The sequence below is a fragment of the Macrotis lagotis genome, chromosome X (genome assembly GCF_037893015.1).
Source record: "Macrotis lagotis isolate mMagLag1 chromosome X, bilby.v1.9.chrom.fasta, whole genome shotgun sequence".
Lineage (NCBI taxonomy): Eukaryota > Metazoa > Chordata > Mammalia > Peramelemorphia > Peramelidae > Macrotis > Macrotis lagotis.
In genome coordinates, this window is record NC_133666.1 from 528,211,129 (window position 1) to 528,283,217 (window position 72,089).

General features: G+C 38.9%; 1 long non-coding RNA gene across 3 annotated transcripts; it reads left to right on the forward strand.

The window, feature by feature from the left end:
• The first annotated feature begins 7,263 nt into the window (after positions 1–7,263).
• LOC141500915 (uncharacterized) lies at positions 7,264–43,793 on the forward strand. 3 transcript variants are annotated; one of them, XR_012472073.1, is made up of 6 exons: positions 7,264–7,386; positions 19,272–19,414; positions 37,344–37,395; positions 39,573–39,908; positions 41,642–41,820; positions 41,952–43,793. It is a non-coding gene; the product is annotated as an uncharacterized LOC141500915 (long non-coding RNA). The 3 variants fall into 3 exon arrangements; XR_012472072.1 differs by having other exon boundaries at positions 41,642–43,793; XR_012472074.1 differs by lacking the exon at positions 37,344–37,395 and having other exon boundaries at positions 41,642–43,793.
• The last annotated feature ends 28,296 nt before the right edge of the window (positions 43,794–72,089 follow it).

Here is a 72,089-nt window from a genome sequence, read left to right on the forward strand (position 1 = left end):
TAGACTCTTTGGACCTATTTCCTCAAAGGGTTAGGTGAAATGGCCTTTGAGTCCTTTCCTGCTTTAAGTCTGTGTTGTTCTGGCAATATGATTTGATTTGTCCTTCTTGTCCCCAAGGGGTAAAATTGGAACAATAAGTGGAAGTTGCAGAGGTGCAGATTTTAACTTAAGGTAAGGGAAAATGTGGCATCACTTAGAGCTAAGTGGACTGGAAAATCCAAAAAGGTCTCAGGACTTAGAACTAGATGGGAACCTAGACACCCTCAGTCCAAACTCTTCATTTTCTTCATATTTGCAGATGAAGTAACTGAGAGCAGATTGATTAATTGATTTGTCCAACAAGGTCAAAAAGGTGGTAAGTAACAGAACTAGGATTTTCAGAACTAGCCCTCTCATCCTAAATCTAGGACTATTTAAATCAAAGTATGCCAACTACTTCAAAGATTGTGAACCTTGTTACTGAAAGATCATCAAGTAAACTTGTCAGAAATAATACTGACGGAACTCTTACTTGGTATGGTTTGGATTAATTGTCTGTTTCAAGAGTGGTTCCGACTATAAGTTTCTATATTTAAATTATCTTTCCATCTTCATAGTTCTATGAATGGATGAAGAATGGATAGTGCCCAGATTGTGACATACATATGGATAGGCAGCTTCTTGACTCAGTCCACAAGGACATTTGTTTTTGGACAGGTGCCACAGATGCAGAACATACTGGGCCCAGAAGGGACCAGGAGGAGGGCAGACTGGATTGCATCATTTGAGAAATTTTGCAATGTTTTTACTTGCTCAGACTGGGTTTGGGCACAGAGACTGACTTCTTAATACAAATATTTTCCTGAAAAAAGATGTATAGCTCTGACTCATGGAGCAACAAAATCTCCAAAGACTAAAATTTCAGGTAACCCAATGGTCAATAGAAAAATCAAAGTATGGTAAGAAAAGCAGGAAAGTCCGCAACATCTTATTCTGCCCAACAATGTCTAATCATAAAATAAGTAGGGTAAAAGACATCATTACAGACACATATTATTAAGAAAGGACATGGACTGATCATTTTGCAAGAATGAGAGATAACATTAGAATGCTGCAATGGGGGGAAAAGTGTTACAATGGTATGCATTCATTTATTCATTCAACAAACAGTTATAAGTGCCTACTGTGTGCAAGGCAGTGCTAGGAAATATTAAAAGATGCAGAGGGAGGTCTCCAGTATCTTAAATAATTCCCTATGGAAGATTTAATGAAGGACATGAATGACAATTGTACAAGATGAAAAGGCATGGTTTGCAATCTATTTTGGAGAATGAAGAGGACCACAATTCTATCAAGCGGGCATTAATTGAGTACCTACTATGTGTCAAGGTAGTTAGGTGGATGAAGTGTTGGGTCTGGAGTGAGATTCATTTTTGTGAGTTCAAATTTAGCCTCAATCACTTACTAGCTGAATGATCCTGGGCAAATGATTTAAGTCTCTTTGCCTCAGTTTCCTCATCTGTAGAATAAGTTGGAAAAGGAAATGGCAAATTATTCCAGTATCTTTTGCCATAAAAACCCCAAATGGGATCATGAAGAGTCACACATGACTGAAAAACAACCAAATTCTACCAGATGCTGAAGATACAACGAGAAAAATGTAATAGTCCCTGCCATCAAGTAACTCACATTTTCTTAGGAGAGACATGTGTTCACTTACATATGGACAAAAATATAAACAAATCAAATACAAGCTAATTTCAGGGCCAGGAAAGGCAACAGAAGCTGGAGGATGCTGGGCAGGAAAAGGGGGAGATTCAAAACTCAAAATATTGCTTGTAGGGGAGGCTAGGTGGCACAGTGAATAGAGCACTGGCCCTGGATTCAGGAGTTACCTGAGTTCAAATCCAGCCTCAGACACTTAATAATTACCTAGCTGTGTGGCCTTGGGCAAGCCACTTAACCCCAGTTGCCTTGCAAAAACCTAACATATATATATATATATATATATATATATATATATACACATATATATATGTATGTATGTATGTATATTGCTTGTGCTTACCATTGTGACTTGTAATAATAACGATAACATCTTACATTTGTGTAGCAATTTATGATTCGCAAAATGCTTTTTTATATATTATGTCATTTAACATTTTATAGATGTTATTAATGAAAGATGAAGTTATGTGTTCATGAGCACATAATTAATGGAAGTTGTTCTATTAACTGGTATTAAAACAACTAAAGAGAGTGAAGAATAAGTTTATGAAGTTTTAGAGTCAGTAGGGCCATCTTTGTAAACTCTCTTTGTATTTTATGTTGGAGTCCAGATGTAGTTCATTAGTTAACAAACACAAGGTTAAATTCCTATGTGGGCCAGATAACTTTGCACCGAGAAAATTGCATTTCCAACCACAGACTACACCCCTTGTTTAGCCAACAATCTACATATGAATGCCAATGGTCACAAAAGTGACTGTGTCAGAGACTGTGACTGGCTCAATGCTGCCCATATTCAATACTGGATAATGTTATACCACATATACCTTGTTAGCTGTTGATTTCCTATGTAAGACTGTGCCATATTGTTGTTAGGCTATTCACTTTACTGATGGCTTTACAGCACTTAACAAAAAGGGAAAGTTTAGCCATGATCTAGAAAGCTACTTGATGATAATGAATCTGTAATATGAGTGATGAGGTCAATAAAAAAGGAATAAAATGATAGCACTTGATCTCATATGAATGACCTTTGCACAGGTTGGACAGATATATTCCTTCCTTACCACCATCGCATTGAATCCCTAATTTCCTTCAACATAAGTACCACTTTCTATATGAGATATTTCCTGATCATTCCAGTAGCTAGGGTTTCCTTCCTTTCCTGAAATGACTTGGGGAGCAGATTTTGAATTGGCCTATAGGGAACAGAATGGATATACTTAGATCTTCTCTGGAAGCTAGCCACCTAGTTCTTGATCCTTTTGGGAATGACAAGCTTCCTATAAAATTTCAGTCATGTGGTGGCTCAGTGGTGAATAGACTGTTCACTTTGATATGAGAAAGTGACCCTTGAATGTTCCATGGCCCCTCTTCCTACCTGTGACAATGGTCATGGGGACAGGGTGTTCTATCTATCTATCTTCCTTCAGCCTTCTGGGTAGCATCATGTAACTTACTCCAACTTAGGTGTAGGAATAGTCTGGTCCTTCCCCATCCCAGCAGAATAAGGGAACTTCACTAGACATGCTTGTATTTGGACTTTTGACTGCCTTTTCTGCTTTCTGTTTCCCCCGAGTAGGTGATCAAGCATTGCTTTTGAGCAAGTTTAGCCTTGCAGTCAACTTTGAGAGTCTGAGAGGTCCAGAGGTCATGGGGTCCACTGTGTAAAGCTGACTAGTGACCAAAGGAGCTTCTTCATTGAATAGGAAGGCCACAGAAAAGAGGAAGAGACCAACCTCCTGGTTTATTTGCCAGAAGATATGGACTTGGAGGCAAAAACATAAAACTTTTCTGTCAACAGTACGGCAAGCTGCTTTATGTTCAGTTAAGATTTAAGTATCAGCCTCTCAACAGATTGTATCAATGGTTATAAATTAAATTGTTGAATCCTGTTCTGAATCTTTTTGTCGATATTCAATGTGGTCTTTTTATGTTTAGCATATGCTATATGTAGAAATAAAATACCTGTCTCATACCTGATTCATACTGTATATTGAGCACTTTTTACTATTCCCTTTGGGAAACCTTTAGATAGGAGCTAAACATTTAAACTTTAAATTGTTTGTACCCAGGAAACGGGATAGAAGTCTATTGAGGATAAAAAAAGGGAGACAAAACCAACAATTATTAAAGACCACCTCGACAAAATCAGTTCCAACCATAGGCATAAGACCAGAGCAAGGTGGTCCTTTAAAGATCATTCAGATCATGTCCTGCACTTCATGACCCCATTTGAGGTTTTTTTTGGCAAAGATAAGAAAGTGATTTTTCCATTTCCTTCTCCCTCTCATTTTAAAGATAAGGAAACTGAAGCAAACTGGCTGGAGTCACTTGCCCTCTAGTTAAGTGTCTGAAGTCAGATTTGCACCCAAGAAGATAAGTATTTCTGATCCTAGACCTGACACTCTATATAGTGTAGCATTTAGCTGCCCAGGGTCCAGAAGTGGGTTTGCATTTTTATTTGTATTTCTTTGTATAGGAGAGAGGCATTGTGCATAATAGAGAGCTGGTCTTAGAGTCAAGAGGACTTGGGTTCAAGTCTTGCTTTGGACACATATTACTTGCTATTATTATGTGATCCTGGGCAAGTCATATGACATCACAGGGCCTCTGACAAGTCTCTACGACTATAAATTGAAAAGCAGGTGCTCATCTGAACTATTAAAGGGAGTTCCTTCTCAGTAAATTCCCTAATCAATCACTGATCGGTGCATGCTCTCTCTCTCCTCTCTCTCTTTTTTCTTTTTCCTCTCCTTCTTCTTTCCTTTCTCTTCTCGTTCTTTTTTTGTCTCTTTCTATCACACACACACATTGATACTCTCGTTCTTTCTCTTCTTACATTCTCTTTCCTCCTTTTTACTTCTCTATCTCTACATTTAAATATATATTTACATATATACACAAATATTTATGTATATATAGATTTTTCTTCCTGTTCCATGTGCCTGGTTCATAGAAGATATTTAGTAATTAATGCTTGTTAATTCTCATCCTTTCAGGTCATTGTAAATGGTAGATCTTCTGTTTTTCTTTTTTTGTGATTGACTTTAGGTTCATAGGATCATAGAATTAAAACTGGAATGGACCTGAGAGACCATAAATATTCATTTTCTAGATGAAGAAATTTAGGAAGACAAAGATTAAGTGATTTCTCTATGGTCATATAATTGTTAAGTGTCTGAGGTGGGCTCTAAACCCATGTTCCTGATTCTAGGTCTTGGACTCTATTCAGCCTTTGTTATATTACTCTCAGCATTCTGATCCATAGGGAGTAGGTGCTAGACTTATGGGGCTACTATTCACTGAAGAGATTTTCTCAGGTTCCTAAGTACTCCTTTGTACCTATGAGGTCCTCACACACGGGTTATACTGTGCCAGAAGAATTCAACTTAAATTTCATGTTTAGGTTTATAGCATTTATTTTTTATATTAATTCTACAGAAAATTTTTAATTTTCTTCACAAAGATTTGTTAATTGAATTACACATTAGTCTGAACCAAAGGACAAAAGACTACATGGAACTCATAGAAGAGTAAGAATTTGCAAACTGTCTACTGAGGTCTGAGACTACTAAATGATTGAATATTATTATTTCTCCAGGGCATGCCCACCTCCATGATCAAAGTACCTTCTCCACTGTACCATGACTATACCATACTGATTTCCACCTCTGTGCTTTTGCTCATGTTGTGTCTCTTCCAGGTATAACTATATCTTTCTCCTTTGCTTTCCCACATTTTAAATATCAATCAAACCCTGTTCAAGTCCTACTTCTTCCATTTAGTCCTTATGCACATGAACTTGTACCCCAGTTTATATGCATTTATTTCCAATTAGACTAGATCATCACTGAGAACAGTATACTTTTTTTTATATATACTCTCTAGAACCTAGCATTAGATTGAATACTTAGAAAGAATTCAATTATTGGGAATAAATAAGTAGAAAACAGCAGATAGAATGTTGGACTTTGGAGTTAGAAAGACCTAGTTTCATATCCTGCCTCTGATTCTTACAGCCAATGTAACCTTGGGTAAGTCATTTTCTGAGCATGTTTCTTCATCTGTAAAATGGTGATGGTAGTGGAGATGGGGGGGGGTTGGGCTTGATGATATCTGCTAGCTCTAAATTTATGCTTTTAAACAGATATTTGTTGGCAGAACTTTTGTGTGATTCCTTAAAAAGATAATAGGATTTAATTATTGAATTAAAAATTGTCTCTAGTATGGTTAGGAAGCAAGAGATCAGGGAAGTATAAAGTGATTTGTTCTGTGTCATCTTGCTTCTAAGAGGTAGGGATGAGGGTGTTTTTTCTGCTCTGCCTGCTTCTGATGCAATCAAGGAAGTCTTTTAGAAGGAAAAAGTACTTTTCAAAACATGCTTCAAGAATTCTGTAGCAGCAGCAACTTTTCAAAAAATAAAAATAAGGCAGTCCTTTGTATCTTATTTTTGAAAAGTTCATTAGATAATTGAGTTAAGAATCATCTCTGAAAAATCATCTCTGAAAAATTACAAGCATTATTTTACCTTTTCACAGGTTTCCTTTTTAGGAAAAAAAATTAATTTAAAAGACCAGAATATTCATAGATACTCAAAAATTATTTTGAAATTGTGCATGCTAATCACAGTTCCTTATATGAAATTCATTTGATTGAACAGTCTGCCTACTAAAAATTGCCCTTTTTTTAGGTTTTTTTTTTTTTGCAAGGCAAATGGGTTTAAAGTGGTTTGCTCAAGGCCACACAGCTAGGTAATTATTAAGTGTCTGAGACCGGATTTGAGCTCAGGTACTCCTGACTCCAGGGCCGGTGCTTTATCCACTGTGCCACCTAGCCACCCCATGCCCTCTTTTTTTTTTCCTCATTGGCTAATTCTCAAGGTTCCAAGGCTCATGGCTTTCAATATCAACAAACATTCATTTATCCCCTTTGCTTTGGTCTTTTAGCATGTATATGTATCCTGAATTGAATTGCTGAAGGCACATGGTTACTGTAGCATCCTTTTAGCATGCAACACACCTGGTAAGGCTGGAGTGGATGAATAAGCTGGAGCATCGAGAGCAATTAGCATTTGAATTAGTGACATGAGGATAAACAGTTGATTATCCTACTTAACAGCTGTTGAATGGTGTTAAAGAAACATTGTCCAACAGTTTAAAGTTTTAAATGTGGGTTTTATTATTACATGATACAACCCGAGTGAACTGTTTATTAAAAAAAGAAAACAGGATTTCAGCCAATGAGGTCCCTTTGTAGCACTACTCAAGCAAACCAGTAGTATATTACTGCTCAAAAGCTTGAAGGAGAAAAACACTAGATTTTGTTTTAGTTTTTAAACTATTGTTATTGCAAAAAAACAAAACAAAACACCAGATCCAGAATAAATAATCATATTTCATACTTCCTGCCTTTTATCTGAGTAGCTCAGTATGATTTACAGACAACCCACAATGACCTTTCAGTTGGATAGGGATCCTGTGATAATATAGTATCTCCATTTTACCCATAATGAAAATAAAAGGGAGATGAGTTCCTTTCTCAGTATCACTTTGGGACATGACTGTAGGAGTAAAATTATCATCTACAATCCTGGACTCCAAGTACCAGCCTTGAAATAACATCTTTTGCTTATGTGATGAAAAGTAATTTGAAATTTTAAAATTCAGTCAGTAACAGGTGAGAACTTTTCTTTATAATATTATTTATATCTGGACAGTTTTCCTTTAATTAACTATTTAGGACTGAACCTGTGGGAAAACTGTTAGTTTTAGTTGGTGGATGATTTATGGAACTTATTTTAGTTATTTTGTTTTTACCTGTACCTGTCTATTTTTATATCCTTAGCACCTAGCACAGTATCTGACACACAATAGGTTTTTAATAAATACTTATGACCAATCAATTGACTGTTTTGCTTGAATTGTTTGCTTTAAGATATGGGCTCAGGGCGGCTAGGTGGCACAGTGGATAAAGCACCGGCCCTGGAGTCAGGAGTACCTGGGTTCAAATATGGTCTCAGACACTTAATAATTACCTAGCTGTGTGACCTTGGGCAAGCCACTTAACCCCATTGCCTTGCAAAAAACCTAAAAAAAAAAAGATATGGGCTCTGATGAATCTTAAGGACAAAATAGAGTTAAAGGTGAGATCATAGCCAATAGTCTTGGCTGTTCTGCAAAACTTTCACAAAACCAGCTGGTAATCCCTAACTATGAGAATTTGGTACATGCACATACAATTTACTGCATGTATATCTGCAAATACTAATGTAATACTTATGAATAGTTGGTTTAGATTAAATTTAGAACAAATGAGACTCTTCCCTGAAGGAAAGAAAGCATAGTTAAATGCTTTTTCTGTCAAGAAAATATATAGTATGTTATTAATATAGGTATATATTATAATAAATGCATGCATATACTATGAAATAATACATACATACATACACTATGAAAACATACCTTATGTCTATCTTATCTATGTTTATATATATTTATGTTTCTTTCTAATAATCTTCTCCAAAGAAAGAGTTTTTCCCCTTGAGGAAAAGTTACGATGGATTTCAAAGTAAATTATAGTGAATCTTTAATATAGCTAATAGAGAAAGCTCTTCTATGCAGAGAATGGTTGTAGTCCAGCAGTTTGTCTCTAATTTGATTTGTTTGGTTCTCTAAAAGTATTTTCCCTCCAGAAATAGCATTATAAATGGTGACTAGATTCCTAGACTAACCCACAAACCCTATATGACTCATAATGTACCTAGAATACAGTTCTGTACTAATAATAGCATAGAACCCAATCACTGTGTATAATGATGTTTCTTTGGGAAAATAAATTTAGACATTCAATTTGGGATGCCAAGAATTGGTTTCCTCCAACCTCAACTACTCTAGGATTGGGACATCCCCCCTCCTCCCTTCTTTTCAGTTCTAAAGCACTGAGGGTGGGAGGGGGACAGCTTGAGACAGAATTACTGGCAGGGAAGAGTTCTGGGGAAAGTAAACTGAATAAATAGGTATTGTGGGGGAGGGTTGGGCCAGGGGTTCCTGAATGTCTCAAAGAAACAGCAGGTTGAGAGCTTCCTTCCACTGTAACCCTGTGGAGGCTTTTCTTAGTCCTGTCTCTTCTTAGTCATCTGCTTCCATTTCTTTTAGAATAAAATTCCTTTCCATTATATTTGTTCACCCCTTTTTTTATTTTGTATTTCTAACTTCAACACATAAAATCATTAGGACAGGAATTCTTAAACTGGGGTCCTTGAACTCTAACTAATATATATATATATATATATATATATATATATATGTATATATATATATATATATCTCAGTATCTGTACTTTGAGATGATCATCATTACATGTATTTTACTTTGTGCAGTTGAAAACATTCTGAGAAAGGGTCTGCAGGGTTCAATAGACTGCCAAAGGGGCACCAGACACAAAAGTTAAAAATTCTTGCATTAGGGAAATCTGGGATTTTTGTGTACACATGGAGTTTCAGATTCACCTAAATTTCAGAGGAAAAGTAGAAATAGGCTGACTCAGTTGGCATAGGGGTCTGGGTCAGAGAGTGACCTGTGAGGTGAAGAAATGATTGGGAACTGAGGTGGATAAATGGGCAGGAGGCTGTGGTGGGGACTGAGAAATACCTTTCTCTTTTTCCCTCATCACAGCCTTTGTTGCCACCTCATATTCCTCTAGGTACCCATCCCCCTAGCAGCTTGACAGCAGCAAACAGAAGGAAATTCTAGGCATGGAATTCTAGGATTCTCCAATTCCTTCTATGTCTGGATGAATTTCTGTGGTCACTGGCTCTTGCTCTGGAAAGGTTGTTTGCATATGAGAGACATACATTAATACAAGTCCCAGGAACTGCCTGGTTATTGGACCCTCCCCAACTCCCCAGTCACTCCCATGTAGTTAAGTTGTCCAGGAGGTCACGAAGCTCCCTTGCCTTTTGCCAGAGTTATTTGCCCCATTCATTTTAGGATCAAAGAACCATTGATTTTTCACCAGAAGAGAACTTACCCTTGCTGGGTCCATTTGTTTTATATATAGTCAATTCTCCTGATTTTAAAACTAAGGCACGCTGAGAGATTCAAGGTCTTGCCAGGAGTCACACATCTAATAAATGTTTGAAATGGAATTTGAACCCTGATTCCAAGTCCATTTATCCCTACCACATCAGTACTCACAAGGCTCTTTGTAGTTTAACTTTTAATTACTTCTCTAAAGGACAGAGAGATATATGTGAAAAGAGGGGGCAATCTCTCTCTCTCTCTCTCTCTCTCTCTCTCTCTCTCTCTCTCTCTCTCTGTGTGTGTGTGTGTGTGTGTGTGTGTCTGTGTGTGTGCTGGTGATAAGGGGAGGGAGAAGGAGCAGCTGTAGCTTCCCACACCTGGAAACTGCCTCATGACCAGGCATCATGGGAGTTTGTCCAGCCTGTCTTGAAAAGTTGGCAACAACCCTGGTCTTTGGAACTCGAGGCAGGTCAGTCTGTCCCTCTCTCCTTGACCGACTGCTCGTGAAAAATATGGAAATAGAAGTGGTCCAAACTTGCCGACTTCAGATGAAAGGGGCTATCTTAGTGGAAAGCACTAAGTACAAGACAGTAGGTTTTTGGGTGCGTGTGGGGGCAAGAAAAAAAAGAATGTGTGCGTGGTTAACTCAGCGTGCAGAAGATAAACCATCCAGCCTCTCTCAGCATCCTCTCGGGGGGAGGAAGGGAGCAGCATCTTCTAAAGCCCCTGGAAACCTTGAGTGTTGTTGCACAGAGGAAACTTTCCCATGTGTTTCCTCTCCGTGCTCTGGGTCCATTTGTTTTCCAGCCTTGCCTAGATGAGGAGCTGGAAAACTCAACTCCCCCAAAGTGAACTTCCTCTCCTTCTATAAACTGACCCCTGGTGGTTGCCATAGCAACTGCAAAGAGAGAATAATGAGCTGGGTAAACAAGCCGGGCTTTCCAGGGCAGTGGCACCACGGGCTGACCGACCAGGCAGAGGAACTCTGCCTTAGTAGGACGTGCGCAGCAACGTGGCTCTCATGGAGACTCGGGAAATGCTGCTGCAAGCCAAAGGCTCGCCTCTCCCCTCTTCACTTCGCTCCCTCCCGCCCCTCTCCAGCTCCAGCTCCAGCTCCAGCTCCAGCTCCAGAGGGGAAGTAAGGAGGCAAGATGCTAAGCAGCAAGCAGAGACCTGTCTCTGGACTGGTGGAGCCGAGCATCCTGCCTAGACGCTCACCCAGAGCCCTCAGCTAGATGTGTGCCAACCCGACCCTGCAAAGCAACGAGGCCGGGTCCCTGATCTGCCCGCACACCTGCTGGCTGCGGAGGCTCCATCAGAGTCGGAAGAAGGCACCCTGGAAAAGCCCCCCTCCCCAAATCTCCGAAGTCGGGGCTCGAATCCAGCTTCTGAGATTCACCGCCTCCCTGACGCGGGCAGAGCCTCTTATAGCCTTGCCGAACTCCGCTTTCCTTCTTGGTGAAATAAGTCACTTTACCCAGATAACCCTCCGGCTCTAGACATAGAACCATTCCCATTGCACTCAGAAGAATCTACATTAAGGCTATCAGTCCTGGAAACTTTTAACATTCATCTTTGTTTTCTTTCGGGATGATAGAAGAGGGAAAGGCAGTATTAGAGTCTAGGGAGTTTGTGGTCATTCAATATAACTCTTTACTGTCTTCAGAGCAGAAAGATAGAAGGAAAAGAAACACTCCCCAAAGGCTCTTGTATTTATTTTCAATTTTCCTTCATTTATTCTTTTCTATCATCATCAAATTAACTTTGAAGGAAAATCTTTACTTTATAGTCTCTAGGATAAGGCAAGAAGCTTTCTGAGACTTTTATCTTAGTGCCGTCTCACTGAGATGACTCCCAATTTACCCTTTAGGTTGCCTGTTTACGCGTAGTTGGTTGTAACTCCATGGAGAACTCCATGAAGTCAGAGACTATTGCCTATCTTCGCCTATCTCTGTTTTTTCCTGAACTCTTAATAAACCCTAGCACTTACTGAGTGACTGACTGACCAAATCATTCTGTACCAGTCACAGTATCTGTTTACAGAGATGAGCAAATCAGTGAGTCACAGTGCCTACCACCTCATGCCTGAGTCCTTCCAAACCCTGGTGAAGACAGGTGAACTACTGTCATGTACTCTTTTAGGGCAACTGATGACTAATTCGTAAATTCTTATGACAAGAAAATTTTCCTAAAGCTTAGCTAATTCCCCTTTCTTGTCCTCCTGAAAACTAGTCTGTTAAATTAATGCCAGCAATACATATACGCATAATGTTTTTAGCTTGTTGAAATGCTTCATAGAACCAGGATTATGCCTTCAATGGAGCACTTGTCCAGTGGTCAAGGAGATCTGGATTCAAAGTCTACCCCTAACATTCATTATTTGAGTCATTTAATTTCTCTATGACATAATTTCCTGATATGTAACATAGGCAGTAATAGTACTGGGCTTGGAATCAGGAAGACATTTTCTGGCCTCAGACACTAGCCATGTGATCTCAGACAGGTCACTTAACCCAATTTCCTCATTTGTAAAATGAACTGGAGAAGGAAATGGCAAATCACTCTAGTAGTGTCTATGCTAACTGAAAGAATTGAACAAATACAAGAATGAAATTGGGATGATAACAATTTTACTATCTACCTCATAGAGCTGTTGTAGATCTCAGTTAAATCTTGTCAGTTATTAGTAAAGACTCACAATTTTTTTCAGATGAGCAAATTGAGGCACAGAAGGTGACAGGTGGTTTTATGTATGCAGTATCTCAGAGATGTTGCAAGAATAAATAAATGAATGAATAAAAGACACAGTTATTTCAAACGTTGATATTATTAGTAAGAGATCAAAGGCTCCTCATATTTATAAAAACCTGAAATTCATGGGGATGAACTTTCCTACAAAGCTGTACAGTAAGTACCTGTTAAATACCAATCATGCAGAAGTTAGCAAGGACCTTTTGTCCCTGTTATTTGTCCTTTTCCCATCCCTTGGTGAGTGTTGGAGAGAAGAGAGCAGGAGATTGAGAGGTAGCTAAGAACATGGCAACCATACAAAAAGACTACATTTCCCAGAATCCTGTGGCCTGAAGATGACTTATAGATGACTGCCAAGCTAGGGACTACTGAGAAAGAAGAGAAAGCAGAAGTCAAGATAAGTCATGCTAACAGATAAGAAACAGGACCAGGGCCATATTGGTGATGCAGATATCAAGGAAGCTTTCTTATCCTGATGCTACAGGTGGGGTAGAACATTAGAGTCAGGAAGACCAGAGTTCAAAGTCTACTTTAGACACTAGCTAGCTGTGTGACCCTGGCTGAGTCATTGAACTTATTTCAGTCTCAGTTTCCACATCTGTCAAATCAGGAGGATTTGACTTAGTGGTTTCTCAGGTCCTTTCTAGTCCTAAATTTATGATCCCATTAGCCCCAAGTTAAAAATAACTGTCAAAGGTCTGACAATTTGAATAGACATGTCAAGGTTATTTTCATGGAAGTTTTCAAACAATTTCACCTTCTCTTCTCCACCTCTCCACCCCACTCCATTGTAAGATTTGCCAAGACTTATCCCATTGGAGAAATGAAAGTTTGTGGGGAGTTGAGACCCATATTATTCTAGCGGAGTGATGAGACTTTACTCACTGAGCTGTAATTACATTTTGTTTTTTACTGTTCACTTCTCTTGTTAATTGATGTTTTTATTATTGATTAACATTGAGAGCCTTGGTTTTTCTAGCAGGTGAGCTAATTGAATATATCAGAAACTAATTAGGGAATTTTTAGAAATTAAGGAAATCTTGGTGGGGACAAAATAGATTAAAGGAAGTAATAATTATTGAGAATCTTTTTGATCAGAATATAGTCCAACTAAAAGAGACTAGAGTCCAACCCCTAAGATATATCAATAATAAAATCTTCTCCATGTATACATAACATGCTTCTCCCTTGTCTCTTACTTTGCAAAATATGACAATTGCATTCTTTATAACATTAGTCTTCAAGCTGGGCAAAATTATACATTTAAATATGTTACCCATATTCTTGAGTTGTCACTCTCTAGGTAACTGCAATAATACTTTTGTCCAAGGCAAAAAATGCTGTAGGGTTTTTTTTTGCCTTATTTTTGAAAACTTACAATTTGAAACTTTTCCTTTCTTGTTCTTTCCACCTTTTTGTTCTTACTGAATCCTAGCTCCCTCCTAATGACACAACATCTTTAAGTCATCCTTTCCAGAACTGGTTGTAGTTTTATCCATACCTCTAGCTCACTGATCATGATGAGAAAATCAGAATTCTCCTCATTTCTTCATATCCCACCTCCAAATTCTCCCTCTACCACCATCAGTCAATAAATTCTTTGCCTTTGAGGATCACTTAATCCATGTCTACTACTCAATTAAAATTCTGGTAACTTATCTACCAAACCTTCAGGATCTTTTTCCTTACTGAGTTCAATGATTAGCTCATTTTTCTTCTTTCCTCTACAACCTCTGTCTTTATACACCAGGACTTTGTCATATGTATTGTTCTTCCCTCAAACACTCTGATCACACAGTTCCTCAATTTATTCACTTTACATCACCTATGCTTTTCCCCTACCTCAGCCACACACCATGAGTTCCAAAGGACTCTGGCCTGGGCTTTCTCTTCTCCCTCCATATTATCTCACTTGGTGATCACATCATTTTCTATAGATTTAATTATCATATCTATGCTGATGACTCTCAAATCTCCTTATCTAGTATTCACCTCTCTGCCTACTTTCAAAAATAGTTCTCCATCAGACATCTCAAGCTATATGACCTACATTCATCTTGAACTCAACATATTCAAAATCAAATTCATTATATTTCTCTAAGCCCTCCCTATTTCCACACTTCTTTAAGCTTACAACCCTCCCCCTACCCCCCCCATATCCACTCTCTTTCAACTCTCAAATATTCCCTTTCTTTCCTCAAACATTGTTATCCAGGTCTTCATCACCTCATGCATGAACTATTGTAATAACCTGTTGGTTGGTCTCCTTGCCACAAATATTTATCTTTTCTTGTCCATCCCTCCCTCAATTGTCAAAGTGATCTTCTTAAAGCATAATACTGATCATATCACCCAAACAAATCCTCACATTGTCCATATCCAAAAATATGTCTCATTATGCATCTTCAGTCCATCACTTCTTGGTCAGGAGGTGGGTAGCATGTCTTATCATGGGGCAGGACATCTGGAATGATATCTAGAATTCTAGAATTGTCTCATCATGACATTTCTCTAGAACAATGCAGTCACACTCAAATAGAAACAAGGTCATTAATCCATATCTAAGAGTGTAGTGGATAAAGCACTGCCCTGGAGTCAGGAGTACCTGGGTTCAAATCTGGTCTCAGACACTTAATAATTACCTAGCTGTGTGGCCTTGGGCAAGACACTTAACCCTGTTTGTCTTGCAAAAACCTAAAAAAAAAAAAGAATTTCTGTAGATTGTGAGTTGACAGCTTGTAAATGAATATTATCTGTTTTACTCTATTCTTATTTATTTTGTTAACTGTTTCTCAATTACATTTTAATTTGGGTCAGGTCACACTTGGGAGTGTTATAGCTGCTTGTAGGACCAGTGGTTGACCCCTCTGCCCTACAATCATGGTTGGTCATTGCATTATCAGACTTTTAAAAAGTTTTTCAATTTTTCAAAATTGCTGTAATTTGGTGACTTTTGGAATATGCCTTCAAATTAATTTTCAAATTCCAATTCAAAGCTATACCAACAATGCAACATGTTTCTGTTTTCATACAACCTTTCCTAAATTTGTGATTTTCTTCATTTGTCTTTTTTTTTTTTTTGCTAATCTGGTAGATATGAGTTGAACCTTAAAGTTTCAAAAATGTGTATTTTTATAATTTGGAACATTTTTCTCATGTGACTGTAGATAGCTTGTATTTCTTCCTTAGAAAACTGCCTATTCATATTCTTTAAATCATTTTTCATTTGAGAATTAACTCTTGGTCTTATAAATTTGTTTCATTTCTTGGCAATGAAACTTTTATTGAAGAAACTTACTGTAAAGGTTTTTTCCTTTTAGTTCTGTTTCTCTTCTAATCTTAGTTGCATTAGTTTTTGTTTGTGCAAAGTATTTTAAATTCTATATATTCAAAAATATGCACTTTCTCTTACTTGAAAAATTAATTTTCTGTTATTAGAGTCATAGAACTTCATTCATTGTGATGAATTGATTTTTTTTTTGGTAAATATAAAGGTAGATTTCTGCAAAGTTGCCACTGACATTGGAATGGGGGGGTGGGGAGGAAAGAAGGTGTGAAATGATGTCAAAATCATAACTTTGTCTCACCCAAATGTTTAAGTGTGAGATTTTGTTCTCTATTCCCTAAAGCACAGGCTTGGGTTCTTCACCAAGGCGAAAGTAAGAGTGATGACTGAGCTCCTGTAGCATTTAATTTTCCAATTCTTTAGTATATGAACATATGTAAGTAAAGTAGCCTTGGTTTCTTCATCTGTAAAATTAGAGGGTTGGATAAGATGAAATCTAAGTTCCCTTCTATCTGCATCTATGATCCTATGATCTCCCAGAGCCAATTGCTAGTTACCCAGCCAACTCCTTGGCCCAGAGAGGGACTTCTCTTAATTCCCACAGATTTGGAGATTTGAGCAGCTTGCTGTGTGAAAGTTATTGCTGCTCTCAGAGGCCATTGTAATTTTTATATGCTATGGAAGCAGGAGTATACTCATTGGAGTATCTGAAGATATTTCTCACTATCATAAGGGAACCACATTCATTTCTCTTTAGAAATGAATATTGCCTTGTTGGGGTAGAAAGAGTGACGGTGGAAAGCCATAGCTGACTTCTGATGGAAGTCCCTTTCTTAGAATAAAAGAATGGTAAATATAAAAATATGGAAAGAACCATAAAAGTATAATTGTGAGAGCTCTTGGGTCAAAGTGAGAGGAGGTACTTGAGATTTATTGATGGAGAGGGTGGATGTCTATGACCAAGCTGGGGGAAGGGGAGTAGAGCTGCTAAGGTTGACACCTTGAAAAGTGAATCATTTATGAGATTCCAGCTCTATACAGAACACTATTGAGGTGGGAAGTGGGGGGGGGCACAAAATAGGGATTATGGGTTCACTGAGCTAGAAGAAACCTCAGAGGCCATCTAATCTAACCTCTTCATTTTATAATGGAGAAAACTGAGGCCATTTAGTGACCTGTTCATAGTCACACAGGAAATAACCATCAGGTGAGATCTGATGCAATTTCAACCCCCTTCTCCCGAGCCTGAGTGCTTTCTATAATACAAGCTGCCTGCCCATATAAGATTCCACTTTATTCATAGATTCTTATTGACTATGTGGCCTTTAACCTCTCTCTGTTTCCCCCTTTCCTCTTCCACAAACTGTGAATAATACTTATGGCTCTCTTCTAGGGTTATTGTTCAGATCAAATAAGATTCTAACTTTGTAAATGCCAATTAGCTTTGTAAATGTTAGGTGGCACAGTGCAGAAAATACTGAGCCTAGAATCAGGAAGAACTGAATTCTAATCTGTCTCAGTTACTTACTAGCTGTGTGACCCTGGGCAAGTAACCAACCCTATCCATCTCTTTTCCTCATCTGTAAAAGGAGCTGGAGAAGGAAATGGCCAACCAGTCCAGTATCTTTGCCAAGAAAACCCCAAATGGGATCAAAAAGACTAGGACATACCTAAAAAATAACTCAAGAGCAAGAACAAAAAAGCATATGGAAAGAAGAAGAGAGAGTCAAGAACAAATTAAGACACATTAACAAGGAACCTTTTTTTCTTTTTGCTGTTGATCAACCTAACCCAACAGAATTCTAGTACCTCTTTTGAAATCCTCTAATACAATGTGAGTGCATATATGTACATAATCTGTCCACTTGCTTTGCAACCTCTTTGGGAAAATAGTCTAGGTAAGGATGGTTTATAAAAACATTGGAACCAGGATTTCACAGGAAAAGTGAAAGAGAGGGTTGAAGCATTTATCCATCTAATCACCTTGGCTGTTATAATGCAGCCTGGCCCCAATGTTCTGTGGGTTTCTGGAAGAGTGCTTGCCTGGAATGCTAAGCATCCTCCAAGGGCCGGCAGATTCTGACTCACTGCTGGGGGATGTGGAGGGTCTGCCTAGAAGTGTAATCTCCCTCCATGAATTACTGTACTCCCCGGAGCCAGACTTCTTCCCACTTCTTTCTACCCCTTAAACTATCTACCCCACCTGTGAAGAGCATCCATTTTAAAAACTCCTGGAATAGGAGGAAACATGGAAGTTAAGAAAGTTAGGGAGATTTCTATTTTTCTGTGTCCTTTTAAAAATAACTTATTCAGTTTTTAAGTACTGGTTAATTAAAAGAAGTTTTTCTCAGTCCTGAATGTTGCAGGTATGGTTTACTTGACTACTTTGTGTAGTGATGATGCATTGCCCTTTGGAATATCACCCAGTCTGGTTTACATTGTGTGTGTGTGTGTGTGTGTGAAAAAATGGAAACAGAGGGAAGGAGAGGGTCCTGTTTAAGTTTCTCACATAGCCATAAGTTCTCAGGAAACATTTCCTCTGCTCTCACAGCAGGGAGTTCTGTCCATACCCAGCCCATCCTGTTACCTCACAGTTCTGGCTGGCCAGGTTTGACCATTGGTAGACACATGCCATTGTACTATTCAGTCTTAAAGCAAATTGTTCATTTTGGAAAGGGGGAGAGGAGGAAGGGCCCAGGAGAAGAAGTATCCCTCTGTCTCTCTCTGTCTCTCTGTCTCTCTGTCTCTCTGTCTCTCTCTCTCTCTCTCTCTATATATATATATATAAAATTATATGTCTATATATACCTATATACACACTAACATCTATCTATCTATCTATCTATCTATCTATCTATCTATCTATCTATCTATCTATCATCTACCTTTTTATCTATGTATTGTCTTTCTATCTATCCATTTGCATTTCCCTGGACTCTGACAATTCTCTAGACCAGAGACTGTCAACCCTTGGGAAATGGCAATGCTACTGTTGTTCATTTGGCTACAGGAAATCATCTCCTTTCTCCTGAAAGACTATATGACATATTTTGATCTTAATTAAAATAAATTGATCATACTTATGACATGCTTACTATTCTATAGTTGGAGGCACTCTGGGAGGTCAGATAACCCACTTTTCAGGGCAGGTGATGGAATGATGGCTTGTTCCTTGAGGTTAAACAAAATCACCCTGCAGGGTCTGGGTCTGAGAACCAATCTTTGTGCTACATCCCTGAAGCTGAAATGTATGATCTCCAATGGTTTTTGTTGTTGTTTTTTTTTTTTTTTTAGGTATTTGCAAGGCAATAGGGTTAAGTGGTTTGCCCAAGGCCACACAGCTAGGTAATTATTAAGTGTCTGAGACCAGATTTGAACCCAGGTACTCCTGACTCCAGGGTGGGTGCTTTATCCACTAAGCCACCTAGTCGCCCCTATGGTCTCCAATGGTAAAGTGGTGATGGTACATTACAAATTACTGTGTCCACCTCCTCTTTTTTAGGTCAACACAGAATTGAATAATAGGTGGCTCTGAATCTTCTCTACCTCCTCTCCATCTCTGGCTATTCTGATCCTACAGTTGCAGCTACCTTTATCTTTAAGGTTTGCAGGCAACAGATCTGGAAGACTAGGAACAAGGCCATGGTATGATGATGTTCATGTCTGTTCTTTTTTCCCTCTGGAATTAATGTCACATGAATCAACTGCCCACAAAGCTTATATTCATGTAAGGGCTTAAGAGGTGGAATCTGAGCCAGATGCAGTCTGTGAGTAGCTTTAAACAGGGAGTGTGGGGAAAGGGGAGGAGCAGGGCTTGGGGTAGGAAGGGAAAAAAAACAAGGCCCTCATCAGCTAAGGTGTCCTGAGAACTCAAAGAGATTGAACACTGCAGCTTTTGCTCCACTGGCCTGTCAGGCTTTCTCTGACAGGAGAAACCAAGCAAGAGATTAACATGATTGAAGGTATACACCCTCAGTCTCTGGGTTTTGCTCACAAAGTCTGTTTGCAGCACACCTCAGTAGCCTTTGTAAAACCCATGGGGACTTTTTTTTGGGGGGGGGAAGGGGGGGGGAGAGAGAGAGAGAGAGAGAGAGGAGAGAGATAGAGAGACAGTGACAGAGAGATAAAGACAGTCATAGAAACAGAGAGACAGAAGAAGAGAGAAAGATAGAGAGACAGAGACAGAGAGACGGGTGAGAAAAAAGAGGGGTAGGGGAGGAGAGAGAATCAGAGAAAGAGTGAGATATTAAAATCCAACAGTGGCAACTGGTTGAGTGTAGCAGGATCCATTTGAAGCATCTGAAAATTCACAGGTGACCAGGAGGGGCCTAAGATGCATGAAAGTTGAACTGTTGGCAGGCCTTAGGAAGTTGGTGCATGCTTGGCTGAGAAGCCAAAGAAGGAACTGGGTGGTCTTTGTTTTATCCGGCACTAGCTGTTTGCAGGAGCAAGAGAGGAAGTTAAAATTAGCAGTATACTTTAAATGTGACATCTGTTGTTCCCTGCTGGTCTCCCTTGTTATAGACTGGCAAGACATCAAGGTTCCCCGGGCAGAATCCAGGCCTGTTGGACTCTTTGGACTGATTCAGACGTTTTGACTTTTGCCTCCGCCCCTCCTACCCACCCCCCACCTCTTTCCCCACCCTGTACCTTGGCAACAGCAACTGGGGCACATCCCGTTTTTGGCATACCAGGAAATCCTGGTTCCTGGTATCACTGTATGCTTACCAGTCAGTGACTTGCAAGACCAGCAGCTTAGGGAGCCAGTTCTGTTTCATCTCTAACATGCCTAGTAAACACAAAGCATGAATCATTAGGTCGGCTAATAGCAATCCTCTCATTTTGGGGGAAAAAAAAGAGAGGAAAACCCAAGCCAAGTGGATGTTACTGTGACTTTTCTGAGGCTGCAGAAAACTTGAGTAACTAAATGTCATAGTTCTCAGCTAGGATGGAGGCAGTAAAGTTGGACTCAAGAGTTGGGAAGGCCTGAATTCAAATGTAACATCAAACATTTTACCAATTGAGTGACTCTAGGCAAGTCACTTAAACCTCAGTGTCCATAATTGTAAAATGGGAATACCTTTAGCAACTCCCTCCCAGGTTTGTTGTATTGGTAAAATGCTTAACACAGTGCTCAACCCATAGGAGGCCCTGAAGAAATGCTATTAGTCCCTTCAAGTCAGTACAGAGTCTTTCAAGATTGGAATTTACTGATAAGACCAAGATCTGGACAATTTAGGCTCTAAATCTGCAGGACTTTGGAGGAGTCATTTGGCTTCCTTATGCCTCAGTTTCCTCAGCTGTAAAATGGAAGGATTAGACTGAATGTCTTCTAAGGTCCTCCTGACTCTCTAGTACTGCAAGATTCACAAAATACAAGAACGTGTCATATAACAAACAGTCTGTATTTAGGGAGAGGATGAGTGGAGTTTTTAGTTCCACTGATGAAAGTTTTAGGATGAAGAAACTACATCTGAGAGAGGTCAAGTGACTTCAATCAATCAATCAATCAATTAATCATCCAACCAGTAGGCATAAGAGCTGGGATTCAGTTCTCCTGCCTTTAGGTCCATCTCTGTGCACTAGAGCCACAATATCCATCATTCACGGCTCCCTCTATGTTTCCTTTAGCCAGGGAAAGGTTCTGGTAGAGAAAACCCTAAGAAAAAAGTGTTGGAGCTTCACTATGGAAGAACAAGAAGTAGGACCAGGAGCAAGAAGAGGGTTTCAATGCTCTTGTGATCAAAAGGAAGTGTCTATGGAAATGGGTGTAAGATGATGCAAGGATCAAAAGAAGTATCTATGGAAATGGGTGCAAGAGGGTTGAGGATCTCCTGGATCTTTGACACTCAGCATATGATTTTATACTTTGATGACTTATTTCTGGAAGTATTAGAGATGAAGTGTAGTGCCTTGGGTGTCTCAAAATGTTGCTGAGCCTCTGACAGCAGATATTACTTGCTGCAACTTCCTAAGTTCAGGGGACTTTGAATCTGCTTTGGATTTTTTAAAAAATATTCCATCTTGTAGGGTTTTTTGTTTGTTTTGTTTTACAATGAGAAACAGTTTGTTTCACTGAAAACATTTTCTTGAGGATAGAGTCTTTTTCCCTTCCCTTTGATGATGATTTCAGTATTTGAGGTTTTACAAATTGCAGGAGGCAGGGCTTCTTTCTGCACCTTCAGAGGAGTCAACTCCCTTTGGTGTCCCTGAGTAACAGGCCTCCCAGGTACTGGAGGAACAGCAGCAAGGTCCTAGCAAAAAAAAAAAAAAGTTGTATTGGCCCACTGTATTATCCATGGTTTGTGAAGGCAAAAATATTTATTTTATGAGAACACTTGTCCCGCCCACACTTGCCAAAGAATTGAAAAAAACTGAGTTGCCATCCAAAAGATGATAAATATTTGGATATCATGAAAAAATTATATATAAATATAAATGCACTGTATGTTATCTGTGACTTTTTTAAAATGAAGATATTTTAAGCTTTCATTTTTGCTTCTTCTTAATCTGCATCTTCTTGAATCTATATCATTTTCTTTAGGAGGGTCCAATATCCCTGATATTTCCCAGGAGTCCACACTCTATATTTTCCTTGTTGCTCAGTTTATCAGCAAATTATCTGCAGCATCTTTGCAGTTGCATTCCCCTTCCATGCCCACAGGAAAGTCCCCATGACCCACTTTTTGTTCAGTGGTTTTCCATTCTTTCATAATCTGTGACTGTGACCTTGGGAGGCATGGAGCCAGTGTGGGCAGAACTGCTCTCTCCCCTTGTGGGGCCAGCAAGGCTGACTCTCCAGGTTGGGTACCACATTCTTAGCAGGAGATATGGGTGAGGCAGCAGCCTGTCGGTGGAAGCTTTTTGTAGAGGGGATGGGAGTTGCTGATAGTCACACTACTTGCATTGCTGAGTCAGCATGGATGGGAGGCCCACTGGAAGCAGCTTCAGGCAGGGACAGGAAGCTCTGTGTTTCTAAGAGAGCCAGGGCAGCATTGAAAAGTGTGTCTGCTAAAGGACATAGAAGAGGATGTCCAGTGGAGCTGGGCCATATCTTTTTAAAGGTGGAGAGGAACCCCACCTTTTACTAATAAAGTGGAGGGCAGTTATCATTCAAAGGATTAATAAATACATGATTCTAATGGAACTTTGTTTTCTTAGGGCATTAGGGCAGCTAGATGACTCAGTGTATAGAGTGAGTTCACATTTGGTCTCAGACTCTTACAAACTGTGTAATCCTGGGCAAGACACTTAACCCTGTTTGACTCAGTTTCCTCATCTGTAAAATGAGTTAAAAATGGAACTGGCAAACCACTCCAGCATCCTTGCCAAGAAAATACTAAATGGGGTCATGAAGAGTCAGACACAACTGAAAAAAAGGCTTAAACAACACTTTGTGTGTAACAGAATTAATTGGTTCTTGAATGAAAATACTGGTGGTAGAGAAGAAATATAAGACTGGAGAAATGAGGAGAGGGACAGAAATGAAGAAATCAGGAAGAAAAGGGGAAGTCATGTCATGAAAAGATGAGTTTGGCTTCACCTTTGTCCCTTAATTCCTTCTTTTTTCCTAGCTCCTGTCCTCTTCTTTTTCTCCGCCTTTCGCCTTTTGCTTTGGCAGACACATCTGCCACGGCTTATTTCATCAGATGAAATGAAGGGGAAATCTGATTTGTGCCTAATTGGACTTACTGTAGGCAATTAGGGTTAAGCTGACATGAGGGAAATAGCAGACCTTGGGATTTTCTGTGCTTGTTCATCATGTTGCTGGAAAGATTTTAGAATTGAGATGTCTGTAATTTTGGCAAGCTCCTATAGACACCAGGTTAAGCAAGGATGCTAGCTCTGGTAATCACCAATGAAGGCACTATAGCTTTAAGAAGGAATTTTGAAAAATAAACATATTTAATCATCAGTACACAGGGTGACCTGCATTATCTTTGCCTCACATTCTATCTATAAGACTCCATGTTCTCCAATTGTTCATAGATAATGAAGGTTGGAAAATGTTTCCTCTATATTGCAGACCATCTCTTTCATCCAACAAAGTTTTTTTCTATTAGCTGTTTAGTATCATAATTTTTTAAGCACTTGTTTGGTGATGCTGCTGCTGCCTATCTTTGGTAGCTCTCCTTTAACTGTGTTTATATTAGAAAGGATGACTAAAAATTGATGGGCAGCCAGTCCTGCTGTGGATAGAGTGCAGGGCCTGGTGTCTGGAAGACTTATCTTCCCAAGTTCAAATCTGGCTTCAGGCACTTCTAGTATTTTTGCAAAGAAAATCCCAAATAGGGTTGGCTACAAAGAGTCAGATATGATTAAAATGACTATATAATTACAACAAAAAAATGAATGCTTATACTGACATCTATATTTACATATCACTATAGATGTACATGTTTATTCAAAAAATGTGCAATCTTTGAAAGTCTCAGTCTTATCTAATACCTTAAATTATTTCTTTTGTTTTTGTGTCACTTTTCTTAGAGCAGCATTCATATAATGTTTCCATTCAGTAGTGCCCAATGGCTTTGTAGTAGACTCCTAGAGAGAAATGCAGACAGATATATAAAACCTTATCTTCTATTAGCATTCTATAGAACCAGGAAAATAGTCCTTGTGCCTAAAAGACTATGAAATGAAAAGATGGGTAGCAGAAAAATTAAGGTTTGGAATCCCTAATCTCTCCATGTAAAATGTTAGCAGTGACACATCTTTTATACTCTGACTTTTAAGATGTTCACTTGCTACCCTCAGCATTTTTCACGTGAGGATAAAACTATTTACATGGTGTATCAATGACTTTTGAATTGTTACCTCCATCATTTATTCCGCCTTAGATTGATCAGTGTAGTCAATGCTGCTCTGAGATCTTCTGGGCAGCTATGAGATGCTTTCTTTTACTTTCTTTCTTTTTTTTTTTTTGCAAGGCAAATAGGGTTAAGTGGCTGCCCAAGGCCACACAGCTAGATAATTATTATGTGTCTGAGACCGGATTTGAACCCAGGTACTCCTGACTCCAAGGCCAGTGCTTTATCCACTACGCCGCCTAGCCGCCCCTATGAGATGATTTCAAACTGTGTTCTAGAGTTCTTACTCTTCTGAGAGTCAAGGTTGAACTGCTTGCTGGGCAGTTAACTTAAGATCTATGGGCAGTTAAGAGACAGCATGATATGATGGGAGGAATGCTGGAATGGGAATTGTAAAGACTGGGTCTGTGTCCTGGCCTCATTACTTAATGGCTCTGCATCTCTTGTTTTCTTGTCTGTAAAATGATTGTGCTTATATTTAAACAACAACATCAGTTTTATAAATTGTAAATCACTGTATAAATATAAATTATTATTATTATTACTATTATTGTTACTCTTGGAATGGCACTTGGCTGTGATTAGTGAAGTCTCTAGAGAAGGGCTAAGGACAAATAGAGCTGGGTGACCAGAGATTATTGCTCTTTTGTATCATTGGAGACATGTTTTTAGGAGTCTGGCTCCTTTCAATTCTAGTTCTTTTAGGATTTTGGGCTATGTGGAGGATGCTACATCTCAGCCTCAAAAAGAGGAAGAGGACCATCATTTTTATAACTCACTTGTTTGACTTCTCTGCTAAGTAATCTTGCCTCATTGCCCCATAAAGCCCAGGCACATGTGAATTTTTTTATTCTCTTGATTCCTAATCCTGAACCAAGAAACATGGGAATGCAAGGTACACCTCCCAGGTTATTAAGACTATAAGAGCACAGTTCCCAATATTATAGAACATTCATTGTTGGTCAGTTGTGTCCAACTCTTCATTTGGGATTTTCTTGGCAGAAACACTGGAGTGATTTGCTATTTCCTTTTTCAGCTCATTTTACAGGTGAGGAACTGAGGCAAACAGGGTTATTAAGTGATTGTCCAGGGTCACATGGCTAGTGAGTGTTGAGGCAGGTAGAGTGGTACAGTGGATGCAGTACCAATCCTGGAGTCAGGAGGACCTGAATATAATCTCAGATATTTGCCACTGACTAGCTGTGTGATCTTGGCCAAGTCACTTAACCTTGATCCTTGAAGCCAGGATTATCTTCAGTCATTCTGATCCATATCTGGCCACAGGACCCAGATGGCTCTGGAATAGAAAGTGAGGCTTAGCACAGTACCCCCTCACTCAAATGTCATGTCACCTCCTTGATTTATGGTTTTCTTCAAGAACAAAGAGCCAGCATTATCAACTAAGGGCAGATTTGAACTCAGGAGGATGAATCTTCCTGACTCCTGGTCTGGAGTTCTATCCATTATGACCAAGCTGTCCATTATAGAAACACATTCAATTAAAAAAAAGTATTTTAATTTTTCCCAATTAAATGAAAAGGAAGTTTTCAAGATTCATCCATTTTTCAAGTTTTCAAGCACATTTTAATTTTTAAAAAGGAGAAAAACTGCATAGCAATGCTTGAAAAAGTAACCAATAGTACCAGAGACATGAAAATCCCTTGAGTCATTTAACAGTTCAAATATGAAAGCTCAATGTTATCTCTTTTCTCATTGTCATTGCTACCATGTTCTGCATTGGGCCTCTATTACCTGCTGTGGAAGGTAGGTATATGTGTATGAGAGCTCTGCAAGGTAATATTCTCTCCCTCCTTTTCTCTCCAACTTTAGTTGTTCCTCATGGGACTCCTAGCTCTTTATCAATGCCTACCAGTTTCTCAGTTGAGTGAAGATAAACGGGTGAGATAGAAGAAAAACTCTTTTCCTCTTTGTCTCCCACTCCCAAAAAAACCATCATCCTTTCATCTTTTTTCCACCTCTCCATTGCTCTTTAAAATCAGCCCCAAGGAATTTTAGGATTATAGATTAAGAGATGGAAAGAGAAATTAAAAGTCATCTATGGGGGTGGCTAGGTAACGCAGTGGATAGAGCACCAGTCCTGCAGTCAGGAGTACCTGAGTTCAAATCTGACCTCAGACACTTAAAAATTACCTAGCTGTGGGACTTTGGGTAAACCACTTAATCCCATTGCCTTGCAAAGAAACAAACAAACAAAAAAGTCATCTATGCCTGCTCATAAATTCAGTCAGTTTTCAGCTGTGACTGACACTTTGTGACAATATTTGAGTTTTCTTGGCAGAGATACTAGAGTGACATTTCTTTCTCCAGCTCCTTTTACAGATGAGAAAACTAAGTCAGACTGTTAAGTGACTTGCCCAAGAACTAGCAAGTGTCTGAGGCTGGTTTTGAATTCAGAAAAATAAGTCTTCCAGACTCTGGGCCCATCCCTCTAGCCACTGAACTTCCTAGTTGTCCTCACTCTAGTCCATTCTTATTCAAATCAGTCAATATTCAAGTCAATAAGCATCTAGTAAGCATCTCCTAAAAAAAAAGTGAAACAGGCCAGGGTCATATATTTATTGAGAACTAGACTTCTGATCTGGTGCTCCCCTCCCCTTTTATTTTATCATACCATTCACCAGACGACTTCTTACAAATTTCTATCTACTAAGCTATGTCCCTTTCTTTTCTTTTCTTGTAGGCTATGATGGTCAAGTTGACCAAAGACAAGGGCCTGATTCTGAAGTATTTTCAACAAAAGAACTGCACAATATTTTTCAATTAGTCAGATGTTACTAGATATCATGAAACTATTTTTTCTATATTACTGATTGATTAATGTGCCCTCATGTGTCTCTAAACTATATCATATAGGGTTTTTCAAAGGACACAAAATTACTCAAAATCATTGCACTGATAGAATTTGTATTGTTTCAAGAGCTGAATGTTGAGCTCTGAAGAACCAATTACAGTTGAGTGACTGGTCACTCCTATCATATGCTATAATTTCCTAGCCAACAGGGACCACTAAATGGTAAGAGTCACATTCCTGCTGGGGTTAGCTATTCTTTGCTAACTCTATGACTTGGACAAGTCATTTACCATTTCTTCATCTTAGCTTTCTCATTGATAAAAGAGATGATTGGACTCAAGGCATGTCAGGTCCCTTTTAGTTCTAAATCTATGATCCTTTGAATTCTTATCTACTTATTTTAGTAGCATTAATAAATCTTCCAGATGCTCCCATATACTTTAAAAATGTAGTATTTTTTAATGTATATAATGGCAAGGTTTTTGAGTATATGTCATATAAAGAAATACCCATGTGGGTAGCCCATTTCCAGAAACACACAAGGATGTGTATGACATGGGAGAGTCCTCTTCTGTGATATGGGGCATGCGCAGATATTCTGTAGCCGGTTCTGGCTTGCTAAGCACGTGGTGAAGACAAAGATTGTTGATTGCCTTTGGAGTCAGAACTGAGAGCTTCCAATAGCAAAAGCATTCAATCACAGCCAGGTGGAAAAGAGCCCAAGCAAAGAGACTATCTTTTGATTCTACCCCCAGTGGAGTCTGTCTTCAATGGGGGATGAGGGCTAATTTCCATTATTTTCTTACCTTTTATGGAAGCAAACTGCCCAGACTCTTCTCTGGGCTTGCCATCAACTGGGCATGCTCACCAGCCCCCAGTGACATTTGGTAGAGGAGAGAGAGCTGGAGCAAGACTACAATGCAAAGCTCCCAAACTGACATATTAGGGCAATGAATTTGAAGTCAGAATATCTAAGCTCAAAATCTTTGCTCTTCTACTTATTTCTGTATGACTCTGGGCAAGTTACATCACCTTTCTGGACCTGTTTGCTCAACTGCAAAATGAAAGGATTGCTCTTAGACAATCTCTGCTGTTCCTTCCAACTCTATGCTCCTCTGTGACTTTTCTCTTAGGAGGAGGGTAAATGTGACTGACAGTTGTGACCCTTTCCCCATTCTGCTCTGGGACCAGAATCAATACCCTCTCCTCCCTCTGACTTCCTCTTGTGATTTTAAAACTTCAAGAAAATGAAAGCTATTCCTCCTTAAGAAAAGTCTAGTGGCCATTGCTTTAAGAAATATGGTCCATATCTACTGAATATTATATATATATATATATTATATATATATGTGTGTATTACACAGATTAAGCCAAGTCTATTTTGTTTTTTGTTTTTTGCAAGGCAAATGGGGTTAAGTGACTTGCCCAAGGCCACACAACTAGGTAATTATTAAGTCTCTGAGGCTGGATTTGAATTCAGGTACTCCTGACTCCAGGGTCAGTGCGCTATCCACCTAGCCGCCCCCAAGCCTACTTTTTAAAAAAGTTTTATGTAATTTGAAAAAATCAAAATGTATAGGTTTCAGCTGTCACTGATAATTGTACTCATTCTTTCGGAGTAGAATTCCGAAATTTCACCTGGGGATTCCAAGGTCCACCTCTTTTTTTTTTTTTTTTGCTCAAATGGAGATGGAGACTTTTTCTACTCTGACTTTCTCAGAGTGGGATGGAGGTATAGTTTGAGCTGGGGAAGATCAGCCATATCTCTTTATAAGAGTATTTCTCAGCCTCCTGCCTGGCTTGGACTGCCCTCTGCATTTCTGTTAACTGGGGTAGGGCCAGGGTTGTGGCTAAATTCTGAGACTGAGCCAGCACAAGGCCGCAGCTGCAGTAATCTGCCAGCTGTGTCTGGAGACAGGCTGTTCGCAACTGTTAAATGAGTGGGATTCGGTGCTAATGCCTTTGCTTGCTAACCCCTGGCCTTAGTCCAATTCTAGTGTGTGAAGGTAATGGCTCATAAACTGGTTAACTCTCTTAGTGCATCAATTAATTGACAAATATTTATTGAGTATCTACCGTATTACTAGGGCTATATTAAGCATAATGGGAATGATAAAAGGAAAATGACATTCTTGATTTTGTTGGGAATACAAAAATATTTACATAAAACACATATTAGAAAATAGTATAGACAAAAGTGCTCAGTAGCATGGTATAGGTTCTTAAGACTGTAGGAGTTAAGAAAAGAGAAAGAGCCATATGGATAGAATGAGCAGAGAAGACCATGGAGAAAAGGAGACCTGAGCAATTTGAATTAACAGCTGCATGGAAAGGAGAGGGAGTTAAGGAATAGAAATGATAAAGCCAAGATCCAACCTTGATTCTGAACTCATTTTAAATGGGTTTTTAAATTTTCAGTGTTTTATGAATATTACTTTATTTGAACCTCATGACCATTATCTGAGGAAACTGCTATTATCTTACTCATTTTTCAGACAAGAAAATTGTGACTTAGACAAGTTAAATGATTTGCCTAGAATTGCACAGCTAGGAAGTATCTGAGGTGAGATTCTAACCTAGGCCTTCCCAACTTCAAGATCCAGTCTTCTATCCATTACTGCCATTATTATTGTTATTATTACCATTATTTCCAGGTACAACAAATAGAATGCTGAATTTAGAATCAGGAAGACAAGTTCAAATCAGACTTCAAACACTTCCTAGTGACCCTAGACAAGTCACTTAGCTCTGTTTGCCTTGGTTTCTAGAGAGAGAAATGGTCAACCACTCCAGTATCTTTGCCAAGAAAACCCCAAATGGGCTCATGATCATGGCTGAATAGACACCAGAAAAACATGATTACCATTATACATCATTTCCACATTGTTCTTTTTGCTCTGCACAAAATAAGTGCTAAATAAATATTTGTTGACTTTGAATTTTTAATAATAATATTGTTGGAAGCAGTAGTAAATAATAACTTCTTCACTTGGCTTCAATTGTAGAATCAGAAATGGTAGTCTCTTCAACAGTCATCTCTGATAGTTGGACCTATAATCTTTGTTAATGCTGATGGCATCCCAGGTAGGGCCAAAGCTATAGAAAGATATAGAAACTGTCGACCCACTTTCTTAGAAGCCTTAATATGACCCTGTGAATGGAACCTTCACTTCCTTGTTTATGCCTTTGTTTTAAGTGAATAAGAATAATCTGGAAGTTCTGACCTTGTGAGTGTTAAAAGGTTAGGAGAGGGCATCTGGGAAGTTCAGAGTCTGGGAAACCTGGGAGTGGAAGAAGAAAACTTCAGGAGGAAGCCCAGACAAGGTAGCTGAGACAAGGATTCATCCAAAAGAATGGTGATGCTGCATAGACCAGAATTTGGAGGGATCAGTGCTCTGTAGACAGCATATTAAGAGCTCTCTAGAGAAAAAGGTGGTTTAGAGGAGAGTATAACCTCCAGGTGTTGGGGAGAAATTTTTATTCTTTTGCTCTTGCCATGTATTTCATCTAATGATATGAATTAAATGGAACTGGGGTGCTCTAGTCACTGATAGTTAACTGCAGGGGCTTGAACACATGGTTGTCCAGGGGAGAGATCCCAATGCCTCAGGAGTATATCCCTAGAACCTTGTAGGGAAGATTTAAGTGAGTCAGAGATGTGCAAAGTCCTCAGCCTTACTCTTTCTTCCAGAGTAATCAAAGTCCAACAACAAAACAAAAGTCAGGATAACTGGCAATGGCTTAGGATGCAGTGGATGACCAAGCTTCAGCCATTTCATGCCTGTTGGAACAAATTGTTCTCATCCATACCAGAGAAAGTCTTTACTTGCTTGGGGTAGATACCTCCCTAATGCACCAATGAATTTGAGACCTGTCAGTTATCTAAAGTAAGATGGCTCAGGGGAAAGAGTGGAGGGGTTGCAATCAGGAAGACCCAAATTCAAGATTGACCTCAGATGCCTACTTAGTTGTGTGACCCTGGGCAAATCACTTAACCTTATTTGCCTCAGTTTCATCCATAAAATGAGCTTGAGAAGGAAATGTTAAATCACCCCAACATATATAACATACATACATACATATGTGTGTATATATACCAGAATTTATTTTTACAGGTGAGACTTTTAGTTGTTCATTATTAATATTAATTTCATAGAGACTTCAATAAACATATACTTGATGCCTGATACATGCCAAGAGAGAATATCTATATCTATCTATCTATCTATCTATAAAACAAAAATGAAAATAGTTCCTTCCCTGATGAGACTTTCATTCTCCTTAAATGGGAATAACAAGGACACAGATCTGTAAATACAAAATGCATAAAATATAAATGTGTGTGTGTGTATGTATGTATGTGTATATGTAGTCCTGAAAATCAGGGAAATGAGGAAGGGCCTCCAATATTCTAGAAGCAAGTCCACAGTGTTAAATAGTTCAAGGTCTCCCTAAGAAAGGCAAGGGATCATTTTCAATATGGATGGGTCATCTGTAAACTACAAATCCCATCATTCATTGCATGAAGGCCAGCTCCTGTCACAAGAATGACTGGGTAACTGGTGTTTCCTCCTCCTCCTCCTCCTGCCCCTTCATCTCCCTCTCTCCCTCTTCCCCCTCCCCTCCTCCCTCTCCTCCCCCCTGCCCCTTCACCTCTCTCCCTCCCTCCTCCTCCTCTCCTTCATCTCCCTCCCTCCATTTCCTCCTCCCTTCCTCCCTCCATTTCTCCCTCCCTTCCTCCCTCCCTCCCTCTCCTCCCTCCTCCTCCTCCTGCCCCTTCATCTCCCTCCCTCCTTCCCTTCCTTCCCCCTCCCCCAAGGCACACTCCTTATCTTCTGGCTAGTTGCCAGTGTGGTCCTTCTCTCTTAGCCGAGGGCTTTGTTTCCCTGAATTCTGGTAGTGAGTGACCTTAAAGCCATTTTTTTCTGTGCTGAGCAGAGCACTTGCCCCCTGGTGAGCCAGAGAAAGCCAGGCTGTGGGCTAGGGGCTGCCCCAACTGCTCATTTTGTCAGAGACCAGAACCCTGGCAAGTTGGAAGCCTTTGTCAGATGGGAACTGTGGTTGGGAATAAAAAAAGTGAAACCAGATGTTTTTCCTCAGTCGCTTCATCTCCATGCTAGAGGGGGAAGACCATAAAAATGTCATAACCCTTGATTCTTGAGGCTCAGATCTTACACTGCCTCGTAACCTCAAACAATAAATCCACCACTCTCACCAAAGCCGTAGCTTCTGAAGGGGCAGGGTGCAGCTGGGGTATATTCAAGGGATGAGAGGTGGGCTGAAAAGGAGAGGATCCTTGGAGGAGTGGGAGAAGAGTCAAAGAAAAACCAAGAAGAAGGGGAGAAGATCTTTTGGGAGGTGTTAAAAATGGGCAGGAATGTTTGCCTGACCTTCTCCTGGGCACTGCCTTCACAGGAAAGAAACCAAGGGTGAATGCTGGCCACTCTGTTTAGTAAAATGTGGGTCTTAGTGTGAAAGGGGACTTTATTTCTACTTGAAAAGTATTGGATGTTGTAACCCAGCTGCTAGGGAGTAGGGTCTAAAAATTAAGCTGAGTCCCATTGCATATTAAACTATTTTCCAAGGGGCAATGAGAAAAACAGAATGACCCCAGAGAATACTGGGAAATTGGTTTGGGGGCCTGGGGGAGACAGTAGAAGCCTGCGCTTAGTATCTCTTCTTTCCTCCATACCAGCTCCCACTACTTATTTTAATTTGAGAGCTGGTACACATCTTTTCCAAATTTGTATCCAGTGAGAACTCTCTGTGGCTCCTGTTAACCATTTCTTGGAATCCAAAGGAACTTTGGGGAAGAAATAGGAAGAGTATGGATACCAGTGATTGGGGAGAGGAAAACAAAATTATGAATAAGGAAAAATTGGAGGACTCTGAAGCTTTTATTGGTATGACTTCTTTACTTATACAATGGAGACTAGCCAATGTGGACCCAGTATGAATGCTTCCTATGAAAACCATATGAAAAATCATCTCAGAAACTCATTTGCACAAAGGAATACATGATTAATAACAGCCAAGGATATTTGAATTTTTAGTGTTTTTTTCCTGGAAGATCTTATCACAATATTTCAGGGTTCAAGGAGCTTACCTCATTGTGCCAGAGCTTTTATATGGCTTGCTCCAGGATGCTATGTCTATATGCTTTGAAAAGGAAAGGAGGCAGAAAGTTTTTGAGTGGAAGTTGGAAAGATGCTTTCCCCATCCCCCAAATAACTGATAGTCTAGATAAAGAGAGATATGGGATAGCCAGAGAGCTGAAGAAGTGTGTCCAGGGAGACAGTTCCTATGGAATGGACCTTGAGCATCCTGTCTGGACCTTGATGGAGGTATTGGTACTCAAAGAAAGCATCAGTATTGACCTTGTTGGGCTAAGTGAAGGGGAGTGAGTAGATTAGATGGTGCAACTTTCAGCTCTAGCTTCATGAATATAAACTGCCTGTATCTTTCTCCTGCTTGCATTGGAAACATGTGGAGGATGGAATGAGGAGTTGGCTTACAATCTCCCTTGGAGGCGTGGGAGGTGGCCACCTGGGTATGGGTTCTGGGAACACTTGCTGCTTTATTTAACCCTTTCTTATTTGATTCATATTCTGTTTTAAATAAATGTCTTTTACCTTACCATGGTATTACATATTTGATTCCTGCTTGGTTAATGAAACTGGACAATGAAAGGGGGGGGGCTCCTCAACTGATGATTAGATAGATGACTGAGTACCCTCGGAATATCACCGACCTAGGAGAAGCCAAGGAAGGAAACAAAACATTTTAGGAAACACAGATATTACCATACTGACGATTAGACCATTGAGAAACAGATTAGCTTTACCCTGCTAATGAATTTGTGACTGAAAAGCCTCAATGATATGGGAAAGACCTGACCCTAAAATATCAAGGTTTTCCATTGATCACCAATCATCTTGATTTTACTATGTCAAGCCACTGGGCTCAGATGGAATAGTGAGAGTGGTATCTACACAAAGTTCTTCACTTTAATCATTCATATACAAGTCATAGCATCATTTTTCTGATATAATGATCTTTGAGCTCCAAAGGTAGCTACAACTGCTACTTTTACTAGGAAGCACAGATGCTACATAAAGATGGTTGATTTTTAGTCAAGGGATTGAGACTTTAAAGGTGAAATTTCAGGCATCAGTAAGAAGATGTTTTGGTTTCTTCCCTGGAGGAAAGGTAGCAATATTGCTGCATCCTACAGGTAAGTCCTAGTTGGGAGTGTCTACTATTGTTTTCTCTGATAAAACTAAGGACTAAGTTACTTGTATCCTCTACTGAGTATCTCCCTCTGACCCAGTCTAAAATGACCAGACATAGAGTATGATGAGCCACTAATTCAGAGATGGAAAGTAAAAATCTGACATTATTTTATGCAGAATGCAGAACACCTAAAGGCCATGAAATCTTTGAGATGGGAAGGCCCTTAGCAATTTTCATTTTCAGGTAAGGTCACAGTTCAGAGCAATTAAATTACGTTTTCAGAGTTACTCAACTAGCAGGTGCAACTAGCAAGATTTGATCCAAGTTCTCTCCTGACTCCAGATCTAGTACTATTACCACCACAACACACTATAAAATTTGAGGCAGAATGTGTTTGGGATAAAGGAGAACCAAGAAAAGCCCTACAGGAAACCTGAGGTAATTTTCACCTATGAGTCTTAGGGAAAGCTTCATGGAGACATGTAGGGTTGTCAACAAATGGAGATGGGTGGGGAGAAGTGAGGATCCTAATCATGGGGCTTTAAAAAGTGATGGGAGAGGACAAGTTGTGGATGGGGAATGGGGAGCTGATGGCACAGTCTGACTGGAAGGGGAGCAATATGAGATAACTCTGACTAGTCAAGGTAATTGAATGGAATGGTGGTTAGAGGACTTGCCTTACTATCAGGAAGATCTGAATTTGAAAATAGCCTCAGGCACATATGTCACTAGCAAGTCACTTAACTTCTCTTATTCACAGTTTACTCATTGATAAAGTGGGCATGATTATGGCAATAATGATGGTACTTAACCTCACAGGGTTGTTATGAGGATCAAATAAGATAAATTATGTAAAGTGCTTTGCAACCTTAAAGAGCAACATGCTTTTTAGGTATGTAGTAGGGAGGGAGGAAGAATATTGAAGACCATTGTTTGGAAGCTAAGCTTGGTTTGATGGGTAAAAGGGAGCTCCTACAATTGTTTTGAATAGAGGAGAGAGATAAACATAGGACAACAGCAAGATGACACAGGATGGTTAGAGAGGGATGGAAGAAGACCGGACAAAAATAATTTGTGTAAGAAGAGATCAAGGACTGAACTAAAAGACTTTTAATTGGAGTATGAAAAAGGGAGATATTGTTTGTTGTTGGTTTTTGTGAGGCAATGGGGTTAAGTGACTTGCTCAAGGTCTCACATAAGTATTAAGTGTCTGAGGCTGGATTTGAACTCAGTTCTTTCTGACTCTAGGGCTGGTGCTCTTTCTACTGCACCACCTAGCTGCCCCAAAATGGAGACTTTTTAGCAAGAAATACTTCAAAAAAGAAATGTCAGAAAATTGATTGGATAGGCAGTACCCAGTCTGGAGTCAGGGAGATCTGAGTTCAAATTTGACCTTGGTCCTGCAACCTGGGCAAGACTCTTTACCCTGATTGCCTCCATTTCCTCATATGGAAAATGAGCTGGAGAAAAAAATGGCAAACTACTCTAGTATCTTTGCCAAGAGTACCCCAAATTGGGGCACAAAGAGATGGACATAACTGAAAACAACTGACCAATAACACCAAGGTGTCAAAGATGATTCCTAAGGTTAGGATTCTGGGAGATTGTCAGATTGGTAGTGCCACTAACAAAAAGAGAGAAATTAGAGGAAGGGGTAGGTATATCAGGAGCAGATGCTGAGTTCAGTTTTGAACATGTTGAACTTGAAGTGCCTGTAGGCCATTCAGGTGGAGATATCCAATAGACATTTGGAAATACAGGACTGGAGCTCTAAGGAGAAGCTGGGTGTGGAGATATGGATTTAGAAGTCATTTACATAACGGTAATAGCTGAAGTCATGGGAATGAACAAGATCCCCAAAGGAAAGAGTATAGAGAAAAGAGAAGGCCTAAACCAGAACTTTGGGGAATACCCACATTTAAGAGGCTAGAAGAAGATGTGGAACCATCAAAGGAGACAGTAGGAGTGATCAGGGAAGTTGTATGATAACCATGTGATCATGTCCTGGAAGCAAAAGGAAGAGTTTCTTGAAGGAGGGGTGATCTATAGTGCTAAATACTTTAGAAAGGTCAAGGGGAATGATGACAGAAAAAAAATGGAATTGAGTTTATAGATAATGCCATTATTTCTGACCTTGCAGACAGATGGTAAATGGGGTAAGAACAGAAACTAAATTTCAAGAGGTTATGGAAAGTGGATGGTGATTAAGTGGAGGCAGTGAGTATAAATTATTTGTTTTAGAAGTTTGACCATGAAGTTTGAGACAGAGGAGAGGGGTAGAGCAAGAGCTGGAAGGAGTTTCAGGGTTAAGGGAATTTTTTATTTCTTTTTAGTGTAGGAGGGACCTGAACAGGAGAGGAAGAAATCAATCAAGAACTCTGTCCTATAACTGAGCCAGTACTGCTCTCATTAATGATGTTCATGTCTGCAGACTCTACTTTATTGAATTAGAGTTGGGATTAGAATGACCTATTATGCAAATTCCATACTTGGTAAAATTCTGGATACATGTTGCAGACTATTTATTTAGTCATTTATCTATTCATCTATCCATCTATTTATTTTTTTTAGTCATGCATTCATTTATTTTTGGGCAATTCATATATTTATTAAGCACCTTCTATAAGAAGATCACTGTACACTAACTGGTCTTCTTGCCTCCCTCTCTATACCATCCTGTGTTCCACTAGTCCAACAATCTTCTTTTTTTTTTTTCCAGGTTTTTGCAAGACAAATGGGGTTAAGTAGCTTGCCCAAGGCCACACAGCTAGGTAATTATTAAGTGTCTGAGACCGGATTTGAACTCAGGTACTCCTGACTCCAGGGCTGGTGTTCTATCCACGGTGCCACCTACCCACCCCCCCAGCAATCATTTTAATGTTCTTTGATCATCTTACTCTCCTACTCAAAAACTATAGGTGTTTCCTTTTATCTATCAAAGTTTAACCTCCTAACCATGGCCTTCAGTATTCTCTCCTTTTCTCTCCCTATCCCTTTCCTCAAACTTAACATTTATATAGCTCTTTAAGATTGCAAATAGTTACAAATAGATATTACCTTCATAGAATTTAGAGTCTATTGTGGGTATGATAAGACAATGAACTACTTTACAAAGTACTGTAATATGAAATAATAATTATTAATCAGCACATCATTAATGATATACTCTTTGGATTTAATAGGAAAACCAGCAAAGAATCAGAAACTACTACTCTCTATTTCCCATGCTTATCCTGGCATTGACCATCCCTATACCTTTGCTCAAGTCCCATGCTTGGAATTTTGGCTCACCTATCTCCATCCGCTGAATTATTAAAACATTAATATATGGTTACTGTCCTCCTCTATTTCAAGTTAGCTTTTTTACTAACCGTCATTCCACCATCCCTTATTATACACTTGACACTATCAGCAGTTCTTGAAATCAACAGGCCATCCCTTTAATGAGCCATTACCAAGCTTTTCTCTCATTATTAAAGAACTTCTCCACAAAGGATTACTGGACCCAAGTACCTATGGAAGTAGCCACTTCATTAAGGTAATACTCTGAAGTACCACAACCCCAGAAACTGATGAATTTACTCTAATTTGCTGAATGCCATTTTGCTTAAACCCTATACATTAGGATTACACAGACTATAAGCCCCGCTTGCTCTTTATTCCTTTGTATTTGCTATTCTCCATCTTCACTTTTCCTAGAAGAGACAGTCAGTAACTGAATTTTAATAATAGATTAGAAAGACAATAGATTTTGTGCTGATTCTTTAGAACATCTCTATGTGAACCAAGTTCAAGTCTGTTTCACTGAGGAGGTCTGACCCTGGAGTCATTCAATTCCCTCAATTTATAGATGAAGCAACTGGGGGCCAAGAAGCATATGTCATAATTGTCTGGGGCAAGATTTAATGGGGGGAAAAAGAATATCCTCTTTTGTCTAGTTATGGCTGAATACTAGCAATGGTTTTTTCCTTCCCTGTTTAGGCATGTGTTCTTTATTTTGTTTTAATTTCATTTAATTTTTCAGGTCCAACCAAAAATAAAAGAAATTAAAATAAATTTATATGATAATATTATATATTTGAAAGGAATAGAAAGGTGTGCATAGTAGATTAATAGTTTCATGTACAATCATCTTTTTATTATTATGGAAATAAATGCTTCTTTTATTCTTATAAGTTAAAAATAAAATAATTTTCAGGTTCAATTTTTTTTCCTCTTAGCACTCTCCTCCACCCTGATATTGAGAAAGCAAGAAAATAAAACATATTACAAATTTGAATAATCAAGCAAAACAATTTCCCATATTGCCTATGTCTCAAACCCCAAAAACATAAGCCTTGATTTATATTCTGAGCCCATCTACTGGAGGTCAGTATCAAGTTTCATCATGAATCTTCTGGAATTATGTTGATCAGAGTTTTTAAGTCTTTCCAAGTTGCTTGTCTCCTGATTATCAATTTCTACAAGTCAGGTTTTTCTGAAATGATCCCCTTCTTATCACATTCATATACTGTAACTTCTTCAACCATTCCCCAACTGATGAGCACTCCCTCTGTTTTTCATTTCTTTGCCACTACAAAAAGATAATATAAAAATTAAAAAAAATATATGTGGATACTTTTCTTCTTTGACAATTTTGGGGAAGAGGTCTCATAGTGATATCACTAGGTCAGAGGAGAATGACAATTTAATAGCTTTCAATAATTCCAAATTTCAACAGTTCCAAATTGCTTTCTGAAATGGCTAGACTTGTTTGCTGTTCTAATGACAGATTATTAATGTGCCATATTTCCTCATGTACAAGACACATCCTTTTTCTAAAATTTGGTATCTAAAAGCTGGGAACATCTTATATGGTGGTTATTGGATTTTTTTACTTTCATTTCCCACTTTTTTTGCACTTGTTATCTTTGCACTCATTGTTTCACATTTGTTACTGGTATTTTAGGTTATGTTTTGCCACATTCTGCCCAGAAATGACTCAGAAAAGATTTTCATACAGTGCTGAATTCAAATTCAAAGTGATCCAGCTTGCAAAAGTGAATGGAAATCATGCTGCTTAATATCAGTTTGATCCTCCTCTAACTGAGAAAACAACCTGAGACAGGCTATGGGAAGAAGAAACCTTACTGAGAACTCCAGGGCAGAAGAAGACCATGAGAGGCAAGTTAGCCAAATGGTCTAACATAGAGAGGGAACTGAAGAGATGGATTGAAGAGCAAAGGACAGTGTGTCCACAAAGATGGTTCAACATGAGGCAAGAAGAATTGCTGATGAAAACGAAGTGAGTGATGTCAAAGGAGTATACAACTGGTGCTTCAGGTTCACTAAACAGAATGGATTAAGCATGAGTCCATGCACCAGACTTACCCAAAAGATGCCTGAAAGCTATGAGCAGAAGGTCCTTGAATTTCATGATAAATAAAATTTGAGTTCAATAACTTTATGTAATACATTTTTTCCAAATTTCTGACCCTAAAATTAAGGTGAATCTTATATACAGGGAAATACAGTATCTGTTTTCCCATAGTCCCTGCATCATTTGTCATTTTTCCAAAATTTTTTACCATCTTTGCCAATCTTATGTGTGTGAGGTGGTACTTTTGAATTATATTGGTTTTTACTGAGGTGAGATTTAAACCAGTCCTCCAATTATAGAAATAATTCTTTTTTAATTTTAATAAATACCATATTATGCTGCATCTCCAAAATAAGTTGAGATCAGATTGACAAGGTCTTATAGAATAAAAAAATTGCTATTCTTGTTGGTAGGGAAGGTCTTCCTAAAATTTGAATTTTTGTATAAAACGAATCCAAAACCCAAACAATCATTACCCAAAGACCTCCTCCAGTGAGGAATTTCAGTAGTCCTTGGAATTTTCCAATAAATTATAGAGGCTATTTCAGTATTATTTGGATCACAGAATCAATGGCTATGAACTCAGAAATAATTAAAAAGACAACAGATATACATTTATATACATACCCTCACATATACCCATACAGACATATATTAAAGGGCTTTGGCATATGATCAGATCACCTAAGATGGAGACACTCATGTAGGAGTCTTCCTGATTCTAGTCCCAGCACTCTTGTCCTCTATGCCACCTCTATGTCTGATGCATACATAATAGATTTAATCTGACTCCACAAGAAAAAAGTAAAATGGAATTTAGATCAGTTAACTAAGGAAACCAAGGAAGAGAACCTTCTTTTTGGTTCTACTGATTTGAGAACGTATCATCTAGAAAATGAGTCACCCCCAATGTATAATGAGAGGATATCTCATTCGTGAAAATAAAAATTCAAAATTCAACAATTTAAAATTCACAAAACTAAAAAAATATTTAAGAAGTTTAAATATTCAAATTTTCAAATGATTTTTGGGGTAAGTTTTGAGTACTTCTGATGTTAATAAAGCATAAAACTGCACCAAGACTTTTGAGATACCTTTTATCGATAGTGTTCTCTCTCTCTCTCTCTCTCTCTCTCTCTCTCTCTCTCTCTATATATATATATATATATATATATATATATATATATATATATATGATACACAGACTGGTAAATACATACATGCATGCATAGATGCATATATGCATACCAATAACACACATATATATCAACAGGGGGATTAGCCAATGAACCCATCCTCATGAGCATGCACAGAGTGATCAGTAGCTGTAATAACCATGTGGACTTCAGAGCACCTAAAGTCATTCTGTACTTGGTTTTGGTCTGCTAACTATATGATGAAGAGGCAGACTATTGATCAGTGTGCAGTTGGAACTAGAGTGCATTTGAAAGGCACAAGTCAGCCAAGGCCACTCACTTGGTCATTCTTTCTTATCTAGTTTCTGTTCAGGAGAGAGAGAGAGAGAGAGAGAGAGAGAGAGAGAGAGAGAGAGAGAGAGAGAGAGAGCATTGTGAGGGAAGAGGCCTTTGTCTCCCACATGTAGCCTGTAAATATAGATCACTATTCTTTGCCTTCACATTTTCCCTTTCCTGTTTTAGGAGGAGGAGAGTGGAGATGGTTGTAACTTGAAGAGTTTCCAAAGGTCAAGGGAGAGAACCACCAGGAAGTCCAGGAATGAAATTCATATCAAATTTTGTGGTCAACTAGTCCAATGCTGGCCAAGCCCAGGTGTAGTAGCTGAAACAGGACTCATCCATCCATCAGCTATGTCAAATTTGTAAGTGAATTTGGAAGGACTGGTGCCATGTAGAAATGAGTCCCTTCTTTATAAGGTTCTAGGTGGATAGGAATGTGTGCACCCATACTATGTCTACTTCCAAAACTTAGCATGAACTTCATACCTTTCAGAGAGCGAGAGAACTACAGAATCTTAGCATTGGATGGAATTTCAGAGCTCATTCAGTCCTGTCTCAACTGAGGAGGAATTCCTTCAACATTTTTGGCAAGTTGACATCCATCCCTCACTAACAACATCCAGTGATGGGGAACCTATTCATTCCCAAAGCAATTCATTGTATTTTGAGACAGCTCTGCTTGTTAAGAAGTTTTTCAAATTACAGTTAGAAGATCTGTTAGGGTTTGAATCCTAATGTTGCCATTTATCATCATCATCATCATCATCATCATTATTATTGTTATTATTGGAGGCAATAAGGCTTAAGTAACTTGCCCTGGGTCAGAGAGCTAACTAGTTTCTGAGGCCAGATTTGTACTCAAGTCACCCTAACTTCAAGGATGGTGTTCTATTCACTCCATTGCCTAGTTGCCTCCCACCCCCATTTATTAACTCTGGTGGGCAAAGTGACTACACCTTTATGAGTCTGTAAAAGGAGGATGTTCCAGATGACTTTGTTTCCTTCAAGCTTTAAGTCTAATCCAATGCTTCTTACATTAAGGCTATATTTATTTCCCTGCAAATGTTGCCCATTCCTCATAGTTTTTCCCTGTGTAGACAAGTGGGACAAATCCACTTTTTCTTCTAAGTGATATTGCCTTCAAATAATAGAAATAATAGAAATTCAGTTTTCTTTTCTTCAGGCTAAACATTCCCTAATATTCATATAGCATGGTGCTCAGATCTTGGTTTCTCTCATTTGAATACTGCTCAGCTTTTCTGTCTCCTTCCTAATATGTGTCCTTCATAAATGTAAAACTGCAGATGGAGTCTGATCAGGGAAGATTATAGCAAGATGATCAGTTCCTTCATTCTGGACATTATGGGTTTTTTTTTTTTAATGTAGTGACTCATATGAAACATTTGGAGAATTTCAACTTCAACTTTGTTTTTCTTTCATATTATGGCCATCATTCCTTGAAACAGGTATTCTGGGTCACTGGACTCAGCAGCATGAGGATGTACCTCCAGATCACTAAGCATTAAATGGATTCTGAATCTATGTTAGAACACTACAATAATTGTATTAATTACTCTTTATTACCATTAATGGTCTTTTGCTGTTGAAGCTGTGCCTTTTGATGCCAGATTGCTTTTTTACTTAAGAACAGGCTAGGTGGCACAGTGGATAGAGCACTGGCTTTGGAGTCAGGAGTACCTGAGTTCAAATCCGACCTCAGACACTTAATAATTACCTAGCTGTGTGGCCTTGGGCAAGCCACTTAACCCCATTGCCTTGAAAGAAAAATCTTACAAAAAAAAAACAGTATCATGTATAGAACACAAGAACCCATGGCCTGAGCTCCATATTTCAGGAAGGTTGCTGACCAGTTGCTGTAAGTCCATAGCAAGTGGTGAGGAACTAGAAGTCCTATCATATATGGATGAACTGATATTTGCCTTTATTATGTAACCAGTTATGAAATATGGAACTCTTTTGCTCAGTGCTCATAATTACAGGTTTACCTACAAATTCAAATGAGCAAAATTGAATGTTATACTAAAGCCTGCCTTGACTGTCAAACACTTCTCTACCTACCCCCTTCCCCCAATTACTCTTCTATTTACCTTATAAGGATTGACAATTAAATAAGTATTACCTTTGCTACTTTGAAAGATATGACAAGCTACTGCCTTATGTTCCTCTAAGAAATGTTTTTAATTGAGAGCAGTAGACAGACTAGGCTAGAGTGTTGAATCCCTATTACTATTCCTTATGCCCTCATTCCATTTATGTAAGTAAGCTCCATACCTCCAGTTTCCTTTTTCTGTTCTCCCTACTTGTGCCAGAAATTGTTCTCATATCTTTACCCTCTGTTGGAAATTACTATATATAAATATAGTGTATGTATACATATAGTGTATATATATATATATATATATGCACATATACAATATGTATTTGTATATACATGAATGCATATATACTGACATGCACATATATATGTATGTAATATATATATATATATATATATATATATATATATATATATATAATAAAGAGAGAGAGAGAGAGAGACAGAGACAGAGAAAGAGAGGAGAGGGAGAGAGAAGGAAAGAAAGAGAGGGAGGGGGGGAAGAGAGAATATACACACTGAAAGCTAGTTGATACAGTGGAGAGTGTGCTGGAACTGGAATCAGGAAGGCACATTTTCCTGACTTCAAATCTGGTCTCAGGGATTTACTAGCGGTATGACCTTATGCAAGTCATTTAACTCTTTTTTGCCTCAGTTTCTTCATCTATAAAATAAACTAGAGAAGGAAATAATAAGCCACTCTGGAATTTCTGCTAAGAATACCCCAAATGAGATTAATTACAAAGGGTTATATAGGACTAAAAAAAACAACTGAGCAACAACATATAGACAAATACACACACATATGTATATATTTATTTTTGCTGTACTTATTGTTTTTCTCCCAATTCAATGTAAGCTCCTTGAGGGCAGGAATTAATGTTTTTTTCAAAGTCTTAGCATGGTATCTAGGACATAGCTGCTCTGGGGAAATTGCTTTGTGATCTTTAAATAGCTTTAGCAAAATAATAAGCTATTATTTTTTCTTGACCTAAGCAGATTATAAATTCCCTGAGGTCAGGAACAATTTCACTGTTTTATCTTTGTGACCCCAATGCCTTGTACAGGATGACCAGTTAAGGAATGTTTGCTGAATGAATGAATGAATGAATGACCTGCTAACACCAATCAATTCACTTACTCTCTCTGGGATTCAGTTTTCTTATCTATAAATTCAAGGGGGTTGGATTAGATGACCTTTAAGGCCCCTTCCAGCTCTAAATCTATGAATTATGTGATATTTCAGATTGGTCCCTGTCTTCAGTTGAGTGTGGTGGGAATGTGCTGCAGGGAGACTGCCTTAGGGATTCAAATTGTCTGCAAGCCAAAGTACCACAAGAGTTATCTGCTAGGAAAGGATGACTTGGAGGTAGGGGTGGGGTAGAGATTGCATTTGATTCCAGAAAGCTATCATCACATTTTCTTGACTGTTTTACTTGCAACAAAGACAGCAATATACCGATTCAAAGCTACATTTGGTTGTCTGAAACTGATTCTGATATTGAAAGACCATAAAAAAACCAGGCAGTTTGAAGTCATCAAGCCAAGTCTTCTACTTTCCTCTGAGAAGTGGACAAGAAATCTTGAACAAGAATCCGTATTGTTTTTGCAAGAGATGAAAAAATTGTGGCAGACTCCTCCATTATATCTTGAAATATGTCTATTTCTATCTCAAGCCTCTGCTGCAGCAATTCACGACTCTGAGTGAGTATTTTGTTCGATCTCCAGACATAGGTATAAATTTACCCGAGTTTAGAGAAAAAGGTTTTGTTGACAGCTTATCTAAGTTGTACCTCACCACTGTCAAATATTGAAAAAAACAGTGAAAACCAGTCAGAATACCTCTATGGGGATATTGGAGTCAGAGTGAAACACTGACAGCTCTGAAATAAGCACATACCATAATGCAGGTGGTGCAGCGGCTTGGAATTAGGAAGACTCCTCTTCATGAGTTCTAATCCAGCCTCTACACTTTCCACCTTTGTGACCTTGGGCAAGTCACTTAATCTTGTTTAGCTCAGGGGAGGCTAGGTGGCATAATGGATAAAGCACCAGCCTTAGAGTCAGGAGAACCTGGATTCAAATCCAGTCTCAGACACTTAATAATTACCTAGCCCTGTGGCCTTGGGCAAGCCACTTAATCCCATTTGCCTTGCAAAAACCTAAAAAACCTAAAACAAAACAAAACCAAAAAAACCCTTGTTTATCTCAGTTTCCTCATTTGTAAAATGAACTGGAGAAGGAAATGGCAAACCACTCCAGTTTCTTTGCCATGAAAATCCCAAATAGGGTCATGAAGAGTTGGACACTGAAAAACAATGTAAATCAGGACTTGATTTATTATTTTGCTGATTGTCTAGACTTAAGAAAATAATGGAGAAATGTTAATGATGCAGATTAAATTTAAAAGTGTATTATGAATATATCCCCTCTCCTCCAGTTGGTTGCTAAACTTTTATCAATACATCCCTGATTTTAATACACACACACACACACACACACACATATACATATTCTTATAAATATACAGATACTTATGTTAAATGAGAAGACTGGGCTCCAGGACTTCTGAGGGTTCTTGCAGCTCTAAATCTTTCCTCTGATCTTTCCTTACTTTGTCAACATAGTTTAGAATAGAGTCAGCTTTTGAAGTTAGAGTTCAAATATTACCTTTTTTTTAGTTTTGGCAAGGCAATGGGGTTAAGTGGCTTGCCCAAGGCCACACGGCTAGGTAATTATTAAGTGTCTGAGGCTGGTTTGAACTCAGGTCCTCCTGACTCCAGGGCCAGTGCTCTATCCACTGCGCCACCTAGTTGCCCCAAATATTACCTTTTTTTTTTTTTTAAAGAAGCAGAGTGACAGAGAATAGAAAACAATGTGAGAATCAGAAAAACATGAGTTCAAGAACTGCCTCTGATATATATTGGCTGTATTACCCTGGGCAAGTCATTTACTATGTCAGTACCTTAGACAATACAAAAATTATAAGATGAAGAGAAAATGCTGACCTTGGGAGTTGACAAAGGGAGTTTTCACCTGGAAGTTTTATATGCTAATGAAATTATGGGACCAATCCCTATCCTTATACTGCCAAACTTCAACAAAAGAATTGTCTCTCCAAGAATACATCATTCCATCATGTCCTCACAATTTTCTTATCTTTCAAACTCTTGTTTTTATTTTCTATTCTCATTTTCTATTTTCATTTCATTTTTTATTTCATTTCATTCAAAGATCACTGGTATATTCCCATAACCAAAATCAATGACCTTTTATTGATCTTTTTTTTCTTCAATATCTTGGTAGCATTTTACACATTTAACCATTGGCTCCTTGATTTTTACAAGATTTTACCATTTTGGTTCTCCTCCTTTGCCTGCTTTTCTGCTGTTCCTTAGATGGTTTTTCTTCATCTTCCTCAATCTCATATTTCTTTTCTTTTCCCTCTCTATAAGCTCTCTCAAGGCTTCATCTTTGACCTTTTTCCCTAGTTCCAGATGGACCCACATTTCCAACTGCTCATTGGGCATCTTTACCTATATGTTCTGCTGCTCCCTCAAATTCAAAATGCACAAAGTTGAACTCTAGTTTCCCTTCCAAGTTCAATAGTTTTTTGTTTTCTAAATTTTTGTGCCCATATATATGCCCACACATATTACAAGAAAAAAGTAATTGGCATACTATTATATACTATATATGTATACACACACACACACACACACACACACACACACACACACACATATATATATGTATATGTATATGTATATGTGTGAGTGGATGTGTGTGTGTGTGTTACTATTGCCAGAATCTTTGCTCAGGCCCTTATTACCTGTTACCTGGACTATTGAAATAATATGCTAACCAATCTTTTCTTCTAATTCATTCCATATATCACTGAAAATTTTAGGACTTCTCTATTTTTTTAGCACAGCATTCAAAGTCCCCCCATTACCTATATCCAAAACTATTCTGCTTTTGCAGTCATATCTCATCCTATATCTACATCCATTTATGTATTCTATTCAGATAAAGCTATTACTTTCAGTGTTATGTTGGAGTCAACTTGGTAGCAGCTTGAGAGTCAAGTTGTTAAATATTACTAGAACTCCTGTGATTAAGCTCCATCTCTGGAACCCATATTATGCTTTTCTGCACCTATGCCTTCATCAACACCATTTCCTTTGCTTTGGGGGCAGTTAAGTGGTGCATTAGATAGATCCCTGACCTTGGAATCAGGAGGATAGGAGTTCAAATCCAACCTCAGACACTTGACACTTATCAGCTATGTGACCTTGGGCAAGTCACTTAACCCTGATTGCTTGCCATCCAAAGTCATCTCCAGTCATCCTGATCCATATCTGGTCACTGGACCCAGTGGCTCTGAAAGAGAAAAATGAGGCTGATGACTTAGCACAGCACCACCTCACTCAAATCCAATTCGCTTGTGTGCCATGGTATCACCTCCCAGATGTCACAGTCTTCTTTGAAAATGAAGTACATAAAAAAAACATCCCTTTGCTTTGAAAACTGAGACTATAGTCTCTGATTGCTGAATTTTTATCTGTCCTTCAAGGCCTAGGTCAAATACTAACTCCTCTATAAAGATTTCCCTATTAGCTCGATAAAACTGATCTCATCCTCTCTAAACTCTTATAGCATTTTACACTTCTCTAATATATTTATTACATTATATAATTTTGTATTATAATTATATATTTTTTCAATTGAATTCAGAAAACTTTTATTAAGCACATAGGTTTGTCATCTGAGGAATTACTGCCTGCTCTCCACATTCAGCCAAAATTCACGGAAAAAGCATCTAATTGTTGCCTTCATTATTGTTGTAGTCATCATTGCCATCATCATCATTATTATGTTTGTTGTTTAGTCATTTCAGTCATTTCTGACTCTTTGTGACCCCCAATTAGGGTTTTCTTGGCAAAGATACTTCACTGGTTTGCCTTCTCTAGTTCATTTTACATATGAGGAAACTGAAGCAAATAGAAGGTAGTGACTTGCCCAGAGTCCCAGTTAATGTCTGAGGACAGATTTGAACTCAGGAATCTGAGACTTCTTGACTTCAGGCCTGGCATTTTATCCTCTATTTAGACCACCTATTGTCACCTAGCTGCCCCTATAATTCTCTTAACTATTAATGATTTAGTATATATTTTCCTGGACATGAATTTAATAATAACATTTTAATAATAACATTTTAGATTTATGGATCACCAAAATACGCAAAACACTTTCCTCACAACAACTCTGTGAGGTGGGTTGTTAAAAGTGCTTATCTCCCCATTTAGAGATGAGAAAATTGAGTCTAAGAGATGTGCCATGATGGTGGTAAAGCTGGGAAGCAGCAGAAATGGAATTTATTTTTTTAATATAAATATTTTATTTGTTTTCCAATTATATACAATAGCAGTTTCTTCCAATCATTTTTTCAAGGCTTTGAATTTTACAATTTTTTCCCCCTTCCTCCCCTCTTGCCTCCCCTCCAACAGAAGGCAATCTGATAGTTCTTTTTTTTTTTTTTTTTTTTTAGATTTTGGCAAGGCAAATGGGGTTAAGTGGCTTGCCCAAGGCCACACAGCTAGGTAATTATTAAGTGTCTTGAGACTGGATTTGAACCCAGGTACTCCTGACTCCAGGGCTGGTGCTTTATCCACTGTGCCACCTAGCTGCCCCAATCTGATAGTCTTTACATTTGTTTCTATGATATGCACAGATCAAAATTGAATGCATTGAGAGAAGAAACATATCCCTAATGATGAAAGAAAATATTAGAGATAGTAAAATTATGTAAAACATTAGATGACTTTTTAAAAAAATTAAAGGTAATAATCTTTGCTCTTTGTTTAAACTCCACAGTTCCTTCTCTGGATTCAGATAGTATTCTCCATCCCAGATCCCTCAAATTGTTCCTGATTATTGCACTGATGGAATGCGCAAGTCCAGCAAAGTTGATCATCACCCCATGTTAGGGATTTCAGACATGTCTCTTGACTCCAGGTCCAACCTCTTGCTACTCCATCATTCTCCCTACTTCCTAACCTCAGGTTGCCACAGAACTATCCTAAACTCTTGAAATGAAGTCCTTTTCATTTCTCTTTTTTCAGAGAAGGAAATCAATCCATGTGACATAATAGAGAAATATCTGGCTCTGAGTTCAAAATCTTCCTATGTGACTTCAGGGATTGCACTGAAACTTTCCTAGCTTTAGTTTCCTCAGTTTCCTAAAAGGAGGTTGGATCAGATGATCCAAAAGACCTTTCTGTTCTATATCCAACATACTGCAGCTCTGAGAGCTGCACCTGGGGTTTCACAGCCAAGCCCTGACATCTCAATTTTCTAAGTGTGACTCAGATGAGACCAGCTTACAAAGCTTTCTTTATATCCCTTAAAATGTACCCCTAGAAAAATAACTGTCAAACATTTCATTCCTCTGATGTTTTGAGATCCTCAGATGGAGACCATCAGGGAAATAGAAAAACATTTGCTGACTTGTGTATTAATGCCTTCGGATTTGCTCCTTAGCATGCTGGTATTCTCTGCCATGTCATCCACCTACTTTAAAGACTATTTTTTAGGGATTGATGAATTTCTATCAGATTTTTAAAGATTCTCAGGAAATGAATAAAGCAACCTCCTATGGGAACATACTTCAGCATCTAACAGTCTCATAACCAGGAAGTTCTTCCTTCTGTCAGAATTGAAAACATTAGAAATCATGTAATTAAGCCTAATTAGCATCTTAGGCAGCTATAGATGAATCTTTTCTTACCTCTCCACTCTCTGGTTCTTGTCTTCCTTCACTAGCTCACTCTTTCACCTATATGGGGATCTCTATTTCCTGTGTCATTACTTTGCTGGTATCCTGTCATCATTTTTTTTTTGCATTGTATTTCTCTCTCTCTCTCTCTCTCTCTCTCTCTCTCTCTCTCTCTCTCTTTTATCTCTGGTTGTTTTTCTTTACATGTCTCCTCTTCCCTTTCTTCTGCAACCCAAGACCCTTACACTTGTTTTTCAGATTCATACTCCTGTTAGCTTATGTCCTGTCCAGTATCTTATCTTGTTTTTTCATCCTTCCTAGCTTGTTTCCTCCCTTTTTAGTACTGTCTTGTCTTTCAAAATTCTCCTTCCCCCCCCCATTATATATCTCTCTCTTCCTCTTGAATAAAAATTTTCCCCCCTCTCTCTTATTTTCCCTTTTCTCTTTCCCTGGGGACCTTTGGCTTCCTCTTGACCACCCACTATCCAATGGGAAGTGCTAATGTGGGCAGAAACTCAGGGTGAGGCCAGGGAGGGGAGGAGAGGCAAAAGCCAATAGCTAATGATGGGAATGTTTGCCAGTGACTGCTAAGTACAGATAATGGGAGAACTGTTACTGAAATGGGTGGCATTAGAGGGCAAGGGACAGTAGTGTGGTGATATGTCCCTGGCTAATCGAGACAGAGACAGAAACAGAAAGAAAGAGACAGACTGACAGGTAGGCAAGCCAGCAGACAATGACAAAAAGACAACGGATCAAAGAAAAATAGAATATTGATACCTTCTTTATCTAGATGAGCATGACATCCCTAAATCTGCAATAAGTCATTAAAGAGGATGCCTTATATTTAATAGAATGAGAATCAGAATCTCAGAGCTAGAACTCAGACCATCAAGTTTAACTCATTGAATTTTTGTTATATGAAAAAGTTGACTGAGCCCCCTCTCCCCTCCTAACCACCCTACTGCAAAGTCCCAAATATGATCATTCAGCTTCAGTTTGAAGATCAAATGCAACACTACTTTAATCATAAGAAATGATGAGCTCAATGATCTTAGAAAAATGTGGAAAGGCTTGCATGAAATAAAGAAAAATGAACCAAGCAGAATCAAGTGAAATAGTATATAGTAACAGCAATATTGCTTTAAAAATAACTTTGAGTGGATGTCATTTTGACTATTAGAAAATATCCAAATTAACTATAAAGAACATATGAAGAAAATTGCTATATGCATCCAGGGAAAGAACTGATTGATAGAAGTATGTATAGATGAATTTTACATATATGTAAATATGTGTATTTGTAAAGTTGTCTAATGGTAGCTACGGGATGGGGAGGAGAAAGAAGAAAAGAGAAAAAAAGAAATGTGGATGATAACTTAATTATATATATTTAAAAGGACTTGCTAACAAGTTGTCCATAATAGATTTGCAGTTTCATGTACAATCATCTTTTTAAAATTATACTATATTATGGAAATGATTGTTTTATTCCATAAATTAAAAATTAAATGAAATTTTTAAAAAGAGATGAGAGAGGTACCCTCTCCTCCTGACACAGTCCATCATACTCTTGGACAAGTTGAATTATTAGAAATCCTCCTCCCCCCTACTAAGATCCTAAATCTACCTGTCGGCAAATTCCAGGCATTGTTCCTAGTTCTCTCCCCTGGGGCAGAACAAATCAAGCCCCTCTTCCATGTGGCAATCCTTCAAATACTTGAAGGCAGCTATGATAATTTTTCTTCTTCAGGCTAAGCATCCCTAGTTACTTCAGTTAGTCCTTGAGTAGTATGTTCTTCATTTCTCCCACATCCTGGTTATTCTTCTCTGGAGGCTCTCCAGTTCGTCTGTTATTTTCTTATGGTGCTTTTTTCTTGTACCGTGGTTCCCTATTGATTAGGATGGGGGTGGAGGGCTCTCATTGTCCTACCAATAAGGACTTAGTTGTGTCACCATCTCCTTTAACAAGGTGTGAAATTCTCTTGACAAAGTTAGTTCCTTGGTAAGATATGGGTGAATTTCTTGACTGGTCATAAGTTTCTCATTGAGGACCATTTTAAGAATGATTGATTCCCAGCCAGTTCACATACCCTGGGTTGAATCTTGAAACTTTTAAAGGGAGAACAGAGATAGGATTACATTGAAAGAGAAGCTGCTCTACCCTTAGTGACTCAATTTGGTCCTTTCAGAGATTCATGTGCTCCTGGAGATCATAGGTCTTGAGGAAATGGTGATAGATGAAGATCTATTACAAAGAGTTCTTGAACTCTTTTAATGAAATCTAAGCTATCACAAGCAACCAGGTGGCTAATCCTGGAATCAGGATAACCTAAATTCAAATTCTCCCTCAGACATTAACTATGTAAAGATGACCTTTGTCATCCTCTATCTATCCAGCTATAGAATGGGGGGTAATTAAATACCTTCCAGGGTTGTTATGGGGATAAAATAATATGTGAAAAATGCTTTTCAAACCTTAAAACAATAAATAAATAAATATTATTTTCACCAATCATATCACATTGCTAGCTCATTGAACTTGCATTAATACGAGCACCTGAAACCCCCCCCCCCCCATAGGAATGATTATCTAGTTATTCCTCTCCAATCATGAAGGTGAGTTTTTGAATCTGGATGGAATTTTATATTTATCCCTACTGAATTTCATCTAGATTCTTTCCTATTGTCAGGAAGTCCTGAGTTCAAATTTTACTTCTGACACTTATGGCAAGTCATTTGACCTCTGTTTGTCTTAGTTTCCTCAACTACAGAATAGAGATAATAGCAATTATAATATCTACCATAAAAAGTTGCTGCAAAGATCAAATTAAATAACACTTGCAAAAAGTTCTTAGCAGAGTGTGTGGTACATAGTTGGTACTCTATAAATGTTTATTTCCCTCCCTTCCTATTGATATCATTCTGGGTCCTATCTGTCCAGATCTTCTAATTCTCCAACCAGTACTGTACCAGGTTACCTCTCATTTACTCCTCCACAGAACTCTGTCAGGTATTTGGGACAGGTATTATAATTCCCACTTTAAAGATCCTGACACTTGGGTAAGGAGAGGTGGATTAACCTGTTCCATCAAGGTCTCATAGAGAGCAAGGGCCAAGTTGGAATCTGATCTCAAACTTTCTACACCAATTGGTTCAAAATAATTTTTCCCTTTAAATGTGACTTTTACAAGATGATTACTATCTCTTCATTATTCTTTTTCCTACCAACCCATTTCTTTATACCTTATTATTTAAACAATTAAACTTTGGCCAATGTCAGACTTAAAGTTCTTTATATACTCTGTATTTAGATTTTAAGTTCCCTTGGGAGCTGGAACTCTGTGTTCTCTGCTCCCCATGACTACTGTGCATAGGTTACCAACCAATTTTTTTGGGCTGAGCAGATACACTGCTTTTCAGTTAGGGGTGGAGGACTGAGAGAAGGAAAAAGGGAGATGTCAACAATCCTACTGATAAGCTGTAGGGAGGAGACTAGCTGGCCCACAGTCATTTGGCAGTTCTACCTCTGAAGTATCTGACCATTACCTGTTCAGGTCATGTCAGGGCTGTGGATCTAGGAATAATCCATCAGTTGACCCATTGGGCACCATATACTAGTCTACTGTCATACCCAAATTAAATGTTTGATAATCAAATAAATATTCGTGTGTGTTGGAGGGGCTTTCCCTGAAACCTGTGCATGCCCAGATCACCAAACATGGAGGCACTCTGCTTCCTGCTGCATCACATATGTGGCAATAGCCTCCTTTGATTGACTACAGAACTGGAATAAACTTCCTCTTTAAAACTGACCAAGCTGAGACTCTTTTTACTTCATACTTTTTCCTTTTGTGTCCAGAGGTTGAAGATCACAGACAGATTACATAATATGGATGTCATGATTTCCACCAGGATGGGGATAACTTTCTTTGTCCCTTCTCTTTTACCATGGCTATGAAAATGAAAAATGGGTCTGGGGTCTCTGTTTGCTCTGTTTAATTTGCTCTCAGTTTCAGGAGCCAGTGTGCATTCCTACCATACCTGGGAGATTTGAGACATGGATTCCACATGGGAATGTTGTGAACAGTTTACACAAGCAGAGACTTGGAGAAATGAGGGTACCTGGGGCTCTAACCCATGTTGGGACATTTGGATTTGGAATGGGGACTGTGTTCTAGAAGAACTGAGCTAAACAATGAACCTAATAAACCCTATGCTCTCCCTTTAGGGAGTAAGCTTCTATATCTATGATTATACTTTAAAAGTAAATATTTCTTTGTAAAACTTTAACCAACTGTCAGAAGTTCAATGGAACTGGTGTGCAAAGGTACCCCCTTCTTGAGGGAACAACATCAAGTAGGGGGTAGAGCTGTTTTACAGAGAATCTAGATACTTCCAATGCCTATTAAAAGTACCAGAGAATAGTAGGAGAGGGGTGAAATATAACCTACTTGACCTTCAAGGTTTTCATTTATTCATTCAATAAAAATGTTCTAAGTACCTAGAATACAAAAAGAGACAAGAGGGAATTTCTGTCCTCAAGGAGCTTACAGTCTAATGGGGGAAAGACAGCATGCAAATAAAAATATACAAAGCAAACTATATACAAATAAATTGTAGAATATTCAGAAAACCAGTGTCACTGGATAGAGTCTTTTTGGAGGGACTAAGGCATAAGAAGATTGTAAAGCTAGGATTTTTAGTTAGGTCAGGAACATTTTGTATTTGCTCCTGGAAGCAATAAAAAGCCACAGGAGTTTATTGAATGGGTGTGGTGGTAGTGTGTTGAAGATGTTTGTCCCTCTGGAAGAAGACCATGACATCAGGATGGTGATTCCATGACAAGAAAGAGAATTGGATTTAAGTGAGGGGTGCTGTGCTAAGTCACCAACTTCACTTTTCCCTTCAGTCATTTAGGTCCAAGTCTTCCAGAAATGGATCAGGTTGACTGGAGAAGGCTTTGGATTTGAGGCAATCATGGTCAAGTGACTTGTCTAAGGTCACATAGTTACTGTTAAGTGTTTGAGGTTAAATTTGAACTCAGGTCCTCCTGACTTCAGGGCTGGTGCTCTATCCACTGTTCCATCTACCTGCCCCGGTGATGGTGGTGGTGGTGGCAATGACATATGAGCAGACTTGAATTTTAGGAATATCACTTTAATGGTAGTATTTCATATGGATGGTGAGTACGGGTGCTCAGTAAACATTTCACATTTTCACAGGGAAATATTGGGAGATAGTAGGAAAGTATGTTGCAATTTCCTGCTAATGTGGCCCCACAAATAGCAAAGAGGTATAGGGAAATGGGAGCTGTAGGTCTAGGTAGAGGAACTCCTAGCTGGGCCCTCAGGGTCTTCAAATGGGGCAACACTTCCAAATGCTCCACTGTGGTTATGGCAGGGAGATGGTGACAGATAATTTAACAGCCTAAGGCACCAACTGGCTAAACTATAATCTAGTGTTTTCCCAGGGTTGTAGGATTCTTTTGGAGGAGGGGAATCGTATAGAATATTAAAATTGTGTTTAAAAAGCTCATGTTATCCAAGCAATTAGTAGACTGGACTAAAAAGGACTTTCTAGGGGGTGGAAGTATGTGTGTGGGGTTTATATTAGGAAGCCAAAGTCCCTCCAATCTTGCTTTGCACCAAACTGTATTCACCAGGTATTCTGTTAAATTCGGGAAATGCAAAGATAAATAAACCAGTCCCTTACCTCAGGGAGCTTGCAGTTTATCTCAGAAGAGAAGTTAAGGCAGATAAACAAAGAATTGCAGCTTATTATGACTTTTGTGACCTTGAGAACAAGTCACTCCTTTTTAAGACTTCAGTTTCTTCATCTTAAAAATGAGGGTCCCTGAGGTAATTTCTACTTTCGAATTCTTTGATTCGAGCAGTCTAAGACTATAATACAAATGAATTTATACTATGTGCCGTTCAACGTGGGAGGAGGAGGAGAGAGAGAGAGAGAGAGAGAGAGAGAGAGAGAGAGAGAGAGAGAGGAAGAGGAAGGAAGAAAAGGAGGGAGGAAAAGAAAGAGAAAGAGAGGAGGGAGAAAAAGAAGGAGGGAGAGAAAGAGAGAAAGGGAGAGGGAAAGAGGGCGAGGGAGCACGAGTTTTTTAGATCCAGTTTGTAGTTAATACCTGAGCTGATCCAAAAAAAATGGTAGGGGTAGAGGGAAAGGGGGTGGAGAAGATATGCCTCAGGAAGAAGGTGCCAAGGCATGTTGACCCTGAGGGTGTAATGACAGGGATGTAGTCTAGGGCGTAACAGAGGACGGCAGATGTGGTAAGTCTTAGGACTTGAGTCTCCTTGGACGTGAAGTGGCTCTTTCCTCCTGTCCCAAGATGTTAATGCCCTGAAGCATCCCCCCCCCCCCCCATCTTCCTCCCTCTCCCCTCAGCCTTGTTACACCTCTGGGCTGCACCAGAACCGTCGCTTGCAGCCTTCCTTTGGTGATCAGGACATGGACATTGCCTGAATGGCACTTCCAGTGTTTTTGTCTGCTTGTTTTTCAGCCAGCCCGGGCAGCTTCTGTGGCGTGGGCCACCTTGGGGAATTAAAAAGAGACACGTAGTAAGTGGAGGAAGCGGCCGCGGGTCGGCTCGTAGGAGGGAAGTCCTTTAAAAGCAGAGTTGCGTTTGCAGAGGAAACTCAAGCACGAGGCCGGACTGGTCCCTAGGAAGAGCACCACATTGCGAACCTCGTTGGCAAGCCCCCCTCCTCTGAGAGTGTGATACATATCTCTTCACAGCCAAATGGCTGGTTCCAGAATTGGGTCACCCCATAGGCTGACAAAGATAATATATCTAGATTGGCGGGATCGGGTTTCGTTCTTCCTTGTAAAACCCAGCAATGCCCCAGTCCCTGCCAGTCATCAAGGGGCTCCTTTGTGCTTTCGATCCAAGAGGCTAAAAATCGAGGCTTGTGAAGGGCATCGCTGCGCCCCTCCGCCCGGTTGTTTTAAAGTCGTTACAATGGGATGACTGGATCAGAGGGGCAGAGTACCCTTTCAGATTCTGGCCAGGCATTGGGTAGGAGAAATAGTTGGAGGGATCACTTTGATTTTGATACTTCCAAGTGTTTGGGATAGAAGCACGATGCCCTCCTAGAAAGGAGCCCTTTTTCTCTCTTCCCTTTCCTTCTCTTCTACCCCTTTAATTCTCTCTTTTCTTCCTTTTTCTCACTTCTCAGCTATTCTCTTATGTCTTTCCTTCTCTCCTTCCCTTTCCTCCTTTCTCTCCTCTCTCTCTCTCTCCCTCTTCCACCCCCTCCTCTCTTTCTTTGCCTCTTCCCTACACTTGGCCCTCCCTCTTTTCCCCTGCCTTTTCTCTTGCCCCTCCTGCTCTCTTTTCTCTTCTCCCTCCTCCTTCCTCTTTCCTGTTTCCCCTTCCCTTTAAACACCCCCTCCCCCATCTCCTCTCTCTTCTCTCTCTCTCTCTCTCTCTCTCTCTCTCTCTCTCTCTCTCTCTCTCTCTCCTCCCGCCTTGTCTCATCCCTCATCCCTTTCTCTGTCTCTTTTACTCCTTCTAAATCGTTTTTTTTATGCTGACTTGAGCATTGGTATTTCTGTTTCTTTATGGAATATCCTGTAATTTGGAAGGGAAAAAACCTAACACGAAACTCCAGCAACTGTGAATCTCTTCAATAGATACATGCTGCCCTCTAATGGCCTAGGATTTTTAATTTTTGGAGAGTTCCTGGAACAGGAACTATAGGCCAGGGAGGAGGAATCAGAGGGAACTTGGCCTTTCAGGTAAACTGGTTCCTTTGTCCCAGGCAAGTCAACTGCGAGACATTTGGGGGATGGGGAGAGGAAGACGGGGAACAGGGAAGGAACAGGATAGAAGGTTCAGAGAAAGTGTTCAGAATTCCCACCATCAAAAGTGCAGAATGAAGACTGTGCTGATTTCTTCACTTTGAAAGGAATCATTCCTCATTCCATCAGGAGATCTGCCATGTCATTACTGCATTAGGAGGGAAGTACAGTGAATCACATGTCAAAAGATATTTCTACCAGCAAAGGGAAGTTTCAGGGACAGAGATGAGTTTACTCCCTCTGACTTTCCTTTCAGTGAGCCAAAGGCAACCCCCCCACCACCACCACTGAGACAATCTTTAGGCATTTGTGACTGAGTCACTGGCTAAAACTCAAAAGCCAAAAGGAGGAGGAGGTGGTGGTGGTGGTGGTTATGGGGTGAGTGGTGGTCAGAGGGTAAGAACAAACTGAATTAACATCTGCTGAGTTAATGATTGGTAGAACCTGAAGAAACCTTATTGGACTTAGCTCATTTCTGCTTAGAGGAGAAGTCAGCATCTCACCAAGGACCAAAGTTCACAGTGGCAGGTGTGGGAAAGCAAGGAAACAATTTCTTTTGGCAACTGGCAGATCTGTCTTAGTAACTGTGATAAAAAGAAGAAAATGTTTGTTTTCCTTTTTTCAGTAAAGCCAAAATCTGGTCAAAGGCTAATGTGAATGTTCTCATCTTTCTTGCTTGACAAAAACTGAAGTAAACAGGGACAGAATGCCAGACTGGAGTCAGGCCTGAGAACTGAGAAGAAGTGAGTTCAAATCCTTCCTCAGACATGTACTAGCTGAGTGTATTTGGGCAAGTCACTTCATCCTGATTGCCCTGCATCCAGGTCCATCTTCAGACATCCTAATTCATATCTGACCATTGGATTCAGATGGCACTGAAGGAAAAAGTGAAGACTTAGCACAATAACCCCCTCCCTCAAATTCAGTTCATGAGCATGTTATGGTCTTCTTCATGAATGAAGGGCAAACATTATGTGACCCAGAACAAGTCACTTAACCTCTATGTGCTTCAATTCCCTTATTTGTAAAATGGGGAAAATAAAACAACTTATCTTCCTGGGGAGATATGAGGATCAGGCGAGATAATAATTATAAAGTGTTTGGCATATAGAAAGTACTATAGGGGCAGCTAGGTGGCACAGTGGATAGAGCACTGATCCTGGAGTCAGGAGGACCTGAGTTCAAATCCAGCTGCAGACACTTAATAATTACCTAACTGTGTGATCTTGGGCAAGCCATGTAACCCCATTGCCTTGCAAAAGAAAAAAAAAAGCCAAAAAAGACCCACCAAAGAAAGTACTATAAAATGTTAATTATTATTATTCTGTTTATTTATGATAGTTTAGCATGTGTAGCCTCCTAAAAAGAGTACTATAGAAGCTTCATGTCAGTGCTTCTTAAAGTGGGGGTGGGTATCCAGAGGGGACCATGGGACAGTGTCCAGATTAAGATAGTTCAGTGCCTTCATAGGAGTTGGTGGGTGGCAGGATTTTTTTTTTTGTCTATTGATGGAGGGGTGGTGTGTGTGGGAACAGGCAAAATAAAAGAATTCAAGTATTACTAGTTACAAGACTTATTTCCATGATACATATAATGAAGAGCTGTAGTTAAAAAAAAAGCCTCTAGTCAGTTGGAGGGGAAGGCCTCCCCCCTCGACTTTTTGAGAACAAAAGTTCTCTAGTTTTTCCTTTTATGACCATAGAAAAGTACAGTATCATTTTATGAAAACTTTGGGTGAAATTCAGAAGAATGTGCATGCTGGGGAGAAGTGATCTCAAACCTTGCCCATGTTTCTCTCAATGCTTCACTGTGCTCACACAATCCAACAGCAGATGAAATGACCTTCTAAAGATACAAATTTTGCACACATCCCATTGCAGTCTAACAGGAAACCATCTGCATTGCACTTGCCAGTTGGAATAATGTCCAGGAAGGAGATGCCAGTCAATTTTCAGAGCAACCTACTTGATAAAGCTGAATTGTCTTTGAAGACTTTTTTTTTCTTTCAATCATTAAATTCGCTTTATGGCCACACCTTCCTCATAGAATTATAGCTTTGAAAGATCACAGAATAATAGATTTAGAGACTGGAAGACCATCAGAAATCATCTGGTTCAATAACCCAACCCACCTCTAGGTTATTGTAATAGCCCAAGCCTGAGGAATTCCCTTATTTGGAAGAAACACATTAGATGAAGACTAAAGAATAACAGTTCTATAACCATCCCTCCACCTCCTTGGGGTTACCCTGAAATCCCCAAAGGAAGAAAGAGTAACTGTGATCTGGGGACCTGTTAATATGAATTTACTAGATGCGTTTACTAGACATAAGTATATACATAATACATATCTATAGATGTGTAAATTAAGTATAACATTTAAAAATATGCAAAATTTCCATTTAGTCCTACTCTGATGCCTTATTTGGGCATGGAAGTAACCTTCAAAGTTATGTTATTAAGAGCCCAGGCTTTGACAGTTCTTATGAAAATGGAAAGTCCAGTCTAGACCATGCACTGAATGTTGTATCTATTGTCTGAGGATCAATTTAGCTAAGCTTAGAGAGGCTAAACCAGAGAACTGGTCACAAGGGTATGAAAATTGTTAACCACAGCAACTCATGAAGACTTTTGCTATTGTTGTTGTTTTTCCTTCATTTTTTTTTTTTTTGCAAGGCAAATGGGGTAAAGTGGCTTGCCCAAGGCCACACAGCTAGGTAATTATTAAGTGTCTGAGACCGGATTTGAACCCAGGTACTCCTGACTCCAAGGCTGGTGCTTTATCTACTATACCACCTAGCCGCCCCTTTTCCTTCATTTTCAAAGAAGACCATGATATTAGGGAGGTGATGCCATGATATGCAAGTGAGTTGGATTTAAGTGGGGGTGGGTAGGTCTGTGCTAAGTCACCAGCCTCAGCTTCTTCTCTGGAGCCATCTGGGCCCAGTGGCCAGATTTGGATCCGGATGACTGGAGATGACCCTGGATCCCAGGCCAGAGGACTGCCTACCAGGGGATGAAAATTTTTGATCACAGCAACTCATGAAGGCTTTTGCTAAAATAGAGAGCTTGTGATCTACATTTATAGAGGATATTTACTTGAAATTATTGACCTTTTGAATGAATTTAAATAACTAATAACTATACTCTCTGCTTCTCATTCATAGACAACTAGGTGGCTCAGTAGGTAAAGTGCTGGATCTGGAGTCAAGATGTTGTTCAGTTGTGTCTCTTTGTGATCCATACGGACCAGACTCTTCTGTCTTCCTCTATCTACTGAAGTCTTCCGAAATTCATTTGTTGCTTCCATGATATTATCTATCCATCTCATTCTCTGCCATACCCTTTTCCTTTTCCTTTCAATCTTTTCTGACATCAAGGTCTTCTCAAATGAATCCTGTTTTCTCATTATGTGGCCAAAGTATTTGAGCTTCAATCCTCAGTATTTGACCTTCCAGTGAACTAGAGTCAGGAAGACCCAAATTCAAATGTGACTCAGACACTTACTAATTGGGTAACCCTGGGTAAGTCTCTTAACTTGTGTTTGCCTAAATCCATTAGAGAAGGAAATGACAAACCCTTCTATTTTTTATCTTTGCCAAGAAATCCCATGGGCACTGTGAGCCACAGGATCATGAAGAGTCAGATACAATTGAATAACAATATATTCCATTTAAGATGGAATCTAGGAAAGGGAAGGTGATTAATAAGGAAAAGATTTATAGATGTTTGGAAGTTTGGAAAGAGAGAACTGAAAAAGGTAAAAATAAAAAAGAAATATAAAACTGAGTTATACAATGACAGCTATAGAGCCTGAACCCTGGGTGCATAGAATGATGAAAATTACACTGATCTTGAATCAGATAATCTAGGTTCAAAATCCCTTCCTTAGATATTTACTGTGTAATTTTGGGTCAGACTCTTAATCTTTCTAGACCTCTCTCCTTTCAACTGGAAAATTGGGGGTTGAACTAGAAGGCCTTTGAAGTCCTTTCATCTCTTATTCTATGACCCAATGGTCCTCCTATTGAAGCAAAAGGAAAGTTACTTAGTGGCAAAAGACAAACCTCTGTTTGGGGTCTGCCCTGAATCTGTTTCATCACTGAAAAAATTTCTAGCAGGATGTTGACAGTTTCCACGGCTTCCTTTGTAAGGAGAAGCAGGACTTTTTCACTGAAAGCTCAAACAGGAACTTCTGCTCAATTTACCACTGATGAAGTGTTAACTTCTAAAATACAGCTTGTGGGGAATATTACAAGGCTGTCTGATATCCTTAGAACTATCACTGATATCTCAGTTGTCTGGTCTAACATAATTCCAAGAACTCAGTATGAAGAAATGATTTGCATATGGTAAATAGGAAGATGATGATATTAGAGCATCATAGGTCCCTCTACCCACCCACCCCCTTTTTTGGAGGTGAGAGGCATTCTAGAAATTATAGAGTATGTCCCAAATGTTTAATACAGTTGAAAGCTATTAAAAGCAGCAATTAGGTAGTGCTAATAGAGAACTAGTTTGGCAGTCAGGAAGACTCATCTTCATGAGTTCAAATCCAGCCTCTGACAAATAATAGTTATGTGACCCATGTCAAACTACTCCAGAATCTTTGCCCATAAAACCCCAAATAGGGTCAAGAAGGATCACACACATACACTGAAATGACTCAACTACAAAATCTTTAAGAATTAAAAGTATACTAAGACTTTATAACAACCCATATAGTCATAGGGTCATAGGACTGTAGATTTAGTCTTGGAAAGGACTAGAGGTCCTGAAGTATAATCTTCTCATTTTACAGAATAAGGAAAATGTAGTCTGGGGATGTGGAGTGATTTATCTGGATAGTGACAGAGCCTGAATTGGAACCCAAATCTAAACTTTTCATTTTCCTAAAGGAGGAAATAGAGGCCTGAGAAGCAAGTGACTCATCCAAGACTATGTGGGACAAGAATATCTTGTGTACCTGAGACTAGAGCCCAGAGCTTCTAACTTCCCACACAGTTCATTTTTCTGCTATCCTTTGCTAATTCCCACTTGAAAATGGTAAGTTTGGGAAAGATCACAAGCCTGGCACAGAGGCCTGATACAAGAGTGATGGAGGATTTCAATTATCTAGACATATGCTGGAACTCCTCTGCCAAAGGAAAAGAGCCAAAAATCTCTTGGTTTGCTTTAGAGATCAGTTCTGTCCTACAAATGGTGAAGGAAACAACAAAGGGAAGTTCTTTCCTGGGTCTATTCTCGCTAACAGGGAGGAACTGGTTGCTGGGGTGGAAATGATGGGACTCTTGGGGAGAGAGGTCTGCTCTGGACTTGTTTCATTACAGAACTTAAGAGGGGGATGTTGACAGTTCCCAAGACTTTCTTGTTCAGGAGGAGCAGGGTTCCTTTAGCCTAAAGTTTGTGATAGAGGAAAGGAAATCTGGGTATAATCTGATATGTAACCTAGATTTTGTGGAAGCAAATTTCAAAGGTTCAGAGAAGATATAGGTAGGATAAGCAAAACCAGCCAAGAGGAATGGGAGGTACTCAAGGATGAAATCTGAAGACACAAAGGAAAATACTTCCTGTGAGGAAATAAGAGTGGATTTTATCTGAAGCAACAATGGGGATGCATAGATTTTCTTTTTCTGGTTTTTATGAGGCAATGGGGATAAGTAATTTGCCCAAGGTCACACAGTTACTAAAATATCAAGTGTCTGAAGTCAAATTTGAACTCAGGTTTCCTGACTCCAGGGTCTGTGCTCTATCCACTGTGCCACCTAGTTGCCATGATGCATAGATTTTTTAAAGAAATGTATAGGAAAATGGAAGTAAGACTAGGTAGCAGGAGGTATAGTATAGTCTTGTAAAACTAGTATAAGAACAAGACTATACATGTATAAACTATATCAGATAACTTGATGTCATGGGGAAGAAGGAAGGGAGGGAGGCAGAAAAATATGGAACTCAGAAGTTTACCATAAGATGAATTGAAAACTGTCTTTGCATGTAATTGGAATGAAATAAAATAACATTCAAAAACTAAAAATAGAAATATCAAATAACAAAAATAGTATATGAATACTGAGGCACAATGGCCTGTAGCTGCTGGGAAAACCCAAGTATGTATATTTTTAAATGCTATTTTGGGAGAAAAAGGAGAATTCAAAGAAGGGATAGAATTTTGACTGCTCAACTCTGATCTGTTTTCTCTGAAAAGAAGAATTATAGAACAAAATCTTTAACAGGGAGCTGACATAAGAGATAAGGAGACAGTAAGAAAACAGCTAACTGCCTTTGATGGATTAAAGCCACCAGGCCCAGATGAACTATACCCTTCAGTCCTCATCACTTTTCTGTTATTGCAACAGAATTTTTCTTAAGTCTTCCTGCTTCCTTCAAGTTGCTCCCCATTCCATTACATTCTTCACCCTGTTACCAGGGTCATTTTCCTTAAACTCAGATCTGATCATATGACTGTCCAATTCTTGTGGCTTCCTATTGTCTCCAGAATAAAATGTTAGCATCTCTGTTTGATTTTGAAAGCCCTACCCAAACTGACCCCAATCTACCTCTCTAGGCTCATTGGTCATCACTGCCCTACTTGTACTTTATAAAATCCAGTCAAACTGGTTTTCTCTCTATTTTTCACTCTTTGGATTTCATTTCCTATCTCCTTGACTTTGAACTGTCTATTCCTTATGCTTAGAGTGCCTTCCTTCCCATGGAACCTTGTCCTGAACTACTTTACATGTATCTATTATATATATGTACGTGTACATATATATGTATATATATATATATGTATATGGGGATAAACATATAATTTTAGTATTTGTTGTCACCCTCATTGAAATGTTAAGTTCTTTGTCAGTAGAGATTGCTTTATTCTTTATAATTGTATCTGTGAGGAACCTATGTTTAATCATTCAGTCAATAAATATTTAGTAAGTATATACTATATGGCAGTACCTCTAGGAATTTGTTCCTTTTATTCTTGATCAGCTGTTTCAATCGTGTTCTACTCTTTGTGATCCCCTTTGGGGTTTTCTTGACAGTTTCTTGCCATTTCCTTCTCCAGCTCTATTTACAGGTGAGGAAAACTAGCCAAATAGGGTCAAGTGACTTGTCCAGGGTCATACAAGCTAGTAAGTGTCTGAGGTCAGATTTGAATTCATGAAGATAAATCCAGGCCCAGCATTCTATCTACTTTGCCTTCCAGCTGCCCTGAGTGCTATAAATCCAACACACACACAAACACACACACACATACACACACACACACACACACACACACACACACACACACACACACACAAAACATACATAAAGACAGACCCTGCCCTAAAGAAGCTTACAATTCATGGGGGAAAGGCTGTTGTTGTTGTTTGTCCTTGGTTCTCAAAGAGGATCATAACATACTAAATGATTTGGATTTTAGTGAGGAAGGTCTGTACAAAATTACCAGCATCACTCTTTCATCCAGAGCCATCTGGGGTCCAGTGGCAAGATTCAAATTGGAATGATTGGAAGTGACCCAGGATGCAGTGGGAGACCTTGGTCTCTTTAAATTAACTTTCCTGGGTCTCAGTTTGACTGAGGCAATACCCATTCACGATGGTAAGAAATGAGGCAAAGACTAAAGGAAAACTCTGTAGCTAGACAAAAAAATATCAGTCTCAGAGGGGAAGAGCCTCAGGATTTCTGGCCAAGACTGAAACAATTGCTATTTAAACTCACTTTGAACCACCAGGGCCCAAACAACAACCAAGGAAGACTTAGACTGGGACTTAGTGTTAATGAGATCCAATCAATGAGATCCAAAGTGACTTACTTGAGTTTAAGACATGGTCCTTAATTAAGAAAGAAATGTAATCTGTAAAGCCCAAGATATCTTTTGAGGTTTCAGTGATCAAAATTTATATTCCTTTGGGCAGAGCACCTGTAGGTCCAAGGATATAATTCCCTACATGGAAGAAGGAGAAGAGGGTGGAAGAGAAGGGGGGAGGGAGGGAGGGAGAGAAGGAAGGAGAAAAGGGGGAAGGGGGAAGAAGGGGGAGGGGGGAGAGAAGGAGGGAGGTAGGAAAAAATTTAGGAATGAAAGGAAGGAAGGAGGGAGGGAGTGAACTGCCAGAGAGAAAGATCATAAAGAAGGAAGCTGAAAAGTGATGGTGGTGGTAGTACTCAACGTTGGAAACATGTTAGAAAACTCAGAAGCCCTAAATCATGGCAGCCAGGTAAGTAATGAGGAAATGTTGGGAGCTGAACTCCTTCCTTAAATGAAGGCTTTGGAATTTCTGACTCTACCCTGCAATCATAAGGATAGTCATGAAATGGAATGCCAAGCTGATGAGATCTTACAGGATAATGAAGTATTCTTACTACTGGTTTTAATCTATACTTAATTGGGGCAATTGGGTGCCACAGAGTATAGAGCAATGTCCCTGAGGTTAAAAGGACCTGAGTTCAAATTTGACCTCAAATACTTACTGTGTGAACCTGGATAAGTCAGTTAACCCTGATAGACTCAGTTTCTTCATCTGTAAAATGAGCTAGAGAAATTAGATGATGTGGGAAATGCTATGCATATAATTCACCCAGATTTTAGTGATTTTTTTTGTTAATGTATCCCATCTATTTCTTTTTGTTTTTGTTTTTTTTGTTTTTTGCAGGGCTATGGGATTAAGTGACTTACCCAAGGTCACACAGCTAGATAATTATGAAGTGTCCAAGGCCGAATTTGAACTCAGGTCCTCCTGACTCCAGGACCAGTGCTCTATCCACTGTGCCACCTAGCTGCCCCCAATGTATCCCATTTCAATAAACTTTTGTTAAATGCCTACAATGAGTCAGGTACTGTGTATACTCTAAGATAAAGAGATTGATTGGATGTTAATTCATCTAGCTGAATTCATAACTGCTAGGATGACTGGACTGAATAGCTGTTCGTGGCTAAATATAAATTTAGCAGAGGGCCTCCCCTCTGGAATCTGTGTTTGACCTGTGCTGTTCAGTGTTTTTTCAAGGCCTTTGATAAAAGTACACATAGATAAAATAAATGAAATAAATGCTCCTCATATTTGCTGATGACACAAGGCTGGGAAGGGTAGCTAACACTGTATGACTGAGTTGGGATTTGAAAGGATATTGACAAACTAAAACATTGCATTAATAAAATGAATTTCAGTAGAGATAAATGTAAAGTCTCATATGTGGGTAAAAAAATCAACTTCAGAGGTATGAGATTAGATGGGAGTTATTCTGAAAAAGATCTGGGAATTTTAGTGAACTGAAAACTTAATATGAGTCAGCAATTTGATGGTAGTCAAAAATATAATGGGATCTTGAACTTCACTAAGAGGGATATAACTTTCAGTAATAAGAGGATGAAAACCCCTCTGTGTTCTACTCTTGTCAGATTTTATCCACATTAAATTCTGGGAATCATAGTCACAGCTAAAAGATATTCACAGGCTGAAGAGTACAGAGAAGGACCACCAGGATGGTCAAGGGCCTTGAGTCTATGTTATACATAGTGAAAGGTTGAAGAAATGAATTTTAACCTGGATAAAAATAGATTCAGGAGTACATGTTAACTAACTTCAAATATGGGAAGGGCTGTTATTTGGAGGAATAATTAGACTTTTTCTGTTTAGTCCCCAAGGGCAAAACCAGGAACAACTGCTAGAAGTTACAAAGAAACTAATTTAGATTTGATGTCAAGAAAAACTTCCAACAACTAGGAAAATTCCTAACAATTCATGTCCCAAAGAAGAATGGGTTGTTTTGAGAGGTACTGGATTTCCATTCCTTAGAGGTCTTTAAATAAAGGAAAGATCATGATTTGGCTGGTATATGATACTATGATACTGGTATGTGATACATGTCTCTTTTGGGGCATGAGTTAGATTGCATGACTGTTGAGATCTCTCCAAACTCTCAAATCACTTGATTCTGTGATTTTTTGCTTTGTTGCTCTTGATCACAACATCATTATTAGCTATTATTATTGGTTAATTAAATTCCACTGTAATGTCACAAAACCAGAGTGTAATATCATTTAATTATTTATCCAAGACTGGTTCAGTCCAGTTTAGAGCTCTTGAGCCCAATTGGCCAGTTCCATTCCACTCTGCCCAGTCCAGACCTTCCTGTCCTTATTCCTTTGGTCATTTGTCAAGTTCAACCTGTGTTGGCAACTTTTCCCTCAGCTAAGTCCTAACACTTAGATTCCCAACCATTGTCAAGGTAATTATATATCCCTCTTTAAGCTTTTATAACCTGGATTTTGGCTGTGCTTCTAATTTCTAATATAATTCTTTTTCCTTTTTTTATTATATTTTTTTTAGTTTTTTTTTTTTTTTTTGCAAGGCAATGGGGTTAAGCAGCTTGCCCAAGGCCACACAGCTAGGTAATTATTAAGTGTCTGAGGCCGGATTTGAACTCAGGTACTCCTGACTCCAAGGCCAGTGCTCTATCCACTGCGCCACCTAGCCACCCCCAATTTAGTTTTAAAATATAATATTTTTTGTGCTTTTGGGAGGCAGCTCAGTAGTACAATGGATAGACTACTGGGCCTGGTATCAGGAAGATCTGAGCCCTAGTCCAGACTCCCTTACCAATTATGTGATCCTGGGCAAATCACTTAACACTGTTTGCCTAAGTTTCCTCGTCTGAAAATGAGTGGAGAAGGAAATGTTAGACCATTCCAATATCTTTGCCAAGAAAACCCCAAATGGGGTCATGAAGAATTTGACATGGCATGAAAAAACAAAAAAACAAAGAATAACTGAACAACATCTATGTTTTATTGTGCTTTATTTATTTTGTCAAATATTTCCAAATTATATTTTTAATCTGGTTTAGAATAAACTGGTACACTCAGGAGTATTGTAGGACCCACAAGCATGGTCTACAGCACTGAGTTTTAAAGGTCTTGTTTAGAGTTATATAATCAGTTTGTGTCAGAGGCAGGACCTGGAACCAGATATTCCTAACTGAAGACAGCTTTCTCTACCCACTGTGTCATAATGTCTCATTCATAATTTATAGGCTTTGAATATTTTTTCCATTTTGTTAAACTTCCCTATCTCTATTTCTTTTCTATCATAAGGCCATGGGATCATAGATCTAGAACAGGAAGAGATTCTCACTTTCAAGACCACCCCCCCATTTTACAATTGGAGAAACTGAGTCACAGAATAATTAATTTGGTCAATTTCAGATAGATAATTAATGACTGAGGAGGCATTTGGACTTTTATCTTCTCTCTCGAAAACCAGAATTCTTTTTACTTCTTTCATGAATATAACATTTCCTTTAGACTACTGAGTCCTTTTGCATAGTAAGGAAAATAAAGACCCAAAGAAGTTCTAGGGTTCCTCCAATTCCAGAGCCCACCTGTGTTAACTCGCATCCAGTTTTCATTGAGTTATCACTTGGTTTGCTTACTGACTTTTTGAGATTTAATGAAAAAATTAAATAGTTAGCCACCAACTTTAACATTTTCAGAAGGTACTCTTCCAGGTGGTGCTACCCAGGTCCTTTATTTATTCTACTCCCATTTTATATTTGGTTGTGGTCATTTCATGGTTTATTAGTTTCTAAACTTGAACTAGGGTGAAAGAAATAGAAGGCAAAATTAAAAATAGCTTATTTTGACTGTTAACAGCTCTCATTATAGGTCAAGTAGAGGAGGTTTAGGTGCTTAAAATGAGGTTTAGGAAAAAAAAAATGGATTTCAATTACCTGTATATTCCTAGTTTCTTTGACTTTGAGGTGTCTCTTGGTAACCCCTAACTTTCAGGACAGGTTCTTCAGAACACAGTTACCCCAGATCAAAGGTATTATGAGGTCCATTTCACTTACAAACTAGTATTACAGTAGAATTCCATGTGTTTTCCTCTAATAGAAGGCACTTCATTAAATAGCAATTAAGAAAAATAGCAAAAAAAAGGAAAAAGAAAGAAAAATAACAAATAGTTATTAGACCCATAAACCAGAATACATTATCCCACAAAAATACATACCAACAGTGGGAAGAGTGGACTCGTGTAGGAAACATGAACAGAGGTGAACACATTTAAGAAGCATGGTCAGGGTGTACATATGAAAAGGTATACATCTAAAGAATTTGAAGAAAGGAAGAAATGAATATTTATTGAGTCTTTACCATATGCCAGATTCTGTTCTAAGTAGTTTACAAATATTTTCTCTTTTGATTCTTACAACAACCCTGGGAGGTATTTGCTATTATTAATATCCCCATTTTATAGCTGGGTAAACCGAGACCAACAGAGGTTAAATGACTTGCTCAGAATAACACAACCAGTAAGTGTCTGAGGCTGGATTTGAACTCAGTTCTTCCTGACTCCAGGCCCAGCTCTATCCACTGTGACACCTAGTTGATATATAAATGGCCAAAGAATTCTTGAAGAGTGACAATTCATTCTTCCAACCTTGAAAGACTGCCGATATCTTCTAAGGTTGTGGTTGTGTTTCTCCTGCTAGGTCTGTTGCCTGTTGGCTTTGCCCAACATTATTAAAATGAGAAATGCTGCTCCATTGCATTCTGTTTGGCCACACAGTTTCTACTAGCTGCCATACAACAGCGTGAAGAGGTTTCTGGCATGTTTATTTCCATCATGACAAAAATGGTCAGGTGACAACCCATGTAGCATCCATGAGATTTTCCCTGTCTGAAAAAAAAATTGTCTGTGGATGCTTTATCCTCATCACTTTTCTCAATCAATAATTTTTTCCTGACTTCCAGGTCTGAGTCAGTATACCTTTCCTCCTGCGGCATTCCATATGTCTCTCTGGGAATCAAGAGAATGAATGGTGGAAGACTTGTAGTTGACCAGACTCCTTTAAAATAGCCCTGGATACAAACTTCTGGCATAGCTGTTCTTTGTCAAGTCACAAAGTCTCCAAATTATGGCATTGTCATAAAATATAGATGACTAAAACATGAAGACAAAGCAAGGGAACAGAAATTCCGATAATTTCACTAGACTCTTATGAGAGGGAAAAATGGTCTAATGAACAGAAAACCAGTCTTGAAGTCAAGATGTCCTAGACTGAAATCCTACTTCTCATCTACATTGACCTGGGTCAGTTCCTTATTCATTGAAACAATCTCTAAAATGGCATTTAGGAAATGCCATTTTGCATTGGCAAAAAAGAATGTTCACCCTCAAATTTTGTGATTTCTCCTTTCACAATAACTCTTTCTGCTTATTCAATCATCTCTCAGAATAGACCCTTAGCATCTCTCACCTCTTGGTGCATAGCTCTAATTGGTCCACCTTGCTTTAAGTCTCTCCCTACTCCAATCCATCATGCAGCTTTTGAAGTGATCCTCCTGAAGCACCAATTTGATTATATTACCCAGCTTGCTACTCAATAGATTTCAGTGACTCCAGGATCAAATACAGAGCTCTCTATGATTTAAAATCATTCCCAAGTTGACTTCTTCCTTACACTTTACTTTCTTCCATGTGATTCTCCAATCTAGCATACAATAAATAAATAAATAAGCATACAAACCTCCATCTCCCTACTCCAGATCTTTTCAGCATTTATCCTGAATATCTGGAATATGCTCACTTCTTTTATCTTCTCTGACCTCCTTCAAGGCTTAGCTCAAATTCCATATTCTTCAGCAGGTCTTGGTAGTTTAGAATGAATTTAGAATATGGAATTGAACAGAAATTCTTGGACTTTTTAACCCTAAATCAAGAAGGAACTGACTAGAAATGTTTGGATTATCTCCATTAATGAAACCAAGCAACATAGGGAGAGCTTGGCCAAAATGAACTCTTGCCACTAGCTAGCTGTATAACCTTAGAAATGTTACTTTCCCTCTCTGGATCTCAATTTCCTCATCCATAAAACAAGAGGGTTGGACTAGATGATCCATTGAGGTACCTCCCA